This window comes from Amphibalanus amphitrite, unplaced genomic scaffold, assembly GCF_019059575.1.
Source record: "Amphibalanus amphitrite isolate SeventyFive unplaced genomic scaffold, NRLGWU_Aamphi_draft 000197F_arrow, whole genome shotgun sequence".
NCBI classification, from domain to species: domain Eukaryota; kingdom Metazoa; phylum Arthropoda; class Thecostraca; order Balanomorpha; family Balanidae; genus Amphibalanus; species Amphibalanus amphitrite.
Window position 1 is genome coordinate 708495 of NW_024881692.1, and position 71695 is coordinate 780189.

Sequence of the window (71695 nt, forward strand, 5' to 3'; positions counted from 1 at the left end):
GCCAAATTTGAGCACGATAGCTTCATTTTTGGCAAAGTTCTTCCAAAGTCTATAGACAATATGTATTGTGACAATATATACTATGTATAAGCTATAACCACGGGATATTGACAATATTTAGATCATATATAATCTATTGACAATATGTAGACAACTAGACACACACTTCAAAAAGTAAAAACAACGACCTCGCGCCGACCAACCGCCATCCACACCTCACCAATGCAAAAGACATCTATAATCAGGCACGTAGCCAGGATTTTGCTCAGGGAGGGGCCACAGGTCGCGGCCAAGGGTCGTACCCCCTCCAAAAAAGAAAACTCCTCCTCGGATTTGGCTCATCATTTTTGGGGGTGTGGTGCAGCTATTTTCATTTATTTTATTTTTGCTGAATTTTGTTTTATTTTTCGCTTTCAGGGGGGGGGGGGGTGGCATGCCCGTGGCTACGTCCCTGTCCATAATGTCCAATGGCGAAGGAACCTTGCTGCTGCTTTAGGTTTACTTTTAGTTATACCTACAATTCATCGCAAAGTTAGTCCTACCTTTATTCAGTTAACTCGGCGGCTACTGAGCCGCCGGCTCATAACCAGACAGATATGCAGGGTGTTTCATAAATAACGTTACACACTAAAAACGCTACATCTCCTGACAAAATGCCGGTATATATTGGTATGAAAATTTCACACAAAACTTGGAAGACCAGCCACCACAACACTTTAGAGATCTACTTGAAATGGCCGCCTGCAGGCTGCAGCCCGCACACTGGCAGCTAACCTCCTCTTGAAGCCCCTGATAGTGGCGCGCACCACTGTGTACGGGCATCTTTGGCCACTCATTATCGTTTTGAACGGCTTCATCTTGAAATCGTTTCTCACCAGCCTCATCTTATCATCAGCCTTTCTCATCGTAGCGTGAGGCATGTGGCGTTCTCTGGCCATCTTTCTCATCGATATTTTCGCATTTCTTCTGATCTTCTGTCGGATCTTTTTGATGGCGCCGAGTGTTCTCCTAAGTCGCCGTTTACTGCCTTTTCCGTTGGGATCTTCTGTGGTGACCGACTTCTTGAAACGGTCAAAAGTCCTTGCATTCGGTTGAGTTCCAAACCTTTTCCAGCTTCCAAAGTTTTCCTTGGTGTTTTGCATTTCGAAAAATGACCGAACATTAAATCTTTTTTCAGCTGTTCATTATGCTGTTGATAGCCAGTTTATTCAGTTTGCTCGTTCCAATGGTGCTTGATTTTATGAAAAAACGACCTCCAAGTTTGCCAATATTGGATGGGAACTCTTGTGACGGTAATTATGAAACACCCTGTAGATGAGCTCGGCAAACTCGGTGATGTCTATATGCAAGTCATTAATGTCTGTGTAAGTCGTCGGCTCGCATGAAGAAGCGGGGCACTGCTCTAGGCATCCAGTGCATGACCGCTTGGTTTCCGCTCGGTAGTCAAAAGCCTCTAAATTCTTTATTTTATCAGAGGATGCAATGGCATTTGGCACCCTCGCATATTGGGCCACACGGCCGGGAGGTGTCGGGCTCCGTCACTCAGTCCCGTCACCATGGATCGGTCAGCTGGTCGCTGCCGTGAAAGATAGTATGAGAAAAGTGATGAAAGTGTCATCGCCATCCGCCGCTTTTTACAAGTTATTCGTGAAAATCCGAGGGGTACACATGCATATCCGTCCTCTCCGCAGTCCGCTATGAATAAATGAATCTCTTTGGAAAAGTCTTCAGCAATAAAGAATCCGTCGTATTGTTTGTCGTACTTGCACCATCTTCCCTGATATGAAACGGCTGCATTGATGCCATTCACTGTTTTATATATCTGTCCTACTCGAAATTGCAACTGTCCTGCTCGACAAAGATTGCAATGATTGTTGACTGCTCTTCAATTCTGCTGCACCGCCCACCCGGCAGAGTTTCGGCCCACGCGGCGCCCCATCTGCCGCTGCCCGCCGCCGCCCCGCCTCAGGTGGTGCCCCAATGGCAGGCCGCCCCGTGTCGGCTCACCTGCCCCCTCCCCCAGCCCCCGGGGCGCTGCACATGCGCCCCTGTGGCTGCCGGCGCATGCGCAGTGCGCCGCGGGCCAGCTGGCCGCGTCCTGTTACACGTGGGGCCGCGCAGTCGCCGCCGGCGTCCGCTCAGCAGTTCCACACCGCCCCGCCGCGCTCCCCGCCGCCTCTCTCCTGCTGCAGCTGCCGTGGTGTTTGTGAACAGAAAATGATGCTGATGCCCGGCGCCAGCCCGTACTCGCTACCGTCCGCTCTGGCGGCCACCGGCAGCCCTGCGCTGGCGGACTCGCCCGGCGTCTCACAAAAGGACACCACCTTCACCAAGATCTTCGTAGGCGGCCTGCCGTACCACACCACCGACAAGTCGCTACGTGAACACTTCGAGGTCTACGGAGAGATCGAGGAAGCCGTCGTCATCACCGACCGCCAGTCCGGCAAGAGCCGGGGCTACGGATTCGTAAGTGTGACGCTTGCTCTTTCGCTTCTTTGTGTCTGTTCAGTGTTTGCGTTGGTGTGAGTCCCCCTCCCCCCTAACGCGGCAGGTTTCTCAGATTTCAGACGCGCAGGAGGTGCCGCAAAGGGGAGAGGGGAGGAGGGGCCACCACGACTTTTTGCAGGAGCGCTGTGGCTGGTTGTCTGCCCCTCGTTGCTACTGCCTGTGACCCACGGCGTGGGGCACTGGCGTTTGTAACCCACTGGCTGGTGTGGTGTCCTGGTCTGTAAAGGTCAGCGATGACGGGCCTCCTGCCCCATCTATGACAGTTCTCTCTACCCGGCGTAGACAACAGTCAACACGAACCCCTGCCCTTCAGTTTGCCTAGCTCGGGTGGGTCCAGACTCCAGCCTCGCGATAAGATAACGCCTCGGAGGCGCCGTCACCTCCCTCCCGTCCCCCTTTGCCGATGTTTGGCGGGCCGCCGGGCCCGCGCGATACCGCCTCGGCTCGTGTTTGCGCGTCCTACGGCTCGCTGGGTGCCGCTGTGGTGAATCTCGAGCCAGGTGCGCGGTCTCAGGCCCGGCAGGCGAGCGTCAGGGCGCCCTCCCGAACGCCGACCGCGCCGGCGCCGGGCCCAGAGTTTCGGTCGGGCTTCCCGGGTTGGTGGGGACTGGGACTGTTTCTATGACTGTCCCGTAGGATGGTAGACTGGTGTTGCTGTTGGGAATGAACCCCAGATGTGTCACCAACTGGCAGGATTCTTGTCCTAACTTTCATTGCTTGCTGGAAGATACTTGATAGGAAGATTTCGAAAATAAGAATTTCGAAACAAGCAGATGTTATTATGATTCACGTATTTTTTTTTCAAATCCCAAGAGCAGCCAAGTTAATTCAAATAACCAGCAGCTACTTTTAATCTCCTTACATTTGTTTTAGTTTGGGGCTGCTCTTTACGTGCATTTTGATTAAATACCCCCGCGGTACCCCGCGTTTCCTGTTCTGAATCGCGAAATGCGGTCTGGATAAAATTTATGAAAAGTATGAAAAAAGAAAAGTATATTTTCAACCGCAAAATCGGGCTCTGGATACGTTTCTGGAACACATTTCATATCTATCACTCGGTCGCACTTCCTGCACGGGCCGCGTAGCCGCACGTGCCGACTGTACCGTCTCTTCACCCCTGACCAAAAACGCTCCGACCGGCCCCGATGCACCGTGATAGAGCAGGCGGCGGCGGCGCGGCGGCGGGCACAGAGAGGGGCGCACGACTGCTGCGGGTCCCAACAGCTGTGTCCCAGCTGCTGGCGCACAGTGGGCTACAGCTGATGTCACCAGCCAGCGCCGGTATCAACACATCAGCATAACCAGCTGTGTGGCATTGTCGGTATCGACGGCACGAGCTGTTAGAGGTGCGTGAGTCGACCGAGGAGGCGTGACACCGGAGAGGGCCTGTTTGAAGGGCTTTGGTATGAGATATAAATCATCACCAGTGAAGAATTAAATTAAATCGATCAAAACTTTTTACAGCGAAGTTCTTGACCTTGTTAAATGGATTTAAAAGGCACCACTGGCGAAGATTTGAATATCAATTTTTGGAACGCGAAAGGTTTTCGGTTGTAGTTTTATTTTTCTAAATGACGCAGCAATGAGTGACTGTACTTATTTGCCCGGCTTTTAGTTCCATATGCATATCTACGTATGTGAGAATCTCCTGCACATTTATTCAGGCATTCTAAAACTTATTTGATGATTTATTTGTAAACATAATTGAAGCAAGTATCCGCACTCCATTTTATATCATATATCCGTTAAAATGAGAATATGGCACGTTGGAATTTTCACGTAATTATTCTATAACAAGCAACAAACCGAGCTAGAGGCATTAGAAAGGCGTATTCCACTTGTCCAACTCGCCCTCGGCCTCCTTCCGTTTCGCGGGCCCTTCTGTCCTCCACCGCTCGTGCTGCAGCTGTCCCAACACTTCACCTGCGCGGCTCGCCCCTGTCCCCATCTGTGCCAGCCCAGGTGCCGATCCCACATCCCACCACAGGGCACTGGGGTTCCCCACCTGTGGCAATGTCACCCCTGGTCGCCACGAGGTACTGTCACCCTCAGAGGTCGTCCTGGCTCCAACTCGGTCTATGTAGTTCCAGTTTCTGCCACCACTGATCTCACGGGTTTTATCATTGGGCTCCGATTTTGCCCTCCCCAAAGTGTAGAAGGGTCTCACCCTTGTTGATTCTCTCCAGGTCCTGATCTCCCTATCCCCTCTCCCAGTCTCTCTCCCTCTCCCACGTCCCGGATGGCTCACCTCTGACCCACGGCTCTGACCCATGGCTCCCGTGTCTGTGACGTCAGACGACCACCACCGCCACAGGCCGCGTGTGGTCACAGCTTAGCGGGGGCGGCGGAACGGACTACTGCTGACATTTATCTGGTAATGACCGTTTTCGACAGGGAGGCCTTAGTGCCTGGATGGTTGGCATTTGAAATGGAAGTTATAGTTTGGTGCCTTTTGCCCACCTCTAGGTGAATAAATATGACTAAATTGCCCATGAATGGACACTTTGTTATATGTGATCATTATATCAAATGGGTTTAAAGTTTTAAACCTTTTTTCTGCTTACGTTTTAAAGGCCCACAAAGGAAGGTGTACAGCATATTTCTGGTAATGTTATGATATTTTATCATTTTTCTTTGGTAGTATTTTCATACGCAGTGAAGTCAATGTGGCTTTGTCTTCAATGCACACCATAGTCTGAAAATTTCCTCAGAGCAAACGGCGTCAGTAGTTGCGGGAGCGAGGGAAGCGTCTGGTGGCGACACAGTCAGATAGGGGAGGGTTCGAGATAGCGGCGTATTTTCGCAGACGCCCCGGACCACAGCTGGTGGGTTCCCGTGGCTAGGACCTCTCCAGTTTCGACACGGGAGGACAGATTTGCCGGGCAGCGTGGTGTTAATGGGCGCCGCTGTTTGCCTCGTTTACAGATGTTTCCCAAGTTTAGTTTTGTAAGGGTATTATATTGATTTTCTTAGGTTTTAAATGCATTTGTATTTTATTATGTGTTCAGAATTAGAGTAAGAATCACGACACATTCGACGTTATTGACCACGTACATCAAGTACGCGAGAGCTAGTCATCACTAGTTTTTTGCTTTCTTGCCCGTCGAGTTGACATAACTCATTACTTCACCTGGTTTTTATGCAGGTGGAACGGCGCGTTACGCTGTTTACCTTGCCAATAATCCAGTCATAAACGTATCAGCTGTCTGGTGCCGAACGCGCTGCCAACTCCCGTACAAATATGGCAGCAGGAGCGCCGAGCAGCAGAGGTACCGGGGCGTCGGTAAAAACGCCCCGGGCGCCGCTCTAATGGGGCTCTGCTCACTGCTGGCCCACCTGCCCCCTGCGGCAGACAGCTGACTCGAGTTGAACGCCCTGTGGGCACCGGCTCCCCGGAAAATCGCGAGCTTCCGACTCCACACTCCCAGTCTGCATAGCCATGGCGAGGGCGGCTCGGCGCGATATTAAAAAAAAACGGTATCACCGCAACTTTCGAGAGGAATCGAACACTTGAATGTATTTAAAGAAATGCTGGAAATATCGCTTTGGGGTACTGAAAATTTTAGCTGTCTGGCCAGAAACAAATCGGTTCTTTCTTGCATGCATCTGTTGGCCGAGCCTTGCGAAAACACTTGTTATGAACCACAACAACGACTATCTAAACTAACCCTAAGGGCAAGTCTGGAGTTCATTCAATTGTCTCCGCTGGAGTCCATAAGTCTCCGGTGCTTTCCCCAAGGGTCCCTATTTTCCGAGATTATAAAATTCCCAATTTGCCATCGCGCTGATCGGTGACCTCAGGGTTCAGGTAGCGGTCAGCTGCTGAGTTTTCGGTCACTGCCGGCGCGGCGCGGCGGGCACCGTTTTGGCGCGCCCTTCCGGCGCCCCGCTCACCGGCTATCACGCCGCATCTTCCGGCGCAGCCCCGCATTTAATTACCCCCTCCCCTCTCCCGCCCCGCCAGCCGGCGCGACCGGCGAGCCGCCCGTGCCGGTGCGGGTCCGGGGGACAGGCCAGATGGGCGCGCACCGGCCGTCCCAAACGCGCGCACCCCGCGCGGGCCGGCTCCCGCCGAGCGCAGACAGCTGAGCGGGCGTCCTCCCCTCCCTCCCCTCCCCTCCCCTCCCCTCCCTCCCCTCCCCTCCCCTCCCCTCCCCCCAGCCACGTGCAGTGGGGCCGCGCGGCGTGCGCTAAATACGCGGCTCCGCGTTTAGTGGTGAGTGAGGGATAGGGCAGGGTGGCAGGATGGGAGCTGATGTTTAAACAGATGGGAATGAGTTTGCGCACCACAGGTGTTATGTTTGAAATTTACCGTTTCGGGCAATGACTGCTGCCGAAGGGGGTGATCGCTGCCTCGATTAGGCAAGTTAAAATGAGTTGTTAAATGTGTAGTTTAACGGTAATGACTTCCGCTCTACCTGAGCGTGACACTGCCAAAATATTACAAACCGTTTCATCCTGCAGTTGTTTTTGACGAGTTCGTTCTTGCGAAGCTGACGAAGTTGAAAATAATTTCCGTGCCGTCTTATTTTTCACAAAGCAATTAAGTATGCGACAGAAATAAAGCCTTCAGCATCTATCAAAATTTCGCCACACATTCCCATTTTGACCTCAGAGCCTCCGAGGTCAGATACCACGATCAGCATTCAGCCAGTCAGCTGTGCTGAGCAGCGCTGGGGACAGTATTAGCCAGACAAGGACTCCCCCTCCCCGATCCCCGTCTGTCCCTTCCGCGGTGGCGCCTCTACAGTCGGCCGGCCAGAGGAGACCCCAGAGGTGGGCCCCGGGCCCTATGCAGCTGTTGTATACGTTGGCCGCCTTTCCGTGTGTGGGAGGGCTTTATTCTGGATCCAGACGGGTTGTGGGGCGCTTTATTCCGGATAGACGCGGGCTCCGCTGGGTTAAAGAGCATTGGATGGTTGTTGTTCTCACTTGACCTGCTGTATCTGTTCCTCTTCGTCCTCTCTTTATCCTTTGCCGGGAAAGAGTCACTCTCTGACAACTCAGGCGAGTGCCGCAGTCAGTTTTGAATGATGTATTGCCAGACTGGCTCATGCCTAGCGGCATTGGAATCCGGGGACGGAAACCCTAGGAAGCGGCATCCGGCACTGACGAAGGGAGGATCTTGGGGCGGCCCGGCGCGCAGTGGGTGCCCCATCATCCCTACCCAAGCCGTCCCCGGTCGGCCGGGGAAGGACAGGATAGGACTGAACCACTGGCAGATCCGAGGGGGGGGGCGTTTGGGGCCAGTGCCCCGCCCCCAGCCCCGTGGCGCCCGAAATCGACGAAAATTTACGTTTTTTTCGAGAATAAAAAGAAAACATCATTTTTTTTTTAGAACAGTTTGTGTTAAACTGCAATGAGTGCAAAATGAGTGCGTAAAGAACCGAAATCCGAGGAGTTTTTGGAAATTGGAGACGTTTTTGGGGGTATGCGCCCGCAGCTTCCAAGACCGCCTTTCTGGATCCGCCAGTGGGCGGAACAGCACGTAAAGGACAGGGTGGTACCAAACGGGACGAAACGAAAAGGAACGGGCTGGGATTGACTTCAGTGGGAGCAGCCGGAAGTTGCCAGAGACGACGGGCAGTACGGATAAGATAAATAGAAATAACAGGAGTTGGAATTTAACAAGACCGGATGGGAGTGGGATGGAAGTGGGCTGCGCGGCACTGGATTGAGACCCTGCGCAGATGCCGGGCGCGCCTTCATGTCGGTCTGCTGTCCGGGGGAGGGGTGCTGGTGTATTTTTGTGTCTCTCTCCGCGGGGAGGAGCGGAACACCACCAGGAGCGGAACCCGCCGTTACGGGGTGGCAGCCGGTGCCGAGGATGGGTGCGATGAACCCCTGCCGTATCTGTGGCACGCGGCACATACTTCCCCGGTGGAGGGTTTGGAGAGGGAATGAGCCAGCCAGCCATTCCTTTGCCAGGAATGGAGCCAGGCGCGATGGCCGCTACGTTTCCAGGAATAGATTGTGGAACCGTCATGATCGTTACGGTGCCAGGAAGGCAGGAAGTAACTTTAGTTCGCGGTCTTTCAAGACGCGCTACAGCGGGCTAGTATACATATAATCAAATGTTATGTAGGTATCAGACTGATAGCCTCAGACATTTTGTGTCCATTTAAACAAAATGACTCTTCTTCATTAAGCAAAGCACTGATACTGCCGACCCGCCTACCATTTAGGGATTAGCTCATGAGCTAATCCCTAAATGGTAGGCGGGTGGATCGTTTGGCTAAATCCATGAATGGATTTAGCCAAACGATAGTCAACTACTATTTTCCTGACCCCCAGCGAAGGACAACGCTAAGCTAATTGCCATCCATTGACCGCATGTAGCCTCATTAAATAATCATGCAATATAATCAGGGCGCTGCTCATACCGTTCTGCTACCGAGATGGGAATGCTGATAGCAGTAGTTAGTAGAACGGAGTGAATACTAGCTGTCCCCTGACGGTTGAATTGCAGCATTTACCTTTTGAGGGTACGTTTGATTGCCGGCATTGTACGCAATATTGCACGAAGTTCCATTTTCCACTTTCGGTGAGTGCCTTTAAGCACTCTGTGAGGTCCTGATGGGTCCCAAATCACCACGTGGGCTGTGTACCACACATGAGCTCTAATGTTGTAATAAGGTATAATGACAGCTGGTTCGGTAGCACACACGTGTGTGGCAAACCACGTCGTGATAATAGGCAGGCCTCGTCTCTAGATTGGGATGACCAACGAATTTCAGCTATCCACAACATGGGTCTTCTTAGTCCTGTTATAGACTCACGTCGTTTTACATCGCCCAGCAAACCACACGTCCGTTCTTTATTCCCCAATTATGATTATATTTAGGGACAATAGAGACCTCATTCCTGGTTTATCAAACCCAGCATTATTAGATTAATTCATTTCCTGCAGTGTGACCCGGGGCTCTGATAAGTTAAAAAAGCGGAAGTTGAAAACCGGTGCGTGTTGCCTGGTGTGAGTGGATGTTGTGAACAATTGTAATTGTTCTGCAGTTTTTGGGTCAGATGTGTACAGATACCCAATACCCATCTGGCATCAACCTTATAACATTTATAAAAGAGACCTAAATAAAAGGCGGGCGCTGAAAATTGTGGTTGATGTCGGTACGCCCAGGGGTGTCGTTTTCCGAAAATGATTGGTAGGGCCCAAAGGCGGCGGCCGGCCACATGTGGCGGGGCTTAAAAGGTAGGGTACCCCCAAATCTGCCTTTCTCATCGGATTTCGGCCACTTATTTTTTCGTCCTGGTCATTGACAAGACAAACCAAAATCTAAAAAAAAAAAAAACATTTTGGAAGTCTAGGTCCTCAACGAGCTCCATGCACAAAACGTGCAGTTAAATAGGCAGTTATAATAGTGTCGGAGGAATGCACGCCATTCTGAAAGAGGCCCACGCCGACTTAAAAGCACGGCTGTGCTGAAAGGGGCCAGGGACGGTTTTGATGGCCCAAGCCGAATGAAAAAGACGGCTACGGGGCCAGGAACGGCTTTGAAGGCCCACGCCAATCGCAGGGTTCGACAACTAACGAGGTCTCGAAACACCACGATAGTTAGAAAGACCTGCTTGCCAAAATAAAAGGATGACGGTACAAGCCGGCATTCAGAAAGTTACATGCCCGACCATGAAGAAGCAGAGAGATACGTCATCGACTTATTAGACAAAAAAGTTCATTTATTCAAATAACCACCGCTAAGACAAACACATTTCGCGCAGCGCTTCGGCCTTCGGGAGAGCCCTCAAAGTCTCCATAATCAATTGGGTTTTGGACCCATTCCACGTCCAAGACGGCTGCTTTAGTCTCCCTGCAGTCAGCGAAGCTGCCACTGCTAATTTCCTTATGTTGGGGAAGAGGTGGCAACCAGAGGGTGCAGGGTTCGGAAAAAAGTGGATGCGACAACAACTCGAAGCCACATTTCATCACTTAACTTATCGTCACCCCGCGCAAGTACGCAGGTGCGTGGCCGTGGATCAGTTGCACACTTTATGTCAGCTTCCCTATAGCCTCTCCTCGATGTCTATCGAATGGACGCACATCATCAATTGTGCGCCCCTGTTTTAGAAAGTTGACAACCAGAGCCCCGTCGGCATACCAAAATGCAACCACTATCACTTTGCCGACTAACTTCAACTCGTACCACTCATTTGGTGGCCGTTACTCGGTGTGCACTGTGCTTCCACTTGCGCAACTCGGCACGGTGTCCCTTAGTGTCAACGTGTGACGCCCACAATTCCTTTACGGTGACAAGTCAATGATATCTTCTAGATATTCGATAAGGGGCCAAACACCCCGCTAAGCCTCCTTTCGAGCTTGCCTTTTCTCAGCAGTGTCAGCAAACGGGGGATACATCTTGCAGAGATCTTAAACATAGCATGATAGATTCCAGTGGCGTAGCCAAGTGGGCCCATCGGGTCCAGGGGGCCCTTCGGGTCCCTGCGGCGCCAATCGGCCGCTGAGGGTCCACGCTGGCCATATTTCGTCTCAAAGGGACCCCACAGGGCTCGTCAGAGCATCTCATGGGCCCCTAAGTGGCGTATTAAGATCTTCGTAAGTGCCCCACGCCGGCTTCTTAGAGCCCTTGTCACCAGTTAAGGCCCTAAGAGGCCGCCAAGGGCCCCTTACCAGCCTGCCCCTCACGGTCTCTGAGAATCTCTTGCTGGCCTCTGCGGGCCTTGGCTCTGAGGGCGCATTGGTGGCCTCGGCTCTGAGGGCCTATTGGTGGCCTCTGAGGGCCCTTACCGGCCTATAAGGAGCCGGCTCTACGAGCTGCATGCCCGCCTGTGATGGTCCAACACCAATTCTCTTAGGGCCCCAATAACTGTGAGGAGTGCCTCTGATAGCCCACACCGGCGTTTCTGAGAGCCCACGCCGGCGTTTCTGAGGCCCCTTCTCCCCCAGTTCTGAGGGTCTTCATCAGAGGCTCCTAAGGCCCTACACCAGCGACTCTGACGGCTCCACTGAGTCCACACTGGTGACTCTGAGGGTCCCAGTGGCGTCTGAGAATACTATTCCGGTCTAAAGGGACCCCTCGGCGCTCCTGAAGGCACCACCGACCTCTGAGGTCCCCTTGTCGTCCTATGAAGGGCCCGCACCAGCACTCAGCTGGTGCGGGCCCCGAAACGGCGCCCACTCAGCTCAGCAGCTCTAAGGGTCCCACGCATATCTGTGATTGCCATAAACCAGTGTATCTGAGGGCCCCGAAACGGCGCTTAAGAGGGCTCTCACCGGCGACTGTGCAGGTCCCACTCCGGCGCCTCTGAAAGCCCCACACATATGCATCTGACGGACACCCACCAGTGACTTTTGCGTGGCCCACACCGGCAATTCTGAGGATCCCACCGGAGTCTGAGAGTACCGTGCCGTTCTCTAAGGACCCCACTGAACTTCTGAAGGTGTTGCCGGCCTCTGAAGACCCTTTGCCGGCCTGAGGAGTGAGGACACCTTGCCTTTCCCTAAGAATCCCCTGCCGGCTTGCGAAGGGTTCGCGACAGCAGCTCCTACGGCCCACAGGCCACACACATCTGTGACGAATGTACATTTATGCTTATTTGCTTATCTGTTTATTTTAATTTTTTTTACCAAGTATCAAAAGATTGGTAGAGCTCAGCGAACACTGGTAGGGCCCAAATAAACATTGGTAGGGCTCGGGCCCTACCAGGCCTATACAAAACGACGCCCCTGGCTACGCCCCTGTTATTTGTTATGGGCACGAGTAGCCAGCACGCTCCGCCAATGACCTTTGTCCATTTTACGTCGCCGAACTTCCATTTAATGTCGCTTTACTACCAGTCAAGATTTATCCACAAAAATAGCTTATTTGTGCTGAAAAGGGAAAATCGTGACTGTGTGAGTAAACGATCGTCATAAATCACTATGACCGTAGATTCACCGGTCAGTCGTTTTGCGATTCGGAGTTACATCATTTTCAGAGGAACATGCCTGTGGCGATGCCGTAAAAAACGACTGAGGAAACCTGAGAGCTAGACTAGCCCTAGGGAACCCCAGAAAGCCCCCGGCAAGCCTTCGACTTCTCCAGGGGAAACCAAGGGACATTATGGGGGAATATTGTCATCTCCGGTAAACTAATCATAGCGCGGGACCCACTTCAAGTCGAGCAGTGGCAATGCGTATACGGACGGCCCAGTTACCCACCACCGCGCTCTAGGGAGTCCCCACACTTCCGCTGCTGTCACCGTCCCGGGCCCCATGACGTCACAGCGGCCATTTTGCGTCGGCCGAGCTGCCGCAAGCTCGCCGGTCACGTGACCTGGGCGCCGGCCAATCGGGGGTCTGGGCGGAGCGTGACATTCGGACCGACTGCCTCCGGAGACTGGCTTCGGCCACCTGCTGTCAGAACAACGGCGCTGGAGACTGCCGGCCCCGCCCCCGCTCGGCGCCCCCCCCCCCCCCGAGCTGAAAGTCGCCGGGGGGGGGGGGACGCTCGCAAGAGGGTCATGGATGGGGCGGGGGTTAACGCAGAATGATTGGGCGTGCCATTATTGCACGAAATGTTTTTACGTTGGCCAGCGCACGTAAAGCTCTAAGCCCGAACATCAAGCATGCACTGAGACATGATGATGTCACTCATGTCAGGTTTTATGTCAATTATGTCCGATAGCTCGTTTCTTTTTTAATGAGATTCCAAACCAACTCCTAATACCAAGGCACATTCCGTCTTTCTTTCGCTTTTGTAAGAGGAGGTCAGAGTTCTGGTGCACCCCTAAATTAGGTACTGTCGGAACTCAACTATGCCCGTTAATCGCCTTTATGTGCCGTGCCGTCGGGGTATTCGAGTCAGCTGTGCTCCGCTCAGACGGGAGCCGCTCTGGCGTGCCAGACGCCTCCCGAGCCTCCCAAAATATACCGCCGCGCCGGTATTGTCTCAGCTGCGCCGTGGGCGTCAAATGTGGCGCCAGACTCGCGCCGTGCCGACAGGTATCGGTGGTGGGTGTCGGGAGAGCGCCTGTCGGGAGAGGCTGTCGGGCGAGCGAGCGTCGCCGCTGGCGAGCAGAGCGAACCGTGCAGCAGTCAGCAGCCGACACCTGCTCCTGTCAAACGGAGAAATGACGTGGCGCCCGGCCGCGCCAGTCGCCCCGGTTTGACGTGCCACGGCAGGAGTGAGCTGGTCCGATGGGGATGGCAGTCGATTTGTGGGTGGATGGATGCGTTGGACTCGGTGCTAGGCAAAGTTTAATCGGTTAATCAGCCTTTGCCTGAGGGCAATACATGGTGACGATTCGCCCTTGGGAAGCTCCTAATTTGCTCTTCTGGGGAAGTAATAAAATTATGAAAATTAAGGCCTTGTAAAAAGGCCAAAGTCGTGAGTAATCCGAACAGCGTAGTCATCGCGGACCTCGGGGACAATTTAGGAGATCCCAGCTCATGCCTTGAATTATTAACTAGAATGGGAGCGACTGTTTGCTTATTTGTTTCCTGATTTCCGATGAGTCTGAGGATGAGCCACCACTGAGACTTGGCGCGCTCCGAGGCAGTGGTGGCGCGGTGCCGACGAGGAACTGGCGCGCCTCCAAGTTCCTCGTGAGGCCCGCTCCTCTCCCCCCCCCCCCTCCCCTCGACAGTCCGCCCCGTGTCATGGCGGCGCTCAAGCAAGCAGACGGTCTGGTTGGGACGTGCAACTGGTGATTTCACTTGAAATGTCTAGCTTTCTTGCTCGACACCTACTAAAACTGCAAATGAAATACTGCATCATTTTCTCAACCTTGACTTCGGTCTTTTTCCACTTCTCTTATCTCATATAAGTAGATATTTTATGGTGCAACTTAGAGATATTTGCAGTAATTTTATAGACCGACGCGGAGTGTCAAGTGGTGTTTTTACCGCTTTGGCACCACAGCTGGCTGACACGTTTTGTGCTCTTAGCGGAGCACTGTGGCGCCATTTTGTGAGCTGCCTGTGCCGCGGGCTGGCGCGCTATTTGGCAGTGACGCGCCAGCTGCGCCGCCCCCGCCCCCGCCCCCGCCCTGCTGTCAGAGGGAGGTGTTTGTGAACATTGCTGCCAGTTGCGCGGTGGCGAGCCCTGCTTGGCTGACAGAACCCTGCCCCTCCCCATCTCCCCTCCGTTACCTCTCACTCCCTGACTGCCTCTCACTCACATCTGACGAGTTTCCGCATTTGGTGACAGCCAACTCACCAATTTCCATTTTCCTGAGACGTACTAGTTCTGCTCTGATCACTTGAGCTGCACCTTTGACGATTCAAGATGATAATGGGTCCAATAATGGTTCCTTGGGGAGGTCGGGAGATGGGTGCTGTCCATAAGACATTTATGCCATTTTTTCTCTATCTTACATTTTTTCTATCTTCTATTGCAGATTGTTTATGGGTGGTAGATTCGAGCAAATGATGAGGCTCTGGTCATCTCAAAGCTCTGAGATTTGTTGATATCCTGGATAACAAGTGGCCTTCATATTCCTCTAAATATTATGCTTTTTATGATATCTATTGCCTATAATGCTATCGTATTTAGACAAACCAGTTAGGACTCGATCTTTACTGGAGCGGAGTCAAAAAGTTGGATATGTTTTAGCTGTTCCCTGAGAACTGCGCAAATTTAAACTGAGGAATACCAATTAAGCTTCCATCCACTGACTCATCACAATTAACTATTTTTCCCACAGAACCGCCGGCGTCAGACTACCCGTGTATGCTGTTGGGTGGGCTGGGGGACAGCACATCGCTCACCCTCTGTTTGGCAGCGCTGCTGACCCGTGTCCTGGTTTTCTAGCTGTCCGGCGGGCACTTTGTACCCGCTGCCGGCTAACCATGGAGCCGCCCGACCCGTTGTGCGCTTCGGCCCATGTTGACAATCGTAAGGGGCAGCGTGGATCTTGCAGTGGCAGTGCGGTGAATCTTTGGACTGGCTAGATACTTTTGGGTGGTGTTTTATTTGATTGCTATTGATATTAGTTTTGTTTGTTTCCAGTGATAATGTCAATAACAAATCTTGGTCCTAAGCAGTGAATGGTCCACCTAAATTGCGAACGATCACAGTCTCTATTTTCAGTTTGTTTACAACTACTAAAACCCGGCATGGTTTTGGCGTGTTCTCTCTACGTGTGGTACCATGCATGAGTTCCAGTTAGCCACCTGTGATTTTCCTCTCTAGCGGTGGAGAGGGCGGCCGCCGCATCTGAAAAATTGGCCCCGCCAGTGGCGGCCCCGCCGGCTGACATATAGTCGCCTCCCGATGCTGTGCTGTGGTTTTCAATATGTGATAGACGTTTTTGGGTAGCCTAGCCATGATTAACGTTTTTGTTAATGCGATCCTGTGGACGCCGCCAAACGAAGAACTTCTCCGTCTTGGCAAAGTGAGGATTTTACCGATGTTTCTGTTCGCTCGCTGAAGCTACGGCAAATTTCACTGAATCTAAATAATGCTTCATTAAATTTGCGTTTCTTTTGTGCAACTAAAGTAGAAACTTTAAAAATTACTTCCGGTTATCCAGAAAACTACGTGACGAATATTGTTTTGCCGTGCTGCTTTTCAACAAAAGCATCTTCAACGACGGCTTAATTTCTTCTGGTAATTCTGCGCCAAAGTTGCGCTTCAGGGATCATCCACTGCTTGGCCGTCCTGTTAGGAAACAAAGGGGACATGTTCCGCCGAGTGTGCCGGACAGGGAGGAAGGGACGTTTCCTCACTGACGTGTGATGCCGCTTTTTCACCTGACGAGTCTGGCTCGGCCCAGGGGGCCCACGTGTGTGTGCAATGCACGCCGGCCAGGCTTAGCTTCGAGTCGTGTGTGCGTGTCTCAGGTTGCCAGCTGCCAGCTTCAGGCTGTGAGAGCTGTCAGCTAAGCAGCTTCTTGGAGAGAAGAAGCGATAGGTCAGTTGTCACCTGTCTGATTGCTGCTTCAGCCATGTCGGCCGTGGGGAGATTTGAAGATAAGCTAACGAGATTGTTGAACAGTTTTATGTTTCTTAAATCTAAAAGGAAACCTCTTGTTTTTCATATGCCAAAAATTATTTTCATAACAGCAGGTCATTATTGAATGGGGCTGAATTTATGAGCCATCAAACTGTTTTGATTTCACCGCAGTTGGCAATTGGCATGTGCCTGGCTGTTGTGGTTTCCACTGTAGGCCGTGTGCCGCGGTGGAGTTGGCTAGCGCCGACGAACCATACCCTCCCCACGTCCCCACGGCCGGCCTTAGATTTACAAAGAGCTGGCAAAGCTCTCACTGAAAGAACGAAACGAAAGAAGCACCGGCAGACGATTTCATGGCCAACAACGGCAAGGGAAAGGGGTGCTGACCGAGGCTGCGTGCGGTGTAAGCGTGCTTGTGCGTGTGTGGCGTGCGCTGCGTTTGTGCGTTGTTGTGGTGCTGTCCGCTGAAGTTGAATTGGAGTGAGGTGTTTTGGTGTGACCAGCTCTGAACTTCGATCGCGATAAGTTGTCATATGGTCGTGCAGTGATGTGTTTAAACTGCAGCGCAGTTTTCAAAACAGCGACGAGTGATGCTGGTTTTCAGCGAGCCTTTCTAACTAAGCTCATTTATCAAAGCAAAGGCTTTGATAAATACTGGGTAGCAGCATGATCATCAAGCCTTGCGTGGAGAATCCTCAGCACTCCTGTTGAATACTTCTTCTTGTATTTACCTCAAGTCTGGCTCGCCGATCCTGATGTGCCGTTAGTAAACATTTTCTACAACATAGTCGCCAGATGCTAAGACAGTCATATTTCACATAAACACACAAGATGCACGAGCGCTGTGCGCTCAAAAGAACTCGAGCACACACTTACTCGAACAAACACTTAGACGGACAGAAAAACACACCACTTGGACTCACGCAGAAGAAAAAAAAAGGCAACAGACGAACAGTTAAGGCTTCGGTATCAAGAACAGCACAGAGACGAGACAGAGACAGGTAGAAGGGGCAGGAACACCCCCCCCCCTCACCCCCGTTAGACACCTGTGCCATCTCGACTGGCTGACTCACTGCCAGCTGTCGCCCCCTCCCCCCCCCCCTATACCTCCGTCGTCAGGGTGAGGGATGTGAAAGGATGCATCACAAGGAGGCCCGGCTAAGGATCGACGGTTCTCCCCGGTCATATTGACTCAGCAAGTTGACAGACGGTATCAAGAATATCATAGAAGCTTGGAACGGTTTACCTCCTAGAGTTATCAATAGTTCCTCCTTAAGTAATTTTAAAAATGAGTTAGACTTGTATCATAAACAGCGTGGGCTAGTCTTCGATGAAATGGTGTAATTGTACCGTGTTTTACATACAGTGTTTGTTCATCTACCTGTAACCTCGTTGGGCCCAAGTGGCCTGCTGTTACATGGAATATATGTTATGTTATGTTATGTTATCAAAAAGCATGCCGCTGCCCGCTGGACCATCTTTTGGCTTCATTCGCCGTGGGCTGGCGACCGCTCGGGAGCCCTCTTTCAGTGCCCTTTCCTCAGTACTCACCCTTCCCCTGCGCCTCTGTCGGACACGGTGACTCAGTTGGCGTACGGCTCTGCCGTCCGGCCCGGCTGTGAAAGGTCATCGGGTCACCGCAGTCGGCCAGACTCCCCTCTCTGTCACCCCGGCCCCTCCCCTCCCCTCTCCTCCCCACGGGCTCCACTGGCCCCACCGCTACGGCCAGCGACAGAAAATTGATGTGGAAAATTCATGGTTGAATGACCTCCAAATCTCCGCCTTCGTCGCTTTACGTTGGTCTCCCAGCAGGGGTCCCAGACAGGGGTTTTCTCTGGGGAGGTCCAGCCAAAACTGTCGGCCTTGTCGAAAGTTGATTCCCCCACGGACTCGTTTGGCGTGGATGGGGTGTAGGTGCGGCCGTCCCTGCTTCAATATTTGGATGACGTAGTCATCTTCAGTGGGCGGATAGTGACGTCATCATTTACCTGTTCTGTTCGAGAAGTGACGTCATCGTTGGACCGTGCCTTAATTTTTTCACGGTGAACCGGCCCCTTGTGCATTCAGGTCCTACAGGGTGCTGTGGCACAGGACGTCTGTCGTTCTATTTATGTATTTCATGGCATTGTATCTCGTGCGGATCGCAGTTCGCGCAGTTCAGGAAAACAAACGTTAGCGGGGCAGCTGGGGCGGGGGCTGTTCCCATCCGTTAGGCGGCAGGGCTTCACTGGCAGGGGATGAAAGGGGCCTTTCTGGGTGGCCGGATAAAGCAGCCCACTGTTCCCGGAAACAGGAAACACGATAGTCTAAATCGACGAAATCGGGAGGCCACAACTGCAGGTCTTTCTCTACATTGATCAGACTAGCTCTGATATTTTTTGTAAACGTTTTTCCTTATGATGAAATTTATCCAAAAGTATTTCGATTTTCGTGTATTATTCGCTGTTATTTGGTTCATTTATCGCACATATAAAAAAGTGTTTTTCGTATTACCGCCGCCGTTTGGCCCATCTGTTCGGAGTGGTGTGTCACCGTCACGCAGCTGTGTCAGGCTGGGTGTGTCGCCGACTGGCTCACCTCCCGCACGGGGCAGCAGACAGTCGAGGCTGACACGTGCGTCTCTCCTACCGTGGCAGACACGTGCGCCTCTCCTGCCGGATGGTGCACGATGTTGGGCTCAGCCCTGCAACGTGAGCGCTGTACGGTGCATCACTCTTCCCGCTCCTCTAGGGTCTGGACTCGAGCACCTCTAGCGAATTTCCTCTTTACCTGAATCTCGCTTCCTTTCCGAACGTTTCAGACACTTCCTGCATTAGGCTAGGCTAATAAGAAACACAGTATTTCCCTTTCAAAACACACACTGTTTTTAAATTTTGTTTGTATTTTAATAATTACGCCTGATTCCACATAATTATGTCCCCGATTTATCTCTAAAAATGTCCTCATGTAGATGAAGTTAAAAGTGACGGCTGCCTCAGTGAGTTGACAAACGACTCACCCGTCATCTAGGCTGTTGTGACTCCATCACCCACACTTGGCGGGCGGGTGATGGACCGGTCTACCGAGACTCCTGCTGCTGGGTGCCGGCTGTGTGTCTGTGTGTCTGTGCGTGTGTGTGAATCCCACCACAGCTGTGTCTCGCAGACCGGCGGCACTTGTCCCGCCAGACGCCGCCGCCGGGAGGGGAGGGGAGGGGAAGGATGGCTCGGGGAGGCTCCGACACCGGTAACTGGACCCGACCTCCCCGACGGACCCCCCTCCCCCCCCCCGCCACCGTCCGGGGGAGGCTCGTGCGCCTCTATTTTGGGCGCACGAGAATCGCCGGGCGGCGGCGGTCTACGCTGGGGGCGACACCCCACGGCGGCGCCGGCAAACAAAGTGCCTCCCCCGCGACAGATAATGGACTGGTCCGGGTAAACAGACCCATGACGGGATTGTGCTAAAGGAAAGTGATCGGCCTAATGTCGTCAGAACGTCTCGCTGATGTTTATTATGATCCCCCTGTTCAATTCCTCCCCCGACTGCAAATGTCGCTGAACTGCCGTGTCACGTGTCACCCAGGTCACGTGTCAGATATATATGACCTCTGACCCTTCCGCAGGTGACGATGGCGGACAAGGCGGCGGCGGAGCGCGCCTGCAAAGACCCCAACCCCATCATCGACGGCAGGAAGGCCAACGTCAACCTGGCTTACCTGGGTGCCAAGCCCCGCGGCAATCTTCAGGCTGGTGAGTGGGGTCAGTAAGCGCCGTCTTCTGTGTCGTTTTAGACCTCTCATTGTCGTGAAAAGTACCTATGTCTGTGTCTGTAACCCCGACTGTCTGCTAATTACCAATGGTTGCATGAACACGTTGATATTTGTGAAACCCTGCCATTTGGCCTAACGGTCTTCGTATGATATGTGACGTGCCTGCGGATTCTTCCTTTTTTCCCCTAAAGGGGCAGGCTCGTCGCAAAAGATCGCAAGCAATTAGTCGAATAGCTTCGTATTGCTTATTTCAAGAAAGCATTTGGCTTTCTGTTTATTACCCTTGGAAGGTCGTGCATCCATAAAGGTGATTTGATTCGGGTCCGATTGGGGCACTACAACAGCCATCTGCATGCGCCACAGTGAATTTGTGTGCAGTGTAATATCTATATTCATGAGCTTTTGCCATAATGAGTCGCTGTATTTGTGGCGATATTTTATACTTGAATAATCCCAACAATTCATTCCAATTCAACGTTAGGTTTGGTGCAACACGAATCGGTGAAATGTTTCGACGTAAACAGTTTTCGAGAGCAGCAATTATTTAGATTTTTTGTACGGTTCTAGTTAGTCTTAAATTTTATAAGGTCTCAACACTAAATTTGTACTTTTCAAAGTGTAAACACTTTTTTAACCTAAACATGTGTTGGGCGACCTCATGCTTTGAGATGTCACGAAGAGGCTATTTATTACTCTGTGGCAGATAATTTTTGCCAGCTGTCACCTGTGCTGTGTGCACGCCGCACGGATACCATTTGACTCGGAGGCAGGACGTTAACCCTCGCCGGCCGAGGGGGGGAGGCGGGTGCCGCCCCCCCCCCATAGGGTTTTTTCGCGATAGCTCCGAACACGCTGGCGATAGAGAGCTGAAACTTGGCATACCTGACCTTTGATCCAAGCCGCATCTTTTGACACCAACCGCATTTTTTGGTCAGGTCAGGTCACTGACCTATGACGTCATAAGTGAACCTCTGCACGGTCTTCTGATGTCGCAACTTCGCAACGCCCTCACTGCCAGAGGAGATGTCACAGGGAAATGAAACTTGCAGGATCTAGTATTCATTATGAGTCTTACAACTTGTATATCTCGGATTTTTCCTAAAGGTCATATGAGGTCAGGTCATTTTCCTGACCTCACCATTATAAGTCAATGGGGAAAAATGAAAACTGCTATTCTGGCGCCGGGAACGATCTCCAACTATCTCAAGCACATAGAATCGTGATTTGATGCACTCCTTGCAAGGTTAGATGCGTCACTTTTGCAATGTTGACCTTCCGTGACGTCATTTATGACGTCATCAAGGTCATATTAGTTTTTCGTCAATAACTCCCGATCAAATCGAGCTAGCGAGTCGAGAAAGCCACCAATGGACTCAGGAAGACCTGCCGAATCGAATGATATGCGACATGACCACTTTCGACCAACTTCGTGACCTGGGGGTGCTGACCTGACCTTGACCTGAGGTCAACACCCCAAGTTGACCTGACCCGAACAAAAAGTATATCATTCGACGCGCCTGAGCGAGGCGAACACGATGCTACCAAAATCGCGGCTCTGCGGCCGTTTTTTGCGAAGTTATTCACCAAAAACTGAACCGTACCCTGGGGCACTTGACCTGACCTCAGAGGTCACCGGTTGACCTAGGACCTTAAAATCGGGTACCAATCTCTGTGTCTTGTAACGGCGCACACGCTCGTTTTTTCTGCGACGCGCTAGCTCCACCAGGGGCGAAACGGCGAGGGGGGTCGTACCCGCCCCCCCTTCGGCCGGCGCGTATGTAGAAAGCCAATAGGCCCGGCGAGGGTTAAATTGCTGACCTGCAATGTGCCTGACGAACCCAGTATCGCGTGTGTACTGAAATTGAATTACTTTTGGCCTTCATGTATATCAAGCCTAATTTATAAAGTGATGCTGGGTCTTGGAAGGCCGCTTAGTCAATTCCGAATTCGCTGTTTATTTTAAATTTTGTTTTGTAATGCAATTTGATAATCATGTTTTTTAGGAACATCGTGGTGCGTTCCGTAATCCCTGCGCATTTGATGTTTTCGCATCAGGGTTTCTCGTTCTGAAGAAGAAAGTCAAATCCTCATTACTTACTATTCGCTAGATTTGGCGTCATCTCCGATGTTTGATGTCCCTTTGGACTGTTGAACTTCACCATCAGCTGCTCCTTTGTGACGTCACTTCGGCACCGGTACCAACAGCTGACAACAAAGCCGTCCGTAATTAGCTCGGTGACCGGACCTACGCCGTTCGGCGGCGAGACGCGCCCTGTCTGCTGGCATCGCTCCGAGATTAGACAGTGGCATCGATCCATTACATGTGGTTCTAAATTAATGGTCAGTGTAAGCGGCACCAGATAAGAAGAACCGGTGCCAGGGCCAGAAAGTTCTGGTTAGATTTAGTTCGGTAATCAAGCTGCAATCGAAACCGGGAATTTCGGAATCCAAAATATCCATGCCAGGTGCATATTTTAGTCAGAAATGGGCTGGAATAGTTTTACCGGCACAGTTTATAGTTACCTGTACCACGGTTGTCTCATCTTTTATGCTTCGACTGTATTTACCTTTCAGCAGACCGCTACAAAGCGCGGGCTCCCTCGTTCTCCCTGCACCGCTGGGCTCTCTGGCCGGATAAGTGAGTGCCTGTTGCTCGGTTCTATTTACTCTGAGAGGAAGATCTTATCTCCGGTGGCGTGTATCCCGCTCTTGTTCGCCGTCGGCACAGATGGCGCGGTGCCGGAGTACATCTGTCTGGGCTCACAGTTCGTCTTGACCGCCAGCCAACAATGCGCCCCCGGGCGATCCCATTGTCTGTGTGCGGGGATGGCGCCGGTGCCCCGGGCGCCCCGGACGGGCGCCAAGCTCGTGCGGCGCCCTCGGTATGCTACTGGCGCCCCGAGCGCGGGCAGTAGCTCGGCAGAAAGTTGCGGATCTTGGGGTCTCTTAGTTGGGTTGCGTTATCTCGGAACGGGACTCTTCCACAGTTTATGGAAGGACCCTACCACGTTTTTTTTTCTGCGCTCAGTGTTTATTTACGATGTAATATCGCTTTTGCCGTAGGCTACAGCCTACAATATGCTTTCTCACGGTAAAATATCGTTCTTTCAGAGACCGAACGTCGATCAAAAGAGTCAGGAAATTCAGGAAATTTGTGATGAATTCCCTTATTGCCTCAGAGAAGAAAACTGAATTCTAAATTTAATGTCATTATTCATAACATTTTCAGAAGAAGTATTTGTTCTTAAATCTAGCCCGCATATCATGCAACCCTTTTTGATACCTAACTATTTTAACTGGGGAAATTGATTCATATCATGGCACGACCCCAATACAAACCAATGCAAATCCACACGCAACTTTGGTTTCCTGTGGGCAGTCATTTTTCTTGGTCCATTACTCCCATGGTTAATGTGCTTTTCATGAAATACGCCGCCATCAATCTTGGTGTGTCGCAGCTGAGGCGGCCTAAAGCAGGGGCCAAATCGCGGCGGTGGCAGCGGCGATTATAAATGTGGGGGTAACGGCTCGCAGCACGCCAGGCGCACAGAACGCCGGCCGCATGACGTCAGGCACACACGCCAAGCGTACAAGGCGCCAGGCACACGTGTATAACACACTTTAAGCATACAAGACGCCAGTCTCTTAGCACACCAGCTGCGGCGTCTGTCCTTCCTTAGTTATATAATTTTCATCGGTCCTTGGATCCGATCTTGAGATGTTTTGGAAGTACGAGCGTTTTCCGCTTGAAGATAGGCGCCTCTAGAGAATAGTAAGATGTGAGCCTATTTCGTAGCTACTTTTCTTGGACATTTCGCGCAATGATCCTGCAATATGCTTCAGAATAGTTCTAGCAGTTTTTCTGCCTGTACGGAATGATTGAATACATGCGAGAGATACGTGACGGGATTTTCGGGCTTTTCAAATATTTGAGAATGTATGTTCGCATAACGATTAACATTGTTCTATTATTTTTTGACCAAGTCGCCACATCGTGCCCAATGTGTTGTCTTTTGTCTGTCATGGTTTGTGGAGGCATATGCTACTGTAGAATGCATGTCTACCTGTCCAACAAACGTCGCCCATGTCTTTTTCTTAACACGTCAAACATAAAATGTAAAACTTAAAAAGTTGCCACGGTTTATTGTTATTGTGTGTCCCTGCTAGGAACTTAGATGCTTGTAACTGATACCTGGTGAGCAGAATATTGGAATTTGGAAATGTGTTTGGGCTTTATGACCTCCACCAGTCAATTATGCAATGCATATATGCAAACCCTCTGTCATAACATGCATATCCAGCACGGAAATTTTCGATACGTAAATCAGCGTATAATGCTTTTTTAATCATGTGATCGTCCCACCGATTTTGCCACACAAAAATATGTTTATGGTCCGCCTCTGGCTCATTTGTTGTGCGTTTGTTTTTGCGGCCCTTTTCGGTGGCGGCTGATTTCCTGAGGTGCTCCGGGTGACAGCCAGCCATTTTTATCGGACCGATTATGCTCACCCGCTGGAAGGTGCATTGATCGTCTCGAAATTGCCGTAATTGATATAAAGGCAGTCTGTGCAACATTCCATTACTGAAATAAGTGTCTGCCCATAAAAGAAAAACTGGTAATTGGCCGGTGGTTTCTAACTATAACGTCAATCAAGTTACGTGTTTTATCTTTGTTTTTCGATTTTAGTGTGACGTGTTTTCTTGGACGTTCGTTTGTTTTGCGCCGCCCTAAGTCGTTGTCTACCTTCGTTTCAGGCTTGGCACTGGCCTCGGCAGCTGGAGTCCGGTACCCTGCAATGTACGCGTGAGTGTGTGGTTTTTACTAGTCGTTTCACCCTGTTTCACTACACAGTGCACCATGCGGATGCCCGTGACAACCACTGCAACTGTCACCACTAAAGACTAAAGGCACATTTGAATAAAATTAGCAAAATTTACCCGATTTACCGAAACTTTGCCGAGCCATCGATTCCTTGTTATTAATTCAAATGTTACATGTGAATGGAAGGCACGCTCCATTCATGTAAGAGGTTACATATCTGGAGATTAAAAGGAATACTAAATTACAAGGCTTGAAACTCGGATCTCGGAATTGGATTCCGAAAGTTTGAAATTTATTATTTACTTTTTAGGATATTGCTCTTTCTATTTTTAGCTGTCCTCAAAATAGCGTTTAAATTATTCCAGAAATACCAACTTTTGTGGATATTAAAACAAGGGACGCACGATTTGGTAACTCCATTGCAAGACGAACAAAAGGCTCGATTATCTTCTCCATCAAAAATATTAATTCATGTCAAGTTGTGGCAGTCCTGGAGCTTGGCTCACCTCCTCCATGTGTACTAATGGTGATATTTTCAACCGGGGAGTTAAAACCTGAATGAGGAGCTAAGCTACCCATTTCTTACCATCACCATTCCAGCTACCCACTGAAAAGTTGTTTGAACCCCAAAATATATTCATTGATGAATAGAACGGGGTTCTACCCTCCCCCCACGAATAAAACCACCCCCACCCACGAACAGTGCCGTCCCCCTCCCCCCCCCCGCCTTGTCCGCTCAGCTGGCACCGCGGTGGTCTCTTCGGCCGTGTGGTGGCGTGATTTCGCTGTGTGCCGTGCCAATTAGTCTGCTCGATGGCGTGTCGGTTTTTGTGTTTGGCTTTTCGTTTGCTGTGTTGACTTGGTGGCACGTCTGGGACGGTTTCACTCACTAATGCACAGCAGGCTGAAGTTTGAGTGTTGTAGTGTAGGACTGTCTTAGTTACTGATGCACAGATACCGCAAGTTTGGGTGTTATTGTATGGTGTTTACGAATCCGGCGACTTAGGCAAGGAAACTTTCTGCCAGTGTACGACTTCGTGTCGAAATTCCCGCGAGTTTAGCTGTCAGAGTTGTTACCTACGTAAACTTTTATCACCCCTTTCCTCCCTCCTTCCTTCATTTCCTTTACGCTCCCTTCCCTTCGCTTACTCTACTCTCCATCGTGTTTGCATTATGGCATATGCCATTGCGTATCGCGGACACAAATTGTCTCGGTCAGAGCCCAGTGGACCACTCAACAGACTCCTGTTGATAAATATTGCGAGAGATTGGAAGAGTTCAGGGATCATCGGGAATTTCTAGAGATCTCTTGTCGACACAACATTCACTAATGTTTGAAAGATTGCTTTTATCATTCGGCCATGAAACCGGATCACATCTCTATTTACCCCTCATCCTCAGACTTCATACCACCTCTCCACGCATTACACGCCGTACCGTAGCTCGATCGCTCGCTCCCCACATCGGCCCACACCGGCCGGCCCGCGCTCCGCGCCCGCCTCCTTTCGCCACCGCCGCCTGCGATCGACGTTGACGCTCCATCGTCGCGGTCGATGCGGCGCCCCGGGGGACTGGCAGGTCGTTCCATACGACGGGCGGTGGATTTGGACGGTGGGTGGGTGACGTTTTTGGCGGAAGGCGCTGACCTGTCGGTGACGGAGTGGGTGGAAGGGGTAGGGACGGCGATGGATGTTGTGCGTGAGGGTGTCGTTGCGGCAATGAGACAGAAACTAGCTGATGCTTTGTGGAGATCTGAGACAGAGAGTATCCAATTAGGCATGAAACGACGAGAAGTGGCTGATCATGAAAAGGCAGCGCGTAGGCGGGTAACCGTGACACTGCCGTTGTGCACAGAAAATTGTTCCTGCGCTGCAGTGGTGACCATGTGCCATCTTATGTTGGGCAATTCTCGCATGGAGCTAAACATTTCTGAGGTCAATTATTAGGACGAAACTGGGAGAAATTAAGAATCAATATATTGCACGGTAAATCGGCCCGTGCTGATCATCATTCGAAAAGTCAATGAAGATCAGTTGTTTTCTTGAAACCGATCAACTGATAAGATTCTCTCCTCAGCGAAGCTCGGTCGTTTTTGTGTCCATTCTCTAGGGCCTTGGTCCACTCCGCTTGCAAACACTGTTGCCACCTGTGCTGTCCTGATTCCTACGGGCCACCGCGGCCCATACCACCGGCCCGGACGACCCTACCCGGCCTGGTGGCCTCGGCTGACATCACCTGGGCGAATGTAATCGATCCAGACGCCCGCTCAGCGTCACTTATTCGCAGTAGGCGCCGGCCGGCCACAACAATGAACACTCTGACAGCGGCACTACTGCTGGTGGAGCGGGGTTGCGCGAGCAGACTGCGGCCACCCGCAGCGAACGTGGGATTGCGTTGTGATTGTGATCGCTGGAGGAAATGCTTTAGAAAAATAAAGAGATGTCATTGCTTGACTGGTCCAGCGGATAAATGTATGTTCAATAGTTCTGTGATATTGACAGCACATTTCTTGGAGATATTAACATGAGACTTGAAACTGATATGTGCAGGTTACCCATTTAGTCGCTGCCTCGCGATACCTGTTTTGGCGTATTCGACCTTTTTTGCCACTTCGCGCGACCTGGCCTGTCGACGGGAGTTTAAAATACAATGATTGAACGCTTCCAGGCGGCATAGAAAATAACCGCTGAGAGACATTGGAAGGGCCTCCTGATCTTTCGAGCGGTAAAGATAGATGATAAGGTGTCCTCTTCGTTTTTCACTATCCGATAAAAACAGCAAGGAGTGATAACGCACTCCGTACACTGTCCAGCAGGGCGTAACTTTGTAAAAGCACAACTGCAGTATATCGAAGGGGATTTAAATGTCACTCTTAAATTTACCTAACCTGAAATCACCAAGTTGTTGCCGAAGCTCCAAAGTGGCCATGCGGTTGCAGCGGCAGAAAGCCTTGCAACTTTGCATCGATTTTCAACGTGCGCAGTTGTACAGTGCGCAGTTGGAGGTGGAGGTTAATTTTAATCGTGAAATACCAGAGTGGCGATAACTTGATTCGGATTATGTAGTCTCCAAACCACCACAGTCGCTGAAAATCTACCAAGATTGGCATGGGTAGGTAGTTATCGGCATTCAGCAGTCCTTTAACCCTCGCCCGTAAACGGCGATCTGCCACCTTCGCCCATGCAGGGGGGGGGGGTTGGTGCGACCCCCCCCCCCTTGGCGTTTGAAAACGGAGCGTCGTAGAGCTTAGCGGAAAAGACCAACGGATTTCTCTCGCCGAGATCTCGCGATTGGTGGTATATTTTTTGGTCCTAGGTCAACATTTGACCTACTTTTGACCGGTCAAAGGTCAAATTTTCGGAAAAATAGACTTTTTTCAAATTTCCGCGGCGATTGCGGCAAAACGGTGGGAGATATCGACTTGAAACCTTCACTATCGTGTTCCTTGATCAATTCTCTATCGTTTGGTATGTATTTCGTTTCCCTAGCTCTAAAAATGGCGCGTTGGGAGCGCCGGAAGTCGGCAAGGTCACAGTCGGCGGCAGAAATTCGAAAAATCAAAATTTAAATTTTTGAAATCTGATTGTATTTTTGGATTTGAGAGGTCCATTTGCTCCCTATAGAAGCTAATATTGCTGCATATTCCCATTGAGGTGACAAGAATTAGCAAAATAGTGGTTCGGGCGCTTTTCAAAAATAGTACCGGACGCTGTTCCTCTTGTGACGTCATAGCTCCGTGACCTGACCTGACCCGGTCAAGTTTCTTATACCATATGATAGCCAATACTTGCCCCAACATGCATGGGAAGTTTCATCACGATCCATCAACCGATGTCCGTACCACCGGCAGGAAACCTCGGGCGTTGGCACTCAGTTTGTGAAAATCCGGCCGGAGGCTGTTCCCTTTGTGACGTCATAACTCCGTGACCTGACATGACCCGGTCAAATTTTTTTTATCAAAAGATGCGCAAGGTTTGCCCCATAAGGTACCCAAAATTTGGCGGCGCTGCGCGCCGCCGTTTTTGCACTATTTCCGAAAAACCTCAGGGGGGGGGGGCTGCACCAACCCCCCCCCCCTACATGGGCGAGGGTTAAAATTCATGCAGCACTCCCGTTAATGATTCCCATATACTTACACCAGCCTGCGAGGGGAGCCATTGTACTCACCCCAGCCCCCTACCCATGGCACGTGCCACATGGGGTCACTATCCAGCCCCTTTGCAATGAACACGCAGTGCAGTGCGTCTAAGCGCCTTTCGTTTCCGCTTTACGTGAATGAGTGCCGGTTGGGCAGTGCGCTCTGGCTGGGAGGAAAGGAGACCAACTCACGCACTGGTGGAGGCACTGCGCCCAGTCACGCGCTGTTCTCACCCCGGAGAATATTGGTCACGGGCCGGTGGTCATGAATTTTCGGAAATTGATCGGATGTCACCTGGCGTACGTAGCTCCCTGATGTACACTATGGAGAGATATGTAAAACAGTAACGTGTCGTAGGAGGAGAGAGATGTACCTATTGATAAGAGACCAGCTAGTAGAGTATTCGATTGGTGCGTTGGGTCAACTTTTACCTATGGTTAGCTATAGGTAGTCGCTCTGCCTTAGTCTGTCATGACGGCTCTCCACTCTCCACTCACCATCTACCCAGCACCGCGTGACAGTACTCTCTGTATTCTGCCCGGGCTCCGAACCACCTGGCCCGGCATCACAAACGATTCGTAAACGGGGCAGGTGGTAGCTGCCGTCGGGCGCCGGGCGCGGGCGGCTGGGACGGGGGCGGCCCACGCTCCGCTGGGCCTGGCTCGTGTCGTGCTGGCCCGCTGGTCCCCGCTCGTGCTGGTCCGGGCTCATTCACGATGCTGCTTACTTGAAGACTGGATATGGATTGTTGACTTGTTTACGCTGCTGGTCACGTAGGTGAAGCTGTGAATAGTGAATAGTCCAGTGTCTATCCATATTTTTACACTTCACATGTTGCTTTAACGCTGACCTGCTGATGTACGGAATTCGCTGACATCAGTAAATCATTAATCTGACGCCATGTCTAGCCGGTGCCAGTACCGGCAAGCCATCGGTCTGATGACGTAACCATGAGGTTTTCGGAGGCAGCACTGCTGGCACATGACAGGAGCTAAATTGATGTGAAACTCTTGGTACTCATTCATTTAGCGGGATCACTTTCATAGGTTGAGTGTCGACGTTCCTACTTCTTATCAGAATACTTCGATTTACATGCCTTCATTCTGCAGCCATGTCAATATTGGGGAACATTTTTAAAGCTTCAAAGCAAATCGATGTAACACCACCACCTTGGTTGAGGCACCCTCACGTTTACGGTTTCTTCAGTAGCTGCATCGGGTTACCACATTACCCTTGTCCAGTTCCAAGCATCACAAGGACACGTGCTTTCTTAAACACATTTAGAACGCGGTACTTTTATCAAGCTTAAAGTGCTTAGGTGTGTCCTTGGTAATTAAATGTGCGAGTATGAGACCAGAAATAATGTGGGAACGCTTTAAGCCGTACTCACAAGCGGACTCAGCCGGCTTTGCCAGCAAACTAATTCACAAACAATTAAAACCCTTTAAACGCTGCTCCAGAATCGCGTCTCTATTTGCAATTAATAAGCCCTCTGTGGATATAGCGTTATTAAGAGAAGCTCAGCTGGTGTTTTCGTTGCCGTTGATCCACTGTCTCATCAATAATTCACTCTTCAAACTGGCAGTGAGTTAAAACCAGGGCGGCACGCAGCATGGGTGCCGGCATTCAACAGCAGACGTTAGACGCGACCCCTGTCGCGAGTGATGGTGCTGTTGACTAAGTTATCTGCCTCATATAATGTAAAAGGGGTAACTAAAAAATGCGCTTCTGGCGTCTACAGTTCTCCGGCGCTGATTCCTAGCTGATAAAGCTCTCTGTTCGTGTGAAAGTCTCCGCGATCGCCGTAGGAGACTTCGATGCGGCAGCGCCGGAGGTTTGCCTGCGTGGGTAGGCTGACCCGCCGAGCAGCTGAGTCGTGCGGCACAGTATGCCCTGGAACTGGCAGGCGTCGCTCACCGCCGCCGCCGCGCCGCCCGCCTTGGACACAGGGGAGCGCCTCAGCAGCAAATAACCCATTTCTCTTGGCTTCTGCGGGCGCACGCAAGTTGATTAGTGATTCTCGTTTATTATCGGGGGAGAAGGCCCTCGGGTGGGGTGGACGATGACAGTAGAGCTGTTGTTTTCCACTTGAGGGAGCACGCCGCAGATATATTAATATCCTGTGCCATGACGGATTAGCCCCTTCGCTGCCACCGCTTCCACGTGCCGGCATCGCAGAGCGATTATTTTTGGCTTAGTCCTAGCTAATGAATACTAAGGCAATTGATTTCATTAATGATCTTTTTGCGATTATCCTAGGAAACAGAAGACAATTTTTTGCCTTTGACTGGTAGCGTTTAGTGTAAGCCGCAGTTGATGCTCAGATCAGTTAGAAGTGGCCCGGGGCTGTGATACGGGGTCCGGCCGTTCAGTGTGAGGTGCACAGGCAGGGAGGGTGCCAGCGACGGGCCCAGTGTCCGCCCGGTGGCCGTCCCGCTGCTTCATAATGCATACAGCCATCGATCGAGCGGCTGGATTATTGAACTGGGATCATGGGAGAGCGGGGAGAGTGCCGACGGGAGGGGAGGGGAGGGCGGGACCGGATGGGACGCGGCGGGATGGGACAGGATAGGACGACAGGATGGGACGACAAGATAGGACGACAGGATGGGACGGGATGTAACGGAACGTTACAGGTCAGGACTTGACGCGAACTATGGCGAAAATGGGGATCCCCAAAGAAAGTAGACTTCAGAATGTTTATCATTGCGAGATTTGGTAAGCAACTGCACAATGGAATGATTATGAAGCTGGTTCAGACCAATGAAAAGATACATTGTCACGGAAACCAATGTCTAGTGTTTGATCGTAAACAAACAAAATTGTTTATGTGCACGAAAATGAACGATGTAACGGCAAGTAACTGTTAATGGTCGACCTAGCACCTTTCGTCACATTTGGCCTGTAAAATACTCTGTGTTTCTTTGTTGGTAAGCATTTCGTAAGCATTTCGTTAAACGGTATGGCGTAGCAATTTCTAAAGTACATTTCTAAATTAAATACCGTTTCAAGCTTGCTGCCTTATTAATGAATAATTAAGTTTGCCAACAGATTATGGTTCAAATTAGGTGCCATAATAGCTGTAAAGCTAGCTTTGGTTTAAAAATTACAAAACTAAAAGCTGTCTATAAAGCGTTCCCAGTAACGTTTTCTAGAATAAACATTTGGAAGATTATCTTGTATTTGGTGCTAACTTAATAATAGCAAGATGCTACTAATGCCCACCAATTGCTAAGCTATTGGCCTCGTGATCATTGGCCGATTGCCCCCACATGGTGCCACGCTTTTGGCTGACGTCTGTTATGTCGTTTTTTATGTGGACCATTCGGTCCGTACCCTGCTGTCAAGCATTAGTACGGCGTCGCAACGTTGCGGGTAATAGCCGGTCGGCCAGTAAGTGGCCCCGTGTAGCTGCAACCCGTGCCCTGCTGCAAGATTGATGGCTGGTCATGGTCGTTTGTTCGTGTGACGCCAGACGGCAGCATTAAACCCACGTCGGTCGGAGGTGGCTTTGGACCGGACTGAATGCCCCGCTACTGTACATTGAGGTCATGCGTTGTTGGCGACAAACCAAGCAGTGAAAGCTTCTTTTTACCTGCCGTAATATTAAGCCTTTGCTTGTTTTAACCTGTAGAGCCTTGGTTTTAACTCCCTTTCAGTTGACAACTGTCATTCCCTTTCAGTTTTGTCACTTGGTGTGTCGCTAGTGAAGCCGCCGGAAAAAGAATACTTCGTCCGGCAGCATATCAAAAACTATTTTTGGTATTGTATGAATGAAGCGATCATCGATTACATGAAAACCTTCAAAACAAACTTCCGGAAAATCTGTGTAAACGGTCACGCGCTCGCCTACATCCGTGCAATGTGGGCCATGGCGTCCTCGGCTCCAGCTGAGCCGGACCATTGCATGTGGCACGGCACCGGTTCTGTTTGCGCTCATGTTGCCATGGCTAAATCACCGCTGCCCAGTGCCGGCCGGCAGTATGTATTCGTTTTCCGAGCCCCCGCCCCGCCTCGTCCCCGCAGCGATTGCGGCTGTCTGGCCGCGCCAAAGCAGCCATTGAAATGGTACCCACAAATGACTGAATGGGTACAAATGGCAGTGCCGTCGCCGGGCGCGCTGTCCGTCACTCATTGGACAACAATAGAAGACAGCCATTTGCTGGCCGAGGCCTCCGACCCAGCGACCTGGCGGTCTACCTCCGAGCTGTACTGCCCTAAACGCAGCCGGCCCGCTGCAGGGCCGAATTTCGCCGCACTCTGTGCAGTGGTGGGCCATTGCTGGTGTGATTTTGCAGGTCGGTTTCCTGGCCGCGGGTCCGATCGACCGCATGGAAATGCCCCCGGGGTCGAGGGGCGGGAATGGTCGCTGCACAGCGCGGGTCGTGTCCCGCCGGCAGTCCCTGGCAGTGAGGAGCGATTGTATAACACGCTCCGACTGACTGGACCGAGTGGCCGCACTGTAATTTTAAGTCAACACGTGAAATTGGTAAAGCCCGGCTGACATGCGATGCGGAGTCGTAAATGTTGTGGCTGCTGAAAATTTGATTTTGTTTGCGGTGGCCAAGAGAGCTTAAGGCAATTGAAGTCAACTGCTATTGTTGAGCAAAGCACAGCGCGAATCAAAACCACATGTTATATATTGTAGCTAAAAAAAAAAACGTCCCAGCCATTGATGCATACCTTAACTTTGACAGAGCGCTCCTGATCTCACAACTGCTCGCTTCTTATGCGTTTGGGATGGCGCATGGCACGAAGTGTTCGATTGCAGAATGCAGGCTTAGCTAGAAGGGCTGGAATAGCTATCCCTGTATTTCTACCTGCCTTCCGGGGCTCCTCGACTCCAGTGATTGACCTGCAGTGATCACCTCCATCCCTATGGATAAATAACGTTCCTGTCTTCGTTCAGCGGCTGGCTCCCACGAAAGGGAGGGCTGAGTGGGGAGGGGAGGGAGAGGATGCCCACGGGCCGACACGCCAAGCCCCGCCCACAAGCTAGCGCCCCAGGGGTAGCTCGTTCATGATTCAGAGGCTGTAGCGGTGTATTGGGGCATTAGTGACCCGCTGGCTGACGTTTATTTATTGATAAGGTGGATCATTGGGTGGTGGTCATTGTGCGACGATCACGGCGAGGTGGTGCGCCATGAGTGGCGCATGTGCGCCTTCATTTGTCGCGCCAGCCGTCAGCGACGAATAGCGGCTGCGAAAATGTTGGTATCGGGAATGCCAGGATATTTAGTGCTCGGGTTTTCATGCTTACCTGATTGAATTTCAGTTCTGTGATTTTGTCGTATGACGCAGGAGAAACCAAAAGCCAAAAAAGAGTCGCTTTGTGACCAGTTTTATGGGATTTTTACTCGTTCAATCGTTAACTTGATTTGGACCATAAAACCAGCATTGTCTGCTAATAACCTAAAACAGCGACCATCATTTAACATACAATAGCCCATTTCTACCCAGGTCTCTGGCAATATTCTACACATACCAGTCCACAGAATCGACCCGACATCCGTCGTCCTGCCGCGGCCCGTCACGCCCCTTAGCGGCACTATAGAGCCGCGCAGCTGGCTGTTCGGACTGCGTTCAGCGCACAGTAATCACAGCTTATGGCGGCAATAGACGGCGCCGAGTTAGGCTCAGTACCCCGCAGGGTGTTTGGATCGAACTGCTGAGGGGGAGGGCGGGGGGGGGGGGACGGGCGCAATGGACATATTTTGGACAGTGGGCCACAGTGGACTTGGAACGTCTTTGGACGTTGGACGCCTGGACGTCTTTGGACGTTGGACTGTCTTTTGACTTTGGACTTCTATGGAAGTTGGGCTTCTTTGGACCTTGGGCGTCTATGGCAGTTAGATGTTTTGGGCGTCTTTGAACTTAAGCTTCTTTGGCATATTTAGACATGCTGCGGACGATTGACCACTGTGTATCGAGTAGGCGGCCATATACGAATTATTTTTATCATGCCAAGCTGAACATTCTGGATAAAGACCGATTTTGTGATAATTATACAGTCGCCTGATCTCCCGATTACATGCATTGCCAATGCACGTACGTTGGCGGCTGCAGCCACGGCCGCGGACCGACAGTCTACACACAGGGACCGGAAGTTGCTCGTTTCCGCCAGAGAGATGGGCGGCGCGATTGTCACAGCTCTGGTACCGGCGGCGGGGATGTCACATTTTTCAACTCGCTGTTCTCTGTGCAGCGACAAGTTATGTATCTGTGTCAGAGTTCTATCGTTGACGTATTTACCCGTCCTCTCTTCATTCCTTCTTACATTACATGTTGTGCATAATATACAACGTACATTACACGCTCCACCCGCGTTTGACACTGACACTTATCCCTGACACTAGTCCCTGACATCGACACTGACACCTCTGCCTAACACTAGTTAATCAATGATCACTGTCACCTATCGACTGACACCCACCCCCGATACCCATCCCTGACACTAGTTAATGATTACTGCCACTGCCACTGACACCTACCCCTGACACTGTCACTGACTCTCTTTCCCCTCTCTGTTTTACAGGCTGCAGAACCCGCAGTACATGTACCAGTCTCCCTACATGTCAGCCAACCACCCTCTGCTAGCCGGCCTGTCTGCCAGCGCCCTGAGCCCCGGCGCGGCCGGTCAGCCCATGTACGACTACCAGCCGTATGCCACGGCCGGGGCGTTCCAGGCGGCCGCGGCTGCTGATCCGTACAGCTCTCAGGTGGCAGGTAGGTGGTGAAGGGGGAGGATGGGGTGGTGGTGGATATTGGGTAGGCAGCGGGAGGCTGGAGAAGATGCCCAGTAGGTGATGAAAGAGGAGACGATGGGCGTTGTGGGTGTTGGTTAGGCAGTGTGGACAGTTTATAGAAGGGAGGAGAAAATGGCAGGTTGGTGTGGTGTGGGATTGAGAAGGTGTTGCTGCTGATGGATGGGTGGTAGGGGTGGTGGGAGGTGCGTTGGAGGTCAGAGGCGGTGGCCGATAAAAAGGCGAGTAGGATGTAGGATAAGGAGAGAAGGATGGGGATAGCGGGCTGCTGATTACAGCTTCGGGTAGATGAGGACAGAGGTGGGTTACTGGGTGTAAGATAGGACGTAGACGGTTGGTAGCTTGGGGACGGACGATGGTTGATAGGTTTAAATACGCTGACCACCTACAGGCTGACCACTGACTAGTCTAAACTATTTAAATTTCAGATGTAGCTGAAAGTTTCTCTTCTTCCGTAAGCGGTGAAGCTATTCCTTTCAAATGACAGTATTCACATTGTCCGTTGCGAGGTGCGACGCCCCAACGTTAGTTAACCGTAGATTTTCGGGCTTTCAAGTCACACATGAAGTGACCTCCGTGCCGCATGCCGTCGTGCTCTACAGCGCAGGTGGAGGCCGGGCCTCTGCACAGCTGTGCCTGTTTCACGTTATCGATCGATATGGACTCGAATAGGGGGGCTCGAGCCCGCAGTAAGGAGAGAATGCGACAAGCCGGCGCGAAGTACAACCACTTGCGGTGACTGTCACATGAAATGTTGTAAATTTGGGGATGGGAGTGACTTGTCGATATTGGATACTGAGGGACCGGAGTGCTGAGTGCTCTGCTAGGGAGGGGGTAAATGTGGGCGTCATTTTGTACCGTTGGTGTCACCTGTACTCCGATCGTTTAGTATGCCGCTGTCAGAATCAAGCTCAAGGTCTCACAGCTCATGTCTGATGCCTGACTGTCATAGTGTCATGTGCTAACTGTCATGGCCATGTGAGGTAGATGTGTCTCTGACTTGTCAGTGGCATTTATGACCCGTGCTTTGTGACTGCAGTTGTTCCTTTTTATAGCCGATGCGTGGTCGCTCTTTGGCTGTGTTTCTAGCTCCCATTAACCCCATATTTGTTGATACTGAACCGATGCTGATTGTAATTGCAATTGTTGCTGCATTCTAACGAGTCTGTTCGCTCCGTTTCAGCGAACGCGTTCCTGCCCCAGTACGCCGGCTATCAGGTGCCAGTCAGTTCCGCCCTGGGCGCGCAGCAGCTCTCCCTGGCCGGCTCTCAGTACGCCGCTGCCGCCGCCGCCGCCGCCGCCGCAGCCCAGGAGGCCCGCATGCAGTGATGACGACGCCCGCTAGAGGCGCTGGCGTCGCCCGAGCTGCGCTCGCCATCCCCAGTCCGTCGGCCAGCCAAAGGCCGGGGGTGACGGGAGGGATGGGGGGGCTCGACAGACGCCCAGTGACGTCATCAGAGGTCCCGAAGTCAGCTCGACAGTTCTGGAGAGCTGGCGAGGCGGGAGAGAAGATTGTGGAGAATACGGCTGCTCATGCGGTCAACAAGCTGGTTGCTATGACGACGACTGATGGATGCATGTTGTCATGGCAACAGGTCGGCGAGTTGTCAGGTCTGAGAGTGGCCATCTAGTGTAAATTTTACCTACCGGATAGCGATGCAGTATCTCCACAAACGATTTGTTACATGAGCCTCAAAATTTCCATAGGTTATCATTGTTGCAGGTTAGGTGTATCAGTCTGCACAACTGTTTATGCAGGTGTTAGTTGTTGACAGGCAATGATCGTCCTTATACATCAGCGCGGACAGAGCTGATTAAGATAGCATAATATATTCCATGGCTCCGTTTAGGATCCCTTTCTAAAGCCACGACTCCGATTTCATGGGCCGCTCGAATCGCGTATATCTATGCTTTTTAAACGTCTTTTCTATATTGTCATCTGTATTTTTAACTGTGATGTTGCGGAAGGTTCGTTGTCCCGTCCATCCAGCTCCGAGGTCAGGTCACCTCACGCCTCGGGGCGTTCTAGGGGCGCCGCGGCAATCGACATTACAGAGACACCTTCCCTGCCTGCTCGAGGTGTTAGAGCCACATATATATGCGTATGTTACGTGCCAGCGAAGGCCGGGGCGCAGTGCGATGCGCAGTGAAAGGTCATTCGGCCTGCGGTCGACACGCCGGACCGTGTTTAATGTTACCCATCATGTGTTAGATTAGGCTATCTAGGGTAAGATGCCGGGCGATCGGGTGCTCGCAGCGCCGAGCCGCGGGGCTGGGACAGGAAGCAACTGTACATAAGCACTCGCACGGACGTGCGCTGAGCCACCGAGCTGCCGGCGTTAGCGACTGGGTGGGTGGTTAGCTAAGGGTCGCGGGCGCCGCGGGGGGCGCGGTAGGGGCGCCGTGGGGCGCTGCGGGGGCGTCCGACCGACGGTGGATCTAGTCAGGCGCCCGCGAGGTGCCAGCCCGCCAGTCGGCCGGCCGAGCCCAATATCCGCTGCTGCAAACAGTGCCTTCTACCTGCCTGGTGCCTTATCAGTGCCTCTTTTTGACGCGCGCCGACGGAAAATTGCCACCTTTTGTCGACTGCCTCCGCCGCCGACGCCGCCGCCGTCGTCACCGCCATCGCCGCCATCCGCTGTTTTTGCGAGCGATGTGACGATCAAAACAAGTTTCTCATTTTCGGCCAGGTGTGTTTTGAATATGTTTTTGTCCGGAGGCCATTGATTTGGTGGGTGTGTGCATTTGCGAGCGCAAACCTCTCTCACCGGGGCGCAATTAGACCCGAAGCTATGAATAATAGAGCGTCTGTGCGCGCCGAGTGCCAACCTGAAATCCAGGCATGCATTGATCGGGTGCGGCTAGTATTTGCGCTCCAATAGTTCACTTGTATTTTTAGTGCCGTTGGAGTCGCTGGTTCCGCATCAACGTGTCATTTTAGACGCCTGCATACTTTGGCCCATAATTTACTAGCTAGGGTGTTTTTAAAAGACACCTTTCCGACATCTTGTCACCTCAACTTCGCGCTGATTTAATGTAAACAAACACACCGGGCCTATGACTTGTTTCATCATCGATCGTTGTGACATTGTAGCATGCTCAAAAAGCGATGGCGATGTTGGCACCGATGGCGATGGCGATGGCGGTGGAAGCGATGGAAGCGATGGCTCTCGGCCAGTCTCGTACACACACCGCCCTTCGTTGCTCAATTCGTACTTTGCTCGCCGTCGCTGTTCGCTCGGTGATGACTCTATGTCAGCTGACGAGCAGTGACGCAGAAGAGACTGGCGGCGCGGCGATCATCATTTTCCGGCCAGTACAAGGTGTGGCGGGCGCGCAGGCGAGCCGTCGGGCGTCTGTGCTGCGTGGAGACCCCGTGTCTCTCGCCCCGCATGTTAAAACACAGACCTAGTCCACTGGTGCCTGGAGGGCGGGAGGGAGGGAGGAGCGGGGACCCAGGTTCCGACCAGGTCATAGGGTCGCTGTAGACAGTACGAGGCTCATGATCTGTGTATAAAATGTAGTAAATTAATAGGAATAATAAATGGAAAAACGATCGTCTTTTGTTTGAGCTGAAGGTGTGCGTGGTTTGTTGGTCTGTAGTGATTTGAGAATGGCGAATGGCAATGACGTCCAAACAAATTTAACTCACGCCAGGGCCTGTGATCCGATCGCAGCACATCAAGACTGGAGGGGGGAGGGTGCCTTCACATTTTCACTGGGCCACTGGGCATGTAGTGCTAGGAGTTAGGCAAACGGCGTTCAAAAGTATTTTATTTTATCCTACCGACATACAACCTTAAATGGTAGGCCGTAAGTTTGACCTGGCTAGCCTTGGAAAACCGGTACAAATGTCGACTTTCGGATGTATGTACTGTTCACTCAACCTATGATTGGTCGGGTGAATAGTGAGTTAAGTTTTGGTTTCTCGTTTCCAATGGCAGCTTTTCCAGCAAAGTATGAACCAATTTTCAAGCATTGAATCGCTTCAGGATGCTGTCTATTTTGTAGCTGAGCCTCTTATGATGCTGACAGGACGCACCCTGTAAGGAGGTGTTCCTGTATGTAGTGCAATGGTAGGTGGTGGCGCTAGTGTGGCGAGAGTACCGTAGGTGGCGGTAGCATCGCTGAGCTCCTAGGCCACGCGAGTGTCGCCGGCTTTACCCAGTCCCAGATTCAGATGATATCTACATACTTTTGCGAGTCTCGAGCCTGGCTGTGCCTTTTTAGTTGTTTATAAAACACTTGCATTCAAACCAGAGTACATGCTTGCTGGTGATATGAGGTCCAGCTTATTTTGCAAACATTTCTTTCCCTTGCCGACAGCCGTGAAAGTACCTACAGTGCCTTCCGTTTAGCCTGACTCTTTTCGATAGGTAGGAATCAGATGTGCAAAAAGAGATCGCATTCCTGATCTGGGTTGCTAATCATACACTGTACTGAATCTTTATCAGAAGAAATTAGCATGGAACGATCAATGAGTGCTCTTACTTACTTACTTACTCCTCGGCGACAGCTTCGTCGAGGGAACGGGAGCCGAAGATCCGCCTCCATGCCGTCTCCGCTCCTCCCAACGTGCAGATGTTAGCCAGGGTTCGACGAGACACCGTCCCGCACGCGAGCTGGCACGCCATCCTCCCACGGGGGCCGCAGAGGCCCGATCTCGCGATCCAGCCCGGCCTCAGATCGACACGGGCCATCCTCCCGACTTCCGCTTCTCCTGGATTTGGCTTCCTGGCATCGTCAGTTTCCATCTTGAATTTGAGTAGTTGCTGGAAGTCGGAAGCCGAGAGGACGATCCTGCTGGTAGCGGGCGCGCCATTGCCCGCCAGCCAGTCTGCCTTCTCGTTGACCTCCACGCCAGCGTGGCCTCCACGCATGAGTGCTCAATAGCTCAAAATGAGCTAGTGATGCTTGGACTTTATCCGTCTACGAAATTATATAACGGACTCACAAATTAAAATTAGCTGAGATAAGCCGGTTGCTGAATTTCCTGGTAATGTGAAGGTTAATGATGCGCATTGACTACCATTTTGCTAGCGAAATGCGCATTTCCATTGTTCATTAATCCCGGATAGAATATGTCATAGCATGAGAGATATGCACCTGAAAGATGAAGGTAACGAGATGCTACCCTCCGTTCGGTAGATTCGTCAATCTATTAATCTATTCCCGAATGTCATATGCACTCACATTAGTCAATGTCTTTATGTGAGACGTCAGTAAGATGTGAATACATCATAAGATCGTCTCTAAGCGACTCCAAGACCAGAATTGACGGTCAAAGGACCATGATATGTCCTAGCATTTTAAACGGTCTTCCGTTTATATCACGAAGCCGATGAAAATGGATGTAGCCGAAGAGATTGCATTGATTTCGCCCCCAACATCGGGCTACTGAATTCGCATAATACAAGCGTGCATTACGTAGGTATTCCTCTCGGATCGGTACGCCTTCTTATCGTCATCTGCGCACAAATCTAGACAACTGCAGTTAGTTGCAAATGCTCCTTTCCCAGATATCGCATCCCTCGTCAGAGTTTAGGCGAGATAACGGGCGAGTTATCTACGAGTATGCAATCAAACGGTGCTGACTTTGGCGAGCGCTGCAAATGCTCCCTTCCCAGACCTCATATTCCCCGTAACAGTTTGCACCAACTACACATGTGTATGTGCAAGAACCAGAGGAACTACATGGAAATAAGATGTCTAAGTAGGTTATCAATAGGGCAGATAACACGTATGTATGTGCACGTTTATTGTATTACAACTCTCACTATACCCGCATTCTGAATACCCACCCACTATACGTATAAGACTTTCCCTGCCACGATTTTTTTCCTTACGTTTCCTTCGCTACAATTGTTATTTTACGCACCGCATGCTCGTGGGAAACCGCAGCCAGATTCTCAAACATTGTCCAGGCAATCTACTTCTTTGTGAAGTTAGAAATGATTATTTACTCACTGCTACAAGACGTCGCCTGTGACTGCGTTAGGAAAGCGTCAAACGCTTCTTCTTTTCGCTGCGCTACGAAGTCGGACAAAACTGAGCCGTGAGTTTCCTTATACCTAAACTTAGAGAAAGATTTTCAATTTGATCAAGTTTAAAATTTGATTAGCTTTTCAAAAATTCGTTTGATGAAGTTCGTTGAAAGTCATACAGCTTTTATGTTTTCATTTTAATACTTTGGGGCCAGCTCAATATTGATGTGACCAAAAGTCATCAAACATAAGATGTTCTGGAGTGACCAGAAACCATACAAAATAAAATGTTTTGAGACACTGCGTAACTTTTTGTTTTAGCATACATTGTTGAACTAATAATAAATGAGACATAAAATGGGCAATATCGTGTTACCCTCGTCGAGACTGCTCGAAACATGTTTTTGATGACTTTTAGGTCAATTTTAGAATATGACCTAAGATCGAGGTCAGGTGCTGACCCAAGGAGCTCATGCTACAAACCAATCGACACGTCATTGCCAGGTAAACAGTTTGGTATCATTTACAAGTCTTAACCTCTTAAGCTGACAGACGATCTCAGGCCACAGATAGGTATAAAAATATGAGATATATAAACCAGTATAGCGCCTTTTGGGGCGACTAACGGAGCGAGCGAGGGGGTGAGTCTTGCACGTGCGAAATTTCGAGGGAGTACCTCCAACTGACTTGTGCACGGCATCCTACTGACCGGTTTCTAGCGATGTGCCCAATTTGAGCACAATCGGCCCAGCCGTTCTCGAGATCTGGGAGCGGCACCCTGCACGTGCGCACGTGCTAAATGGGTCCCAACTGACTTGTGCACGGCACCCTACTAACTGGTCCCTAACCGTGTACCAAATTTGAGCGCCATCGGTCCAGCCGCTCTCGAGATCTGGAAACGACCCCTGCACGTGCGCACGTGCAGCAGCACCCCAACTTTGGCACATGGATATGCAGTGCCTAGTGGGTGCCTACCTACATGCCAAGTTTCAGCGCAATCGGCCAAGTAGTTACCGAGATATTGCAACAATTACAAAACTGACACCTCTTCGTTTTGCACGTGGCACGTGCATACACGTGCATACACCCACATGCATCGGGAATAGTCCAGTACTTGGTAGAAGGAATGAAACTACCCTACAAAAATCACCGTTTTGATGACTTTTAGGTCAATTTTAGAATATGACCTAAGATCGAGGTCAGGTGCTGACCCAAGGAGCGTGCGGGTCGGACGGCATCAGCGCGCGAATAGTCCGTGAGTGTTCTGCCGAGCTTTCTGTGCCGCTGTTCATGTTGTACAGGCAGTCACTGTCATCTGGGGTCTTTCCGGACAGGTGGAAGGAGGCGAATATTGTTCCCATACATAAAAAAGGATCAACAAAAGTGGCGGCAAACTATCGTTCGATTTCACTTCTACCGTTGTTTGGCAAGGTTTTGGAGAGGATAGTGTATGAGTCACTGTATGCGCACGTTCGCGGTGTTCTGTCTGAGAAACAGCACGGTTTTATCGAACATCGTAGTTGCGAAAGTAACCTATGTCACATTGTCCGTGCAGGCTGGCAGGCAATCTCAAACGGTAACCAGCTTGATTGCATATACACCGACTTCTCTGCCGCCTTCCAAAGTGTTGACCACCGTCTATTGTTACACAAGCTGCACAAATCGTACGATATCAACGGCCGTGCTCTTGCACTACTAGGCTCGTTTTTAGAAAACCGTAAACAGCGGGTGGTGTTAGACGGTCAAACGTCTGCTTGGACTCCGGTGATTTCGGGCACGCCGGAGGGTAGCCTGATTTCTCCCCTCTTGTTCATTGCATTTACATATTAATGATTTGTCATCGTATGTTCACTCAGAATGCCTGATGTACGCTGACGATGTGAAGATTTACCGGGAGGTACGCACAGATGCAGATGCCGTGCTGTAATATGACGATCTCACCCGCCTAGTAGAATGGTCGTCATCCTGGAGATTAAAACTAAATGCGTCAAAGTGCAAGTCATTTACCATCACTCTCAAACGGTCACCCATCATCAGTCCCTATAGAATAGGTGGAGTGACGTTAGATCGCGTCACCACTATGCGCGATCTGGGAGTTACTCTGGACCAGAAACTCACCTTCGAGCGGCATGTTGATTCGATTGTCGCGGCGGGCAATAGAGCACTCGGCTTGTTGATTCGGTCACTCCAAGCCGGAGCGAGAATTAGGTATGACACTGGCGCTATCACCTCAGCATACTTCGCCAATGTACGTTCGGTTCTCGAGAACTGCAGTGTTGTGTGGGGCGGAGCGGCGAGAACACATACGGATCGCATAGAACGAATCCAGCATAAATTCCTTATTTGGCTTACAGTTAACTCTGTCACCAACTCGGATTCTCTCTCTTACGAAAATCTTCTTTCGGCACATTCTTTCACTTCTCTGGCAGCACGACGGGTGCAACATGACTTGGTTTATGTAGCTCGTCTTTTCAAGCACAAAATTGACTCCAGTTCCCTGCGATCTCATTTTGGCCTCGCCGTCCCGCCTCGATCAGCTCGCCGCCGTGATCTGCTCGCCGTGCCGTTCGCCAGAGTCGAAACCATCAAGAATGGGCTCTATTGTAGGGTGCCGAGGCTCGCAAATGAATTTCTGCGTGAAAACAACCAGCTAGACCTGTTTACGGACTCCTTAGCCACAGTGAGGAAAACAGCTAAGTCTTACGCTGCTCAGCTATCCTCCCGCGCCTTTCCCACAGACCAATGATGTTGCCGTGTGTCGCAAGATTGCGGTCTGTTTTGTATCATTTATTGTATACCTTTATTACGTGTTTGTATGATCAGTGTACCTATGCCTATGTGACTTTACCCGTAAATGGGCTTTTCCCGTGGGTGATACTGTGAATAAATGAAAATGAATAAATGAATGAATGAAATAAATCGGTCAAGTGGCTGCTGAGATATAAGCCTCGCAAAAGCGTCCGCACGGCCGGCCGGCCGGCCGCTCATACTCAGAAATTTCCGTTAATCTAAGGAAAGACTACGCTCGCTTCGCTCGCTCCGTAATTAGATAAACCTACCTACCGTTGCCCTAAAAAAAAAAAAATAGAGTAAAAATATTCCGTAAAAAGCTCTGGCGTGATTGCAAACTTCTCTTAGGTGGGTTCCACAAACCCGCTCTGATGACCCGACTGACCTGACCTGACCCGGCAATATAGGGCATATAAAGGGCCATGTCGCAGTCTAATTGGCAGCTGTAACTATCCGCTGCGTTATTACCCGCGACGGCACGGACACCACAGCAGAACATTCGATTACCTCCATTCTGCACGTCTAACAATAATTATGTTTGCGTCTGATAAAAAGACGTAGAAAACCCAGTGGCTGGACAATTATCCTGTGACCACATTTTCCAGCTGAGTTGGCACCATATTTCGTCGACAGGTTATTACATCGGCGATCCATGCAGTGGCGCAGATGATACAATGAATTATGTTTTATGCTAGGTGTTTTGCACAACAGGTGCAATAAATGTCACAATTTAACTTTCAATTCCTCAAATTAGGAATAAATAATGCGTTTAGCCAACGCGACTTGCGTAGATATCTAGATAAATTTGTTTTTTTTAACATGACATTCTGACGTAGCGTTGACCTTGACCCTTGCTCTCTGCCTCTTGATATCTAATTCATTGACCCTTTCCTAAGTTACCTAGCACTCAGATGATGCCCATGGATTTACCATAAATCCATGCTGACTTTGCTGAAGATGGATGCCGTTCAGCACAAGATCTTAAAACCAGTATAACGCCTTTTGGGGCGACTAACGGAGCGAGCGGGAGGGTGGGCCTTGCACGTGCGAAATTGCGAAGGGGTACCTCCAACTGACTTGTGCACGGCACCCTACTAGCCGGTCTCTAGCGATGTGCCAAATTTGGGCATAATCGGCCCAGCCGTTCTCGAGATCTGGAAGCGGCACCCTGCACGTGCGCACGTGCAAAATGGGTCCCAACTGACTTGTGCACGGCACCCTATTAACCGGTCCCTAACTGTGTACCAAATTTGAGCGCAATCGGTCGAGCCGTTCTCGAGATCTGGAAACGACCCCTGCACGTGCGCACGTGCAGCAGCACCCCAACTCTGGCACATGGATATGCAGTGCCTAGTGGGTGCCTACCTTCAAGCCAACTTCAAGCGCAATCGGCCTTGTAGTTACCGAGATATTGCAACAATTACAAAACTGACACCTCTTCGTTTTGCACGTGGCACGTGCATAAGGGGTCACCCACATGCATCGGGAATAGTCCAATACTTGGTAGAAGGAATGAAGCTACCCTACAAAAATTACCGCGTGTAAATCGGTCAAGTGGTTGCTGAGATATAAGCCTCACAAAAGCGTCCGCACGGCCCCGGCCGGCCGCTCATACTCAGAAATTTCCGTTAATATAAGGAAAGACTACGCTCGCTTCGCTCGCTCCGTAATGAGAGCCTATGATATGCTTCGAAAGATGTCTGTTCTTAACCCGCGCACCGACGGGGGGGGCGGATATCCGCCCCCTGCCCCCCTGAGGTTTTTCGCGGATAGCGGAAAAACTGCGGCGCTACGCGCCGCGAAATTTGGTACGACTATTCTCTCATCAATTTTGCACATGGTGTGCAAGTTTGAACCTCCTAACTTATAAGGTCAGGTCACCAGGTCACCTTGAATGACCCAACCTCAAGTCACTTTTTTGCAACTTTGTCACCGTGCCAGAGCTACAGCGGATGTCGGAGGCCTTTGAAAGTCGCAGGATGTTATAAGGTCATTAGTAGCTACAATTTGTTTATCTCAGAATTTTGATGTCGGTGACCTAAGGTCAGGTCAATTTCGCGACCTCCCCATTATAAGTCAATGGGGGGAAAATCAACTCCCTGTTTTTACCACTAAAACGGGTCGGAATGGCCCCATATACCATACATGACTTCATATACGATCAACCTTCACTACCTTGAGTTCTGTTTTGCTGTTGGGCAGCTGTAAGGTCATGTGACGTCATCAAAGGTCACCAGCGGTTTTTTGCCAATAACTCCGTACAGGAACAAGATACAGCCGCGCAGATGGTCTCATTGTGTTCAGCTCGTCAATCCGCATCGAATGATATACATGATGACCTCGAGGTCAGGTGACCTGAGGTCAACCTTTGACCTTGACCTTTCGAGGTCAACATATATATCATTCGATGCGGATTGACGAGAGGATCACGATGATGCCCTTAGTTTGTTCCTATCTTGACTAATTCGAAAGTTATTCGAGAAAAACTCTCTCCATATCTAGCGCCGCCATTTTGACTTTTTCGACCCCTGTGACGTCATCTTTGACCTGACCTGAAAATGACTTTTGTAAAAATTGTAGACCTTGTCCGTGCGTATCCGATGCCGTTTACCGCTTGTCGCTATCTTGCTTCGTTCTCGAGATCTCAGGGGGGGGGGCGGTCATCCGCCCCCCTCCCCCCGTCGGTGCGAAGTTGGCGCAGACCCCCGTCGGTGCGCGGGTTAATATTCACTGGAAAGAATAGATAATCATGGTACACACATGCGTAACACCAACTCCGTACCTACCTTCAAATTAGTGTCTAGAAACACTTTGTTACGAGACCAAGATCTTCTGTCACCCCCCACCGTTTGCTCTGGTGGTCTCCACCGTTCCGTGCTTCTATCCTCAGGATACTGAAATCCTTCTCCTCCACGCCGCAACCGCCCTCCGGGCTGGACAGGCAACTTTATCTCATGCGGGCTGCTCCCCTGGAGCGGCACCGCTGCTCCTGAGGGAGCGCACCCCGTAGCCGGGTGCAGTGAGTGCCTTGGGGCTGGGTGGCCTGTCCTCTGGACGGGCTCAGCCCCGGCGACTCACTAGGGTGCCTGCCCAGACCAATGTCTCCCCCTAATTCCTATCATCCTTCCGGCTCTGCAATGGTCTTGTCAGACCAAAAGGGCCTAACCCAACAAAAAAAAAAAAACACACACACATCTGGTGGTCAAACCGTGCACCAAGCTACCTCCTACTGCCGGCGGCCGGTCCGTCCCATCCCCCCCCCATCCCCCATGCCCCATGCCCCGGACGCGTTCGGAGCACGCGCTGCAGCCAGTTGACCGCGAGACGGCGTGGAGGGTGGCGGGTGAGGGGAGCTGTGCTTGTGTGAGATAGAGTGATACGAACAGAAGGCGAGAGTACGAAGGAGCTCGGGGTGAGGACCAATGGAGGATCTTTAGGGTTTCTCTCTCTCTCTCTCTCTCTCTCTCTCTCTCTCTCTCTCTCTCTCTCTCTCTCTCTCTCTCTCTCTCTCTCTCTCTCTCTCTCTCTCTCTCTCTCTCTCTCTCTCTCTCTCTCTCTCTCTCTCTCTCTCTCTCTCTCTCTCTCTCTCTCTCTCTCTCTCTCTCTCTCTCTCTCTCTCTCTCTCTCTCTCTCTCTCTCTCTCTCTCTCTCTCTCTCTCTCTCTCTCTCTCTCTCTCTCTCTCTCTCTCCCTCTCTCCCTCTCTCTCTATCTCTCTCTCCCCCTCTCCCTATCCCTCTCCTTCTTCATATCTCTCTCCCTCTCTCTCTCCCTCTCTCTCTCTCTCTCCCTCTCTCTCTCTCTCTCGCTTCCTCCCTTTTTTCCCCTCTCCACATTTTCACTCTCGTAACAATCTCTTCTTTCTTTTTAATCTCTTTTTCTCTCCATCTCTCCTCTCACATACACTTTTCCTTCCTCTTGACACACTCGACTCCGTTGTTGTTTGAAAATATTATGCTGCAATTTGGTTATGATAAATAGGAAATGTCTAAGCTTTGATATAAAGATAACAATTGACGAAAATGAGACGTCTTCAAAGAGCATATTTAGGTACCAATGCCATAAATTCCGGGATTGAATAACGGTTGCAGTCAAACGATATGCTGTTGACACTTAACAAAGGCAAACATCTTTACATATACGACTGTAATTAGTTTGAATAATAGGTCCCATCTTCAACAAATTAAGTATTTTCCTGTGTCCATTAGACTGTCAGGGGCCTGAGTAACCGCTTTGGAAGTTTTCTTTATCACTGACATCCAATTTTCTTTGGGATGTCTCTGTCGCCGGATATGCATTATGCAACGCGTACAATATAACCTAATATTGGAGGCTAGCCGAAACTGGTCAGCCTTTGTGACTGAGAATCAATCACGACAATATTGTGCGCGGGCTTCGCGCTTTACAGCGTTCTCGCTGGAGATACTATCGACTTTCTTTCATATATCTTTCTACGGAAATCATTTCCGTTGCTCGCTGTCACTTGCTTTGACTGTCAGCAAGAACGTTCTTTTATGGACGCAGCAATGCACATGTATCGATCAGATTTCAATGTGTTTGTGTGAACGTTGTAATTACGTGGATTAATGTGTCTGGGCGTTATTGCGCCATTAGAGCAATGACCAGTTAAAAGTCATCATCTCTTGTTGATAAAATCGATCACGCTAATATTTACATTTCAATCGGCTTCAAAACGTAGCGCTGTCGCCAACTCTACGGATGAAATCCCACTTTCATGGGTGAAGTAGATGATGGATATCATCTTCATAGTGATTCGGCGAAAATATGGTGCTTGTTTATTTTTCATGAAATACCCAAGCCTGGGAGAACCTTCCTTCCTTCCTTGATGAAGTCTACTTTTAGCCTTCCAAGAAGAAGGAGCCCGGCCATGTTTTCCGGTAAGACTTCTTTAGTAGGTCGGTCTGATTCACAGACTCGCTTCACTTTGCAACGGGAAACCTAAGCCCCGCTGTACATCTGTAAACTGATCTTGTCCAGCTAACGGAACATCTGTTAGTCACACGGCAGAATCGAGCGAGGCGAAAAGGGAAATCCAATACGATAAGATACCGCACCACTGCATGGCTGGAAGGACGCTAAACTCAGGTGGTGAGAGCGGTGATTCCAGTCGCCCTGGCTCTAAGACTTTGAGCCCAGAGTTCAGAAGGGTGTATAAGTCTGCTCTGCGGTTGCCGCATCTGCAGATGAAGTCAGTGGGTGGAATGTACCGTTCCCGGCTTTGTCGGCACGATAAATTTGGGCTGTAAAATTTCCCCGACTTCGAGGAATTTTGCAATGGGATCGCATCGGTAAGGATATGAAGCAATGTCTAATTGGCGTGGAATTTACCTCGTCAATATATACAGTCAATAGGTGTTAACTCGATTTAGCATATTTTTTACAGAGCTTCCATTGTTCTACAGACAACGCGCTTATAAATCAGAGAGGAAGAAAAATGTGCCTTAATTTAGGTGTATTGTCATTGCAAATACATATGGCTATTACTCAAATAATTACGCAGCATAGACAGAGGTGCAGATCTGGTTAAATGTAACAGCAGCATTTGTCCTGATTAAGTCTTTTCCAATGGATTCTAGTTAGAAGACTTAATCAGGACAAATGCTGCTGTTACATTTAACCAGATCTGCATCGAAAACAACTTGCTTCCCAAGTTTACGAATAGACAGAGGTCTTACCTATGTTGTTGGATGATCAATATCGTTAATGCTATTGGAAACAAGTCAGCTGCCCCGACACGATAGTTGACCCACTGTGCTATCCCAAGTCGTTCCTAGTCCATACTAACATTTTTAATCCTATCTGGCGTCAAGATATTGTCAGCTTCGTTTTCATTTGTTTCCTGCGACGTTTTTCTTTCCACTTCTCTTTATTTTTGTCATATCCCAAAATTTACATTGTTTGGCTTATTATGCGTTACTGCTAAGTTTCTAGCGATATGTTAGCAAATATTTGGTTCTCATTCAAGAGAAAGAAGTTTCAGTCTTTCTTTTCGTTTTGTGCATTATTGTGGCATGGAAATTTAATCCACAGTAGCTCAGTTGTCACTTTTAGCTATAACGTCTGAACAAGAAAACTGTATAGTGTATTGCATACCGAATAAAATTGTTTAATTCCAGATGCAACTGTGATCATAGAATGACGAAGCTCCTGTCCTTTTCAGGTGTTCACCCTGGCTTTCTTGGATCCCTCCTCGAACAGCACGGCTGCCTACGAACAACACGAGATAGAAAACATGACGTGCAATAAGTAGCAACGAATAACCAAAAGAGCCGAAAGATCTAAAAAAAAGAGCTCAAAAGCAGACATCTTGTGATTCTGAGAGAGGCTCATATTTTCTGTGCTTGATCCGTCCAGGGTCAATTTGCAATCATGAAGGTTCAAGATGCTCTTGAAATTATGTCACAGCGCAAACGCTTTCATGTGATAGTGTTTGCTCTGCTGGCGCTCAACTTCATGTTTATTCCTATCCACATTTTTGTGGATCTGTTTTTGAGCTATGAGCCGAAGCACTACTGTGCCTACCCTCAAGGAGGGTCCAAATACCAGTGGATTCCGTACAAGTAAGTAATGCCAGCTGTGCTTTTTCACGTTACTCACTTTGTCCTTCCGCACGCCTGGCCAATTTGATGTGTCTTTATCTTTTCACTATATAGCAATTATTATAACGCATAAATACTTATTCCAGTTAAGTGAGTTCCCATCCATGATACAATTAAATTTGAAGACACCTTTTTATTTAATTATTTGCATCCATATTGAGTTATATAGGCATCGTAAATGCATTAAATAGCGTTTCATCGCGCAGCATACAAACGATATGCTTCCATTGCTACTATTTTTATACTCCGACAACGAGGTCAACCTATGCGTGACCTTCAGCGCCCTCCCCCATCCCCTCCCCTCTTCTCCGACAGTCACGAGACTCATGCTTTCGAGTCGTGCGCCATCTATGAGGAACCGCTAACGAAAGAAATGGAAAAGGCAGAGAAGAAAAGGATTGAGGAGGAGGGCTACCATAAGGATGTAAAAGGTAAGCTAGAAGTATTCTGACAATAACGCAGTGTTTTACGTTTTCTATGCTCTCGCTTTGTTGCCTGCATTATCATTTTATTGAACGAAACCGTATTGTCTTGAGGGTAAGAAGATAAATGTGATCCAAATCCTATAACATATTCATTTTTAAACCACCTATTAAATTATCTTTTTCGCTTCTTAGTAAACACCGCGTAGAAGGTCTGTACTAAGCATGATTGCATCGTTTTTTTACAGTACGACCTTCTTATGCAATATGCGCAGTCGTTGATTATAATAGATGTAATAGATATAATAGACATTATAATAGATATCAATACACCAGCATAAGGACAAAGTGCATGCCCATTAACCACCACATTAAATCAAAGCTAAATCAAAACACTGCTTAGGTGTTCCCGCACATCGGAATGTTTGGATTTGCCGTTTTGCTAAATCATCTATACTGGCTGTGGCCCGTTTGCCGTGGACTTTGTCATGCTCTCGTTCTAATGTGACTGCCTATTCAGTGATGAGGTAGTATGTCAACAAATCTGGGACTCGATCTTTTATCTATGCCCAGAGGCCAGAAGTTCAGTCGTATTCACAGCCACCTTTCGCGAAAATGATAAGAAGTTTTAATCGCACCAAGAAACTCAGTTAAATTGTTACTCACAAGATCGCCCATGGTTAAATCGTCAATATCTCAGGACTTACCGATTTAGCATTTGCAGGAAATGGTTCTTCAATTATATTATACACAAAATAACCTCATAAAAGTAAACTAATAAAGGTTTAACGGTAACTGTTTTAAAATGAAACTCACTGGTTCATTTTAAACTTTCTACCATATCACATTTTACTGAGAGGATATGTCTCATATGCCCCTCTTTTGCATCTCACTAAACAATCCAAGATATTCCAAGCTGACGGTTGATAGTTATGTATTCCAATGATAAATTCTACCAATGTCCCATACAAGGTGTAATGAAGGTCACTTAGGCCACTAATAAGGTTAGGGCAGCGAATTTCGATTAGAGCATTATACAGGAGAGACAGTACTTAGCATACACAATGAAAACAGTTGGAATCTCTATTTTCCATTTCATTTTCTGTGAAAGCCGCACCGCAGCCCGTAGCATGATGACTCGAAAGATGAATCTGCCTGTCATATAGCAATTGCTCTAACACACATAAATATTTTAATACTGCCTCTTTATATGTGATTCTGTACTTTCTGAAATATTGGCGTTTCATGTAATGTGGGCACCAAAGACCGCCACAGTCCGGCACCCTAAAACCCCAAATCATCATCATCATCATCATCATCATCAATGTAGTATTGTCATTCATATTTTCTGGCGATTATTTCTATGGTTATATGCTGGCTGCCCCAGTCACAGAATGTAGGCACGTACGACATTTGGCACGTAAAGAACAGCGCAGCGTGCTATACCTTTGATATGGACATTGGACATCGTTTCCTGTATGGATGCTTTGATCATTATTGATTATTGCTCTCTCAGAACTAGAAGGTAAAATGTACCTTCCTTCGGTGCCATCCGTTGTCAAAGCTGTGCTGTTTCTTGGTGATGCAGCCAAAAATATTATAGGGTGCGGCAAAAGTATTGATACCTTCCGTCTTTTTGTAATAACTCAATGCATTTCCAACATGCCCCCGAATATGACATTTCTGAGCGCGCCCTTGCGTACCCGCATCCTTCCCCGAGGCGGGGATTAGCTGAACAGCTGACCTCGACCCAGAGGGTCGCCGGCCGGGGTCATTATCCACCCGGTGGCCGCTGCAGTAGCCACGGCCGAACCATGAAGGTCAAACAATACAGTTTGGAGGCTCGCAGCCGCGCCATTGGCATGCTCCAAGCCGGCAAGACGTAGAGGGACGTTGCCTCACATTTTGGGGTCCCAGTCCTCACCATCAAACGCTGGTGGAAGAAGTTTAAGGAGGCAGGGAGCGTCGCAGATAGACCGCGGTCAGGGCGCCCTTCCAGCATCTCGATCGTCGCCAAGATCGTGATGAAGAAAGCGGCTGGAAAATCTGGTCACTCGGCGAGGAAGCTGTCCAAACAGCTCACTCGGAAGAAATATCCGGTGTCCGAGAGGACTGTCCGCCGGTACTGGAGGAACACCCTTGGTCTGAAGGCCTACAAGATCCGCGTAAGGCCAAAATTAACGGAAAAACAGCGAGCACAGTGGCTTCAGTTTTGCAAAGAACGCAAGAACTGGACTGTGGAAGAGTGGAAACGGGTACTCTTCAGCGACGAGTCTCCCTTTCAACTCTTCCACCACCCAAACCGCCAGAACAAGCGAGTGTGGACTGAGAACCCGGCTGAAGTCCCGAAGGCGTTCAGCGTCAAATTCTCGCCGACACTGATGGTGTGGGGCATGATGTCCTACGAGGGACTGAGCCAGCTGCACGTGATCCCGCAGAAGACGTCGGTCAATGCCGAGTACTACGTGGAGCACATCCTCGAGGAAGTCTGCCTCCCTGCCATCAACAGGACAGCCACGACGGGCTCCGTCCTCACGCGCCGCATGGTCGAGCGCAGGTCGGACAGCATTTTCATGCAGGATGGCGCTCCAGCTCATCGGTCTGCCAGAGCGCAGAAGTGGTGCCGGGAGCACCTCCCCAACTTCTGGGCTAAGGACACGTGGCCAGGGAACAGCCCTGACCTGAATCCAATTGAAGAGCTCTGGGGGATAATGCAGCAGGAGCTGGACAAGAAAAAACCTCCCAGCAACCTTGGACAGCTCGAGAAGGCGCTCAAGAGGACGTGGGCGAGCATCAGCCCACAGACTCTGAAGAACCTGGTGGCCAGCATGCCCGCACGTCTCTCACTCTGTGTCCAGCTTCGTGGAGAATACATTGACCGCTGAAATGAAACTGTTGTTTTAATTTTACGGGAGGGAGGGAAAGAATGGTAAGGTATCAAAACTTTTGCCGCACCCTGTATAGTGACATCCAGCCGAAAATAATGGAATCCCCATTTTGTTAGCTCACGATGACAGGCCATATAACTTTGATCGAATAACCATCCACACCCGTCTCAGAGCCTTGAGTATAACCACCTCTACCCCGCCGGCCCCGAGTTTCTCGTAGCTAACATTGAACTTGGCTCGTGAGATAAACTTGCAACGACTCCATTTTAGAAACTATCCTTCTGGGACAAATTTCTAGGCCGCCAACAACTCAAAACTTCCCATTTTTTTTCTGGAATCCCACCAAACCACACACGAGGCGACTGTCGGTTTTGTTGTTGCCTTGAATGGCGCTACTAACGCGCGGCGGCGGCTGGGGGCTGTCAAAACCACACTATGGGTGGACTCTCCGCTCAGCTCGCCATCCCGTATTGGACGGGGCCCCGGGGTGAGATTGGCTCCACGAGCTGAGCTGAGCTGGGAGCGACGTCGGTAGAGCAGAGCCTCGCCGAAGGCCGGCCTCCGACTGCGGCGAGTCAGCGCTGGCCGTATGACTCCGTGGGGAACTCTTACTCATCCCGAACGCAGGACTGGTTCTAGGAGAGAACTTTGAGGGCGCTGGTTACTATTCAAGTGTCCACTGCTCTGGTGAGCACTTTGAGGGCGCCAGCTACCGTCCACAGCTGTAGAAAGATTGGTTCTCACGGTGAAAAGTAGAAACTTCGGTGGTTAGAGTTTCGGCTAGACCTACAATTGACGTCAGTTTCTGTAGTGTGGGCCCCTGGAATAAGGGCTTCTTCAAGCTGGACTTTCTCAGATTTCGAGATCGATCTCAAGTTAGTCAAGGAAATCTGTAGAGCGTGTAGGCCAAGACGCTTTGTGAAGCAAAGTGATTTGTGTTTGGTGATTTGCAGCTTATGTTGATTTCATCGAGTCTCCCATTCCATCGTTTTGTTGGATATGTTTCTGCTTGGGCAATGACATCAGGGAAGAAAAAAATAGTCTTTTATGCACAGAGAAAAACGTTCCGAGCGATTTTTCGTTACCGGTAAATGATGGGACCGTCACCGGCAGGCCGCGCTCGATATATCACTCTATGTCACCATATTGCGTGGTCTGCTGGTCTTGGCAGGGAGACGATGTGACCATGTGAGGACCGCGTCTTTTGCACGAGTAGGTGGGCTCAGCGGTAGCAGAACAGCCTGTCCGCCACACCGCAAAAGCAAAATTACCTACACGGTAGCGCGAACATAGACACACGGTAGCATTCTACCATCCAGGCTTGATTCTACCCCTGCTGTAGGATCCTACTACATACCTACCTACCATCGCGGTGTCGTCATTCTAGCCCTTATCTCTGAGCCAGCATCCACCAACAAGTCGCCCGCATCTTCCCGCCAACGCGAATCTACCCCATTTATCGAAACAAACAACACAGTCACAGACAGTCAGGCGGCGTTCGAATGACTGCATAAATCCATCGTTGGTCCTCTGAAAGAGCGTTTGCGAATCTTTAGACGCGTGTATGTTTGCGTCAGATAAGAGCAGTGCAGAATATGCCGAGTGTAACCCCGAAGCATAGTGACAAGAGGTCGTCTTTTACGCTTTTACGTTTGATCGCACGTCTGATTACGATAAGCCACGCAATACGCATACGATTAAAGTTTTGGACGACTTGTTGTTCTTTTACCAACCCAAACGTATGAGCTTGGAACACTCGAAACAGTTGGATCGTACATCACCATATCGTACATATAATGACGAGGGATATCGACATAAGTATGTAATAGCTGGACATTTTGAAACCATCACATTTGATATATTACATTCTTGATTTACTTACACGAGTCATGGACTGACAACATCCCCAGAGTATGAAGTAGGTGGCATCCAACGAATGCCGCGGAACTATCAAAAGACATAGTGAGCGTTGAGTACTGAACAGCAATGCAGACATGTTGAATGATAGGGTCTACGTGAGCTAACTAAATCATAGGTTCGGCTGCCATATTCATAGTCTTACCTTACATAACGGAGAGATGAGATTCTAAGAGAGATTACCAATTCCACTAAGCCAAAGCTGTGTTTATTACCGTCATATCGTGCGAGAAACGAAGTTGAATGCTTGGTTTGATGTGACTATTGACTATCCCATTTAGGTACCGAAGGCGTACTGCAAAAAAAAAACGGTAAAATTTCGTAATGTTTGACATTTATTTACATATAAATTGTACTAATTTGTTAGAAATTATACACACCATGATCGCCAGTTAACAAAAATGTAAATGGAGGCAGGTTTCTAAGAAACTATACCTCATAACTGACTCCATACATTTATCATATGAAACTGAAACTCTGCAAAATCAGTGGCTACCTATATTTCATCGTTTTTCACGTCTAATTCCCGCCCTTCTTTTCGCAGTGTGGGATTGGAAGGCGCTCAAGTTCAAGAGCAAACACTACGACCACGACACTCACTCGGAGCACTATCACGACGACGAGTCTGAGAACGGCACCGAATCCCAGGAGGACGGCTACACGGGCTACGCGACGACCTCCGAGGACCACCACCGGAGGCGGAGGGAACAACCACCACCGGCTGATACACCGTCAGACACGGCCGGGCACAGGTTTGTGACCGAAGACGGCCGTCTTCTGGAGCCTTCGGAGATTCCTGGCGAGGCGCTGGGGGTGCCAGATGGGGAGGAGGAGGTCACAGAGGGGTCGCCAAACTCGGCGGATGTCCCAGAGACTGTCACTGAGGTGCCGAAGAATGTTGGAGTGACTACGCTGAACCCCGAAGAAGGTGATGATAGTGAGATGGCCACCTTTCCAGCACCGACTAGCAGTGAGGTCAGGACCGAAGCTCCGCTTGACGAGCATGCTGAGTCTACTGATCATCCTGACGAAGATCACAATGATCACGATGATGGCGATCATCACGACGAGGAGATCATCGTTCACAGTTTCAACAGTGCTTACAGCGATCGCTCCATTCTTGGGTCGGGTGTAACAGGCTCACGCGCTCCCGAGTATGATACCCAGGAGTCGGAGCCAGGTGGAGAAGACCTCACCGATGCTAAAAGCGACGAACGTTTCGAGCCCGATGGCAAAGACAACACAAACCATCCGAATGCTTCACCAGAACAGCTGGCGCCGCTGAACAGTGAGTCAGGAAGTCACGGTGCTCACGACAGTGACCCTGACAGTGATAGTGATGGTGGCCTTGCGAGCCCACATGGTGACAAACATGAGGACCAGCATGGTGATACCCATGATGCGCAAAGTGATAATCATGATAAGGGTGGCCCGGCTGATCGCGAGCACGGTGTTGACAGTAACAGTGATTCTCACGCACGGGAGAGTGACAATCACGACAGTTCTAACCACAGTGAACGTCAGGCAGACAATCACGCCAAAAATCACGACGACAAACACAAGACGGGTGCTTCCTCCAAAGACAAGGGCAAACACTCGTCGTACGGTCACTACGGCAAGAAGAAGCCTCTGCATCGGACCATAGAATGCGAGCACGGCATCCACTACCTCGCCGATGTCGGCACGACCCTCATCACAGAAGTAAGTACATTTACGGCCACCCTTGTGGCTTCGCCGTAGAGGTGTCTCGTGCGTAACGCACTGTCCAACCGACAAATGAGCTAGATTTGCCCCGCCCAGGTCATCATAGACTCAATTCTAGGTCCGGTCCGCTGTGGATATATAACTCATCGCGGAGGTTTCTGGTGCAATGCGGCTGCTCGCCTAACAAATGAGCTAGATTTGACCCAGACCATCAAGGACGTAAGCGTTGGTCTTGTAACGACCTTGACTCCAGGCTCGACCGCACTGTTCATTCAAATCATCGCAAATGTATTAGGTATAGTGCATTTACCGTTGGTAAAATTCGTTTGAGTATACCCAGGTCGCCTATTATTTCATCAAGGTTTCGAAATTGGCGCAAACATGATGCTACGGAAACAGTTTTATTTCGCAAACGATTTTGCTGAGTTCGTCGCCGTGTTGCTATTTTAAACTTAGTCCATTGTTTATGTAACAATCTGAAGGGGCACAGCTGAGTTTTTGCCATTTAAGCTTGGTTTTTCCCTATGTATGTACAAAGATACGAATCTTTGTACATACATAGGGAAAAACCAAGCTTAAATGGCAAAAACTCAGCTGTGCCCCTTCAGATTGTTACATAAACAATGTCCACCACCTGGTGCTTTATTTTTAAACTTAGTCCTTATCGCTTAATTACCAGTCTTTAATTATCGGTCACTTTCTTATATAAAATTGAAACGTTTGATTCACTTTCATATTTCAAATATGCTTCATAAGGGTCCTATTCTGCGAATTATTCACCGGTGCTGCTCCTTGTTCAAACGGCTGGCTCCCATACCAAGGCCTGCAGCTGAGACATAACTAGCGTTTACAACTTTGCGGAATTCGGTCACATTTTCACTGGAGACTTATCGGCTCTCGAGGCTTTGTTGGCGTTATGCTAACAACACTTTTGGGTACGTGGCCTTCGGAGTTGCCGAGTCATATACCTCGGCTTGTAACCTTATTGTACCCAGCTCGTTGCAATGCATACGTGACGGTGCCATGAGAACAGTCCAGATGAATTTGCAGACTTTATCCAGTTGTTAGAAATCGCAGACTTCAACGATTAGCAGAGGTAGCACACCCTGGCACGGAATTCACCGGCTAACGTAATTGACAAATGGCTTACTTTTAATTGTAGTGTACATTTAATTGTGTGATAAATCAAATCTTCTTTGGCTTATGTGCTAAATGTCTAAGAATGCTTCCTAAACGGCATCGTGATGAATATAGCCGTAACTTTTGATTAGCGTAAAGATTGCCAACGGTTGTGCTGTCGCCAGTTCATGGTCTTCTATTTTATTATTATTTTTGGTCAGCTATTTCCAATAATTCCAAACTCCAGATAGTCATTTTTGTTTTTACTATTGGCATTGCTTTTACTCGGAGATGAAGCTATAAATTTATCAGCGTTGTGGCGTGTTGATCAAGCAATCGTAAATAATATAAACAGTATTAAAAGTTACAATCCCGTGCTCCCCAGCAGAAGGCAAGTCGTATTTGGATGCTTTCTCTAGTGGACGCAAATTGTTTCTCGGACGTCTTAGATTTATAGCCTTGCAAATAAATCTCTGTTGGCGGTTGGCATCAGTCACTCTGAAAATAAATTGCATTCGTCGGCCGCTTATCAGAAAATCAATGATTGAAGCGCTTGCCACGAACGCTATCTTTCCTAGGTGATTCAAGCATCGTCTCGAGATGCATAAGTCCCTTATTGTACTATTTTATATCCATGGTAAAAGTGGCGAGTTATATTCCTTTCTGTTTGCCTTCTTCCCAACTTAAGATAAATGGTAAAGCAGACGACAGCTTTTGAAGCCGTTGTTACTTGTTACCAGTGGAGAACACTGACCTCTAATTGTGAGCCAATGTGAAATATCACAATAATATGATCAAGCTGGAATATGCCATTCGGTAATCTAGAAGCGCCTATGGCCTTATTTGTTATGTAACAGTTAGCGTGCTCACTTTGTCTCGTCGCGCAGCAAAATTTTCGATTCCAAGAAAAAGGTCTATTGTCTTCAAATCATGTCATTAGCTGATCTGACACTAAGCGCATTAAATGTACCAAACATATCAATAGTTCCCTCATGTTGGCTTGTAATGTTTTCCGAGATTTTTCATCGTGCAGTATGTATTACCTATGGACTTTTGAAACCAGAACCGACTATACTGGCTGTGTCTTGATTTACTGCACATTTGTTCGGACACAGAGATCTAGCGGGTGAGCCGATTTGTCATTTCGTGAACGTTTGTCTGGTCACAACGCAGGAGCTGGTTGCAGTCCAGGAGTCTTATTTGCCCCTAATAACTCAGACCAACGAGGCTACCACAATGACGAGTCTACCTGCGAACAACCTTTAACCCTCGCCGGCACGGGGGGGTTGATGCAACCCCCCTAAGGTTTTTCGCAAATAACTCGCGTAATAAGCGGCCGATCGCAACGAAACTTTCAGTACCCTCGCATTGATCAATTTTACACCTACCCTGAAAATTTCATGACCCTGACCCAAATGACCTTTGACCTGTGACCTCTTTTCCGAGACCATGTTTGGCCGGAATCGCGATTCGGCGTATGTCGTCTCGCATTAGCCGCGCGTTTGCAAGCTTTTCGTGGTTCCAAACGTTCAAACATGTGATTTGATGTTGCTCCCATACATTAGGGTGGGTGTCAAGGTCACCTGAAGGTCAGGTCAGGTCATTGACCTTTGGTGACCTCGGGTGACCTCGGTTCGCTTTTTCGAGTTTTACATGTTTCTAGGCTAGTTTTTGGAGCTGAATTCGAATTTAGCAACCATTTGAACATTTACGAAGTAGTTTTGGTGCTTTCATAACATGTTACGAAGCTGTCAGAGGCGGTTGACACGTATTACGAATACCCGTCACAACCCCTACCGGTTGACCTGACCTGACCTGACCCGACCTGGTCTAAATGCTTAAAGACATCATTTCTGATCAAAACTAATACGATATTCGTGATCAGCACCCCGGAATACCTCATAACAGCCACACTTTACGACTTTCTAACAGGTCCCGATTTTCCCGGTTTTCGGGTCATTGACCTGACCTGGAAGGTCACTCGATGACCTAGGACCTTAAAATTGGGTATCATTGGCTTCCTCTCGTGACGAGCAACACGCTCGTTTTTTCCGCGAAGCTCTAGCTCGATCAGGGGCCAAACGCGAGGGGGGTCGTACCAACCCCCCCCCCCCCTTGTGCCGTCGAAGGACGCAAAATGGCCCAGAAATGGCCTGTGCCGGCGAGGGTTAGGCCGGAAGTGACCTTCTTCAGCATCTTTTGTGAGCTGTCTTTGAAGGTCATACTCATGGTCATGATATTTAAAATTTACAAACATGTCAGTAATGCATATCTAATGCTTCCAATTTGCGTCTATTTGCGCTGGTCCTACGCTTCCTATGCATCCAAACTATGCTAAATAACACATTACAATATTAATGGCGCTACTGAATTCGCTCCATCAATCAGTGCTGTCAAACATGATAATTGTCCGTCAGAAAGTCGAACCATCAGCGGATCGCTCAGACATTAGCCATTCAGTTATAGTGTGAGCTGCAGATTTCGAACAGCACGCTGCAAACATATGAAATTTATTCAAGGTCGTTTTATTTGAATACGCTTCCTGTTGCTGTTTTCCATTCGCGCATTATCCGTGGAAGTAAGTTCACGTGTACCCTTGCTATCGGAAAGCTTTATCACTGCACAATTGTAACAGGTGCGTTGCTCAACTCAAAATAATAGGATCAGTTAAGCTAAGAACTTCAGGTGTTTTATACACCTAGCTTCCTGTTTTCAATACAAATAGGAACGCCAGGGGTACTTTTTAGTCGGGGGACTCATCAAAGTTGCTGATCGTTATCGTTTTGTGGTAATATTTCTAACATTTTTATTCACATAGTAAATCTATTACGTTATGAGTTTTACACTTCTCAGAGAAGTCTAAATGTTTTTAGAGTAATGAGCTAAAAATGTCTCTGGCTGGCTATACTTTTCCAGCGAATGATAGACATAAAATGACGTGAGAATCTTCCGCGTCTGCTCTCCAAGTCATACCATAGTCTGTTCTAACCCTCGCTCTGGTCCACAGTGTTACAGTGTGGCCTCTCCTGACTGCATTATTGTTCTGTCAGTCTATTCTGACCGTCTACGTGTTCATTATTTCAGTATGGGTTCTCCTGACTGTTATATCACTATGCCAGTCTGTTCTGACCGTCTATGTGTTGTGTTTAAGCATGGCTTCTCCTGACTGTTGTGTATCACTGTTCTGACCGTCTACGTGTTCCGTGTTATGTCTCTCCTGACCGTTGTTTCACTCTGCCGGTCTGTTCTGACCGTCCGCGTGTTTCATGTTTCAGTACAGCCTATTCTGACTGTTGTATCGCTATGGTCTGACCGTCTGCGTGTTCCGTGTTTCAGTACGGCCTCTCCTGCGGTAATGACGTCTCAGTGATTACCAACACGGTGCTGGGGACTGCCATGGTGGCCGGCGCCATCATATTCGCTCCGTTTGTGGACAAGGTGAGTTACTGATACAGTTGGACAGAAGTTTGAATGCGAGTGAGCGCTTGAAACATAACTGCAAATCATTTGGATTATCTTGAGATCATGATGTGCAACATTCGGCATGAAGATTCAATCCTAGCGCCTGCAAGTTCATGTTTGCATATTCATATAGGTGGCGGAACGGGGAGGGCACCGGGGCACCGTGCCCCCTTTGATTTTGGCATTTTAACATTAGCCCTATGAGCGTTGCATGGAAAGAATGGGACCAAAAGTCGGCAGTGCCCCCCCCCCCCCTTAATTGAAGGTGTTCGGTCGCTACTGTGCATATTGTGTTTGGCCCAAGAAGTAATAATAATGAACATGCAACGATAGCTTCATTTAAAAGTCGTTGCGGCTTAATTTACATGTCATTCAGACTTCTCTGCATAATTGGAGGCTCAATAATTGTGTGATTCAAATGGACCCGTTGTTTGTTTCGAGTCGTAGCTGCTATTATTCACTGCTTTTCTCTCGAGAGCTAGCTGGCGGTTCCGCAAGATTCATGAGTGTATTGGTGCGTTAAATTGCACTATATTATCGCTATCGGTAGTGGAGTGGGCTCATATTCGGGTCCAATTTCTAACCGCTCTCCCTGAGTGCATTCCATTGATCGCACACAAATGTCCAATGTTGCAGCGTTTGGCGTTCTGGGACTCAGTTGCCAGGAGACGAATATGCGAATTGTGTTCTGTCGGGGAAAGGTTACCTACAAAGTTCTTTTCAACACCAATGAACGGTGCTTTTTTTACTGCTTAACTTGGCAAATACATTATCACCCAACAGGAAAAACAGAACTCCCCCCCCCCCCACACACACACACCTGGCTGGCTCTACCAGTAAATGAGAGACATTCCAATACCGTAATATAGAGAGAGCAAGCGATCTCAATATTGCGTGACCAAGACCACCACATACACGCATTGAATGACATATATCCGTGACTGCCACTTATTTCCATCAGTCAATCTGGCCAAGTCTGATCATCACTCATTGAAATCTCAAACCAATGCCTGAATGACCCTGACCTCTGTTTTTCAGTACGGAAGGAAGACGCTGTTCATGATGGTATGCTGCCAGAACTGTCTCATTTCTCTCGGAATAGCCTTCGTGCGAGATATTCGCTCCTACTGGGTGCTGCGTTTTCTGTCCCGCTTCTACATAGAGGTGAGTTTTTTCTGGGGAAGGGAGAGATGAGAGAGAGAGAGAGAGAGGGAGAGAGGGAGAGGGAGAGGGAGAGGGAGAGGGAGAGAGAGAGAGGGGAGAGAGAGAACGAGACAAAAAACGAGGAGAGAGAGGAGGGAGGTAAGTGGGAGAAAAGGAGGAAAAGGAGAGAAAGGGAGTGGGGAGGGAGGGAGGAGAGAGAAAGGGAGGGAGAGAGAATTGAGAGAGAGAGAGAGAGAGAGAGAGGGGGGGAGAGAGGTTAGGGAGAGGCGAAGGGGAGGGAGGGAGAGTGAGAAAGGGAGAAGATGGGGAGGGAGACAGGGAGGGTTGGTAGAAAGGGAGGGGGAGGGATGGATCCAAACATCCAAAATATTGGTTATTTTGAATATCTAATATTTACCAGATGTGTCAAAACTCAGCTCTGATCTTAGTAAATTATCTAAGCAATCAACGCGCCCCTGAACCAAACTGGCACACGCACGCGGACCATTTTCAGCGATATCTGATGCCAAGCACCAGCCAGTGCTATCCTGTGCACTCGCCAGCCGGAGACACGCCACCCAAAAACCGGTTTCCGTCTCCGGCCTTCTTCAGGAGATGACAGGGGATAGAGATTAAAGCGATTACGACAGTGCTGGGACCCGTACCGTCCCGCCTTGACCTCATACCTTCCAAACAGCTCACTGCCCGATACCCTCACCGATACCGGCGCTCGTTACGCACTTAAATTCATAGATAGATCTGCGTTATCTTGCTGCGGGTATTCTTAAAGTGTGTGCGGTAATTAGACGTCTGGGCTGGAGTCTTACAATCGAAACGGATTTTACTTTCACTTTTTTATCCTGCCAGCTCCCATGTGTCTGAGATCGGTCAATGTGTATTGTAAGTTCATTTAACATTTTTAGGAGCATTTCCGCGACCAAACAGGAACTGACCGATTGTCTGTTTGGTCGGTGAAGACATACTGGGTGAAAATTGGTTAGTTCCTACAAAATTATCACCCTACCACGTAGTTATGCTGCCGTCTGCCGCTGCAGGAATGTAGGAAGCACCCACACCGACAGCTACAGGAGTGGTCAATTAATAAAAATGATTAAGAGGAGCATTTGACAAATCCTGTCTAGTCAGGACGACTATTTCTTATACCGAACAGTCGATTGAAAATCGTGGTTTCACTCATGATAGTACGAGGCCGATAACGTCATGAACAATTATTATCATTTTGATTTGAAGTTATTGATTGATTCGTTACTGTAACTAGACTCAGACGCGGGCTGGTTCAAGGCCATGACCTCTAACCCCACCGGAAACGCCGGGTTATAGACGGGAAGCGTTCACCCTGGCATAGCGACTGGTTTTTACTTGTACCGCTCATCGTGTCATCTGGCCCATATCGCCACCGTCTCCACTGGGTGCAGGTGATTCCCGCCGGGAAGAAATAGCAAATGCCGATGGGAGTCGAATCGGGTTTTCACTGCCGCGACCAGCTGGCCCTTGGGCTGGCCCGACGATAAGCAGTTGCAAAAACTGAGCTATTGAGGTAAAAAGAGGCTACAGGCCACAAGCAAATGTGCAACATCAAATTTTCTCCTTTTTCTCCCATATCTTTTTTATCCTTCATATTTTCGGCTCTCTTTCCCCCTCTCTCCTCTTTCTCTGTCTCTTTCTTTCCTTCCTTCACCCCCCTCTCTCTCTCTCTCTCTCTCTCTCGAAAGTAAAAAAATAGCAAAATACATTTTGTCGTACGCATGGGCTAAAATAAATTATCAAAAGTGCCCCACATCGGAATCAATAAATCTGCTCCCAACCTTCCGTGCAGGGAGCATGTCATAGATATGACATGTCATTGCCAATTAGCTGGGGCGAACGTCCTTGGGTAATCGCCATTCGGCCTCTCCGTTTTCTGGACGCACCATGTGTCTTTCAAGCGCCCCTGACTTCTCGGAATGTGTCCTCTCAAGGGCGGGAAGCGCGATTGATCTTCAGACACCATAACAGGAGGTGACTTGGTGCTTCACTTCACGGGAGATGGGACTGGATGATACGGAACAGCTTTGACGTTTGGAAGTGGATATTGGTTTAGGAAAAGCACGCTTGTAGAAGTGGCGTTTTTTCGCCTTCATCCTTCTACTCGTATTTCCCATATTTATGATAATTGGAAAATGCATTAAAATACAAATGCGTCATTTCGGATACCTTGAAGCACTTGTATTTAAACACGGTCATCCTCAGAAATCCGTACAATCGAAACGATCACGCGCTGCCGGCTGTAAACATGCTCACAAATAAGCAGTTTGTTGAACGACCTGTCTAATGTTTATCGAATTGTAATGCGCTTATCCATCTTATCCAGCCATCCATCCGAAAAAGAGTTCTTGCCAGCATCATTCATGTTTTCTAGTCTCATCCCTTATCAGAATATGTTGTCCAGCATCCATGCAGTAATAGCCCACCCATTTCCGGGTAAAACGTTCCATAGATGCCACATTACCTACATCTCCTCTTAGGCATGTTGCGTTCGCTGCCGGCAGCGTATCGAGAAATTCTGCTTGGGCACTCCCCGGGATTATGCAAATGCGCGCTCTGTCTGCGGCGCGGCGGTGGGCACTGTCCGGGTACGCGGCTCCGGATTACTCGAGGGTCACGGACAAGGAGAGAACAGTCTGACTGCAGACAGACTGAGCAGACAGACTCATTAGACAAAATCACCAGGCAGACTGCGCAAATTGCTGACAGGGCCACAGAATTACCAATCAGACTGAGCAGACTGAGCAGTGAGCAGACTGCCAAGAGAACGATCAGACTAACTCATCAGACAGGATGACTAAACGGGCTCACCAGAGTGACCAGATTGCGGACAGGCTCAACACACTGACCAAACTTCCGACAGACTTACTAGACCACCGGCAGAATGGCTACACCGCAGTCAGACAACTGACAGACTGAGCAGACCGTGCAGACAGACTCAGCAGGCAAACTCACCAAACTGGCAGACTGAGCACACCGGGGCAGCCTCTCCTAACTGAGCCAGATTTGGTAACATCTATGCTGTCCACATTGGTCCGCGCATATCCATGTAGAAAATAAAATTCTTGGCGACGTCCATATACGACGACATTAAGACAAGATAAACATTTTGCATGCCTAGCAGTTGGCAGCACCTAAGCCTCAACCAGTACTGCCAAATCCTAATCACAGCACTTTGCTGTAGGATTGGGTCTAACCAACTCGTCGGCGTGATTCCTAAACGGATGGGGGTGGATGAACTCTAAACGGAGTGACGTTGGGCTAAATCTGAGAAGGGAAGCTTGCAAACTATTTTGCAAAGCGGATCGATTATTGAAATCGGTAGGTAAAGTATGCCTAATTTAGCTCTTCTGTCTGAACCTTATGTACAGAGGAAGATGGGGCCAAGTGCCGAACTCGTTTTTAAGCAGTTACATACATGATCATGGAGCTGGGCTTTTTGACACGTCGCATTAGGATCTTGAAATGAAGAACGTGCTAATTTTATTTCCACCATGTGTGCTGTGGACACTGTATTCCGAAGTAGATTTAGCCTCCACAAAAACGTACAAGTATTTTTAGAAGCCGGTTGTCGACAAGCAGCATAGTATCGCTTAGCATGCCTCCTCATGGCTGTGTTCGGCCTTTTGCGCCTCCTTTACCCCGTCTCCATTCTCCCAGGATATGGAGATCGCCCTGCGCATGCTGGCCATGGTGCACATCTTTACCCGTCTCTATCCCCCAGGGTGTGGAGATCGCCCTGCTCGTGCTGTCTGTGGTACACATCTTTACCCGTCTCTGTTCCCCCAGGGTGTGGAGATCGCGTTACTCGTGCTGGCAGTGGTATGTACACGTCTTGACCCGTCTCTATCCCCCCAGGGTGTGGACGAAGAGACCGCCCTGCTCGTGCTGGTAGTGGTACACGTCTTGACCCGTCTCTATCCCCCGCAGGGTGTGGAGATCGCCCTGCTCGTGCTGGCCGTGGAGATGGCGCCCTCCAAGTCTCGCCCGATCGCGCCACTCATCCTATACGTGGCCTACGCCATCGGCCAGATCCTGCTGAGCCTGCAGGCCATGCTGTTCCGCTCCTGGTGGAAGCTGCAGCTGGCCATCAGCGTGGAGAGCATCCTGCTCATACCCTTCTCGTGGTGAGTAGCTTTGAATTTGTAGCAGAAGTGCGTTTAGCTTTGCATCCTGCTCATACTCTTCTCATGGTGAGTAGGTTAGATTACTTTGCAGCGGGATTTAGCTGTGCTTTCTGCTCATTCTCTGATTCTGCTGAGTTACTTTTATTCTGGAACAGAGGTTAACGGCTTTGGTGAGCTTTTGTTTCACGCTCTTTGGATGAAACGGAACTTAAAGGAAATAGTTCACTTTCACAAAATTATTTTTCTTTGCAACGATTTATTATTTTTTATGTTCAAAATAATCAGCAAAGAACATAAAACCTTTTTATAACAAAAGATTTTTTTTCTATATTTTGATATAGGAAGAACTTTTCAGTTTCTTTAAGGCACACGCGATCCAGTATGAAAAGAGCATGGGTCCCGAAATTTCTTCAGAAACAGAGAAATTATCGCAGCCACCGGCATTTGGGCGATCTGCTCGATCTGATAATGTTCCCCTGAATGTCCTAATTGATCAGTACGAGAATTTCTCTAGAGTTCTCGTAGATAATTTGAAGTTCTCTGAATAATTTTCGGGACCCATGCTCTTTTCATACTGGATGGAAATATATGCAAGGCACACATCCTCAACGCAAGACACCTTTTTCGGGACGAGAAATAGAATATCTTTGCCTAGGGTGATCGTTGGGCTGTAAAAGCTCCTGATTTATGCTCGTCTCAGCCCAAGCTACGGAACTGCTATTCCAGTTCAAAACCCATGTTAAAAAGTGAACTATTTCCTTTAAATACGTGAAGAATCATTTACCTTTTCCTCGAAATTGTTTTTACATTTTCGAGGAAAAGGTCAATGATTCTTCACGTATTTATTCTCGCTATGTTCCTCGCTAAAGCACTTCACACCATTAATTTCATCGAAACGGAACTTAATTGGAGTGAGCTTTGTTGTCTAGTGTGTGTGCTGAAAATGTTAAATTTATTCTGAACTCTGAAACAGCGTAATAAATGTCAGCGTTTGTATCAGTTATTTGTTTGCGTTATACAGCTTAGCGGGTTGTTCATCTCCGTCCTGCGTAAACAATAAGACTTCGCTGGCTGCTTTACGAGCCGCGCTGAGTGTTTAACTTTGTGGCGGCCGGCTCTCGTGTTGTGTCAATGCAGACTGAATCGGGCGCCGCACTGCGTGGTATATTGGCCGGGAGGTTGATAAACGCGCGTCCTTTGTTACAATGCTAGCGGATGGAAGAAGGCTCCAGATCGTCTCGAGAGGTCGCCTTAACTCGTCTAAAAATGAATTCCGTGTAAAGACTATCTGAAAGGATGCAATCCGTTTCCGCGTCACGTTTTTAAATGTTCTGTTTCAACTTGCTTTTGTAATCGAAAAGCAGCCGTTCCTTCTCCGCTTAAAAAGTCATGTTTACCGAGTCATGATGACATTCAGCGCTGATCTAAACACCATTCGCCTTTAGCCTGCCTCATTGGCGCTACTTGGTTTGTAGATGTGAATGTTTTTCTACTACTAAGTAGGCACCCGGATCTCCAATCTCTAATAATAAAACTGAACAGTGAACAATGCTATGAAGCTTTTCTCTCATTTTTTTTTTCGCTGAGTTGGTGGACCAGCAATAGTTCTGCACCGTCCACGATAAAATGGTCCCGCTGTAAAATTTCACATCTCGTGCTCTCTCGTCGGCCACCGACCCCACTCCCTGTGGAGACCGGCCACCACAATCGACCGACCGCCACCTAACGGTACGGCGATTTAGGTTACCACCTAGTGCCAGCGGCTGTGACGCCAGAACCAAGGTTGTAAAGCGAGAACCATGCGTGGAGAAGCAAAAGCGATAGCATCTCATCTTTAAAGCAGTTGCCTCTCTTTTTCACATCTCAGCTCTGAGACCCTAATAGATTCTGATGGAGGGAGGGGCTTAGAGCGTCGCGGGGCGAAAGTTTCCGCGTGTCAAGAAGTTTGGGCGTGGTGAGTTGGAAATAAGGAAAACCGTCAGAGTTTTACTGGGGAATGGAGAATGAATCGGGATTATAGACGGTGCGTCTGGGAACAGCCAGGCAATGAACCGCTCAGATCCGCGGATGGAACGCCGCGTGCGTTGCTACACGCTCCTCGGTATAGTTTTTGTGCGCTGGCCATGGCCGAGCAGTCTGCTATCTCAGCGCACAGGGAGGCCTTTGAGATTCCAGACAAGATAAAAACATGGGTTTTTATAGCACATACGCCAGATACTGCCGCGCTGGTAGCATCGACAGTTGTCGCTTTAAATCACCCTAATCACTACCGCCTTCATAAGCTCTCAACGCTAGGGTCTCTGTCATAATTTTCCTCAAGTTTGTTCAACCTCATAATTCAACTACCCACCCAACTGGTATCGCGAACCAGGTGACATTGGCCAGCCAGTTTGTGAAATTAATTATGAAACCCTGTTTATCTTCTCTTGGTGACAAAAACGTGTCTAAGTTTCTATCTCGTGACTGTCAGAGATTGTCAAGCTCCAAGTTAACCCGTCGCCCGTATACTGGCCTTTTTCACGGCGTGTTACCTGCTGAATGCTAACTTCTGTCTGGCGTACTGGCCCGTTTTTATTTCTCTCTACAAATTAATTAGCGCCTAAATTCATGACTTTATCTGTGGCCTTGACAACACGCTAAACAAAAACAAGACTGGTCCCTGCCGTCTTTTGAGACTGGTCCCTGCCAAAGACTGGTCCCTGCCGTCTTTTGTCAACCTAGTTGTCCTCCAGTAAAGCAGGTTTGTATGATCTCCTGTTTCACAAAAAGTCTCCTGGGTGCTAATCTGATAATTATTCGGATAAAAACTACAGCCGATGCTGACAGAGTTGACGGAGGCTGCGCTCGGGGTAAAAATATCGAGCGAGCACATGTTTCCTCATGAGTCCACTCTGCTGTGAAGTTCGTGGCATTTAAAGATCCTGTCTTTACCAGTAACAACTGGCTTCTTTACAATTTTCTGGCTCTTTTCTGTCATCCGCCTTACCACTTATCTACTGTTCGTTCTTCCGCAGTACAGGGTGTCCCATAAGTTCGTTCTCACCTAAATGTTACGTTTTTAGGTTCTCTTGCTTAAAGGCACGCTGAAATTGGTTCGTTACTGGGCTAACGTGGTTGCCATGGCTGGTAGAAATATGCTCCACAGTAACTAATTTCTGTAGACAAAATAGTTTTTGCTAGAGAGCCCGTTTCCTACACAGACGGCTAACGCCGCAACATAAAGGTCTCCAATACGGGTACATACGTCTCGGTATTTAGTCAACACGTGACCATTCGCGACGATTGAGGGTGAGTGAGGCCTACCAGTCTGTAGACAATGTCCATCGCTAACTGGACGCACAGTTAGCAAGTGACACCGATGATTTGTCGGGAGTCAATAATTGCAACTTTATCCTCTTTTTTGTCAGCTCTCAGGAGTGAGCCATGTGGCCAAAACTGTGTGGCACCAAAGTGGCCATCAAAAAGGTCAAAGGGTTAGAAAGTTGGTAAACAGACTTTTCAGGATGGATTACCAGCTGCCTAAGAGTGTTCTTTCGGGGTACATAACTCAAGGTGACTTAACCCTCGCATGTGTAGGGGGGGGGGGGGTCGG

The 71695-nt window shown here is 49.4% G+C and overlaps 2 protein-coding genes across 5 annotated transcripts in view; both read left to right on the plus strand.

Annotated features, from left to right (window-relative positions):
* Positions 1-2114: 2114 nt before the first annotated feature.
* On the plus strand, positions 2115-39441 carry LOC122384755 (RNA-binding protein 24-A-like). Of its 4 annotated transcripts, none has more exons than XM_043372465.1 (5): positions 2115-2466; positions 20014-20149; positions 24916-24964; positions 35656-35846; positions 37068-39441. In XM_043372465.1, exons 1-5 carry the CDS (start codon positions 2218-2220, stop codon positions 37211-37213), a joined length of 771 nt encoding a protein of 256 aa, XP_043228400.1. In that variant the 5' UTR covers positions 2115-2217; the 3' UTR covers positions 37214-39441. The 4 variants fall into 4 exon arrangements, with proteins under 4 accessions (XP_043228400.1, XP_043228401.1, XP_043228402.1 ...); XM_043372466.1 differs by having other exon boundaries at positions 24916-24958; XM_043372467.1 differs by having other exon boundaries at positions 20014-20140.
* An 8525-nt stretch (positions 39442-47966) lies between these two features.
* The window catches only part of LOC122384756, a 57538-nt gene continuing 33809 nt past the window's right edge, over positions 47967-71695 (plus strand). The window contains exons 1-7 of the mRNA XM_043372470.1: positions 47967-48070; positions 50838-51237; positions 51592-51707; positions 57048-58204; positions 62663-62764; positions 63827-63952; positions 67907-68103. Coding sequence (XP_043228405.1) covers positions 51047-51237; positions 51592-51707; positions 57048-58204; positions 62663-62764; positions 63827-63952; positions 67907-68103 — 1889 coding nt within the window. The 5' untranslated portion in view covers positions 47967-48070; positions 50838-51046. The remainder of the gene's footprint in view (positions 48071-50837; positions 51238-51591; positions 51708-57047; positions 58205-62662; positions 62765-63826; positions 63953-67906; positions 68104-71695) is intronic.

Bases quoted from the DNA above. Each gene is read 5' to 3' on its own strand.
- LOC122384755 (XM_043372465.1), top strand. From the start codon at position 2,218: ATGATGCTGATGCCCGGCGCCAGCCCGTACTCGCTACCGTCCGCTCTG. The intron at 20,150-24,915 runs GTCAGTAAGCGC...CCTTCGTTTCAG, and splicing joins TCTTCAGGCTGGTGAGTGGG to GCTTGGCACTGGCCTCGGCA. The intron at 24,965-35,655 runs GTGAGTGTGTGG...TCTGTTTTACAG, and splicing joins CGGTACCCTGCAATGTACGC to GCTGCAGAACCCGCAGTACA.